At 39.7% G+C, this 72089-nt stretch overlaps 2 protein-coding genes across 2 annotated transcripts; one reads left to right on the plus strand and one right to left on the minus strand.

The window, feature by feature from the left end:
* Positions 1-28787: 28787 nt before the first annotated feature.
* On the minus strand, positions 28788-31631 carry BTG1 (BTG anti-proliferation factor 1). The gene is made up of 2 exons (XM_053943697.1): positions 31220-31631; positions 28788-30068 (listed from the first exon to the last, which is right to left on the minus strand). Exons 1-2 carry the CDS (start codon positions 31365-31367, stop codon positions 29704-29706), a joined length of 513 nt encoding a protein of 170 aa, XP_053799672.1. The 5' UTR covers positions 31368-31631; the 3' UTR covers positions 28788-29703.
* A 51-nt stretch (positions 31632-31682) lies between these two features.
* On the plus strand, positions 31683-38850 carry LOC128787895 (5E5 antigen-like). Its single transcript, XM_053942470.1, has 2 exons — positions 31683-32522; positions 38816-38850. Exons 1-2 carry the CDS (start codon positions 31683-31685, stop codon positions 38819-38821), a joined length of 846 nt encoding a protein of 281 aa, XP_053798445.1. The 3' UTR covers positions 38822-38850.
* The last annotated feature ends 33239 nt before the right edge of the window (positions 38851-72089 follow it).

Below are 72089 nucleotides of genomic sequence, written 5' to 3' on the forward strand. Positions count from 1 at the left end.
GTGGAGTCTGCAGCATCTTATGGATTAATTATCAACTACACACTACGTTTTTCATTCCTTTTCTCAGTTATTCCTTCTAGCTGACAGCTGGTAGTTTTACTTTGTTCATATTTTGAGAGTGCCTACATTCTATTGGTAATAAATCCTTTGAAAAAACTGTGCTTGGAGTTCCTTGCAAAACAGATTGTCTTCCAATCAATCCTATTTCATCTGTCAGAGAGTCCAGAGATTTTAAGCAACTCACTTTGAGTGAATTAGAGTAACAGAAATACCCTTGAAGACTTCTTTTGGAGAGGGCAGGTCTACTCTGGAGCACTTGTAGTTCAAAGGCAATTACCACATATTTCCAGAAGAAACTGACTTGGTGGCACAAAGGCATTCTGGATAATTTAAAAAGTAAAAAAAAAAAAACAAAAAAAAAAAAAAAAAAAAAAAAAAAACAAAAAAAAACCATTCTCTGTTGTTGGTGTGGGTTTAGATCGGATTTTTTTACCAAACACTAGAAGTTATGCTTTTCAGATTTTTCCCCTTTGGAAATGAGCCACCTAAATGTGTTGTTTGTGAAGACTATGAAATGCTTTGTGGACTCCAGCAGCTAAGGTACTGTAATATAGTGACTCATAGATCTCCTGGTGTAAGTAGGCTACATTTCCATAGAGGCTGCACTTTGAAGTCAGTCCTACAGTGGATGTTGAGTCTCACTCCTGAGAGAAAGAAAATGCATATCAAATGCCATGCACCTCTGACAGACTCAGGGTAGGAGACAAAACTCAAAATGCATGTAGAGAATAGGGCTTGATCCATTGAAGCAAGTCCCTGCACATCTTAGGAAATTAACTTTATTTAAGGGATTCACATTAAAACAACATAAAATCCTAAAGTAGAATTAGCATCAAAAGCACATGAAGGACCAACAACCAGCTATGCTTATAATCCAGTTATTAATATAACATCTTCAGTGGTTCAAAGAAACCCACAGCAGAATGAAATGGAGCTTGGAAAGAGCTCAGGCTGCAGTTCAGACCTCAAGAGACCATCACTACTTCACCCTAAAAAGAAAGTTGGACCCACCCTGTGCATCATTTCAGCAACCCCAAATGTCAAAAGAATCACTTAAAACATTATAAAAGGTAAAGGTGGTTGAGAAGACTAATAAAAGTACAAATGGAAATGGCAAAAAATTCACAAAACATGAGCAATGGAAATGAATCCAGAAAGTCATTCAGTCAGAAGAAGGTTAGAAAGCATGACTCAGGAGAATAATGAATGCTAACATGCCATTGAAAAATGTGAGGCAAACACTTTTATACATAACTGGACAGAAATGAAGCTAAAAGAGCCCATATAGAACTGGGGAAACAACCTAAGCTCTCACTGCAAGAAAAAAAAAGGATCAAGGTCCTGCTGGTAGCTGAAATGTCAAGAAGCAAGAGAAATTGTAACCTGGTTTAGTTTATCAGGGATCACTCAGGAGATGAACACAATCACCACACACATATACTGTCTGTTATGAAACATGTCATAATTAGAAAAAAAAAATTCAATAACCAGGGTCCCCCCAGGGGGCACTTAACCATTCAAGATGGTATACAAAGAAAGAGCAATGGTTAACAAGAAAACCAGTCTATTTGTCTTCTTTATCGGCCTCAGCAAACATATGGACACAGACTTGGGCAAATTTAGTGTTGGCTAGCATATTATACCGTTACCATTCTTTGCCAAGAAATACATTTTAAAATAACCCACTAACTATGCATCAGTTAATTTGGGATCTCATATTTTAGGCGCTTAAGCTTTTATGTCAGCAGTGTTCTGCACTTAAACCTTTCCCCACTGAAGCTTCTGTTTTGAACATCCTGTCCTATTCCCAAAAAACTAAAATGCTTGCAGAGACCATTGGCTTTAGCTGTCTCTATGGCCATTCAGTTTCTTGTGTGGCCAAGGTCTTGAAGCCTCAGGTATGAGAAATTGAAATGCAGTAACCTAAACTTCTAAATGAAATTTGCTATGAATAATTGGTCTTTGGGGAACCTAGCTTAATCTGTGGTATATTACACCCCTTCGACCTCCCTTCCCACTGACCCCTGAACCCTAAAGAGAAGCAAAACATATATTTGAAATGTATTAATAGGAAGAAAGGCCCACATCAGAGATTATTATATGTAAGTTGTAGGAAATCTAGCTCCCCATTAAGGCATTGACCGAGCTAGTAAATGTAAACAGGCAGAACATTCAATAACTGAGAAATAGTAAAACTATGTAAATCACCCAAATCAAGACAGAAACCACTTTATTTACAGATATAAATAGATTATTAACAGATACCACACATTTTGTGGTAGATAAAATGTAAAGAATCAGAGAGCTAAGAACCACAATACCTTGGAACACAGTATGCTCAGGAAGCACTGGATACATGTATTCATGCTACTGAGCTCCTGGCATTGCAGGGATGAGGCCTAAATAAGAACTTAAATTTTGCAAAAATAATATTAGACAAATTGTCAGAAAGGTCAAGCTAGTTTCATATATTCTGATACTTTAACTTATTTTGTCCTTATAGCAGGTATATCTACACACAGACACATACACACAAAAGGCCTGTGTGAGGTGAAAGTCAAAGAATAAAAATTTTTTTTTCTGAACTGTGGAGGCAAAAGTTCTATTGTAATTCACTTGAGGTTTTGGGAGAGCAGTTCATGGGTGGTTAATATTTTGCCTGACTCACTGAGAAGAACTAATAAAAGTGAAAGCTGTGCAGCTGCTCCTTCTAATCTGAAAATAAATCACAAAGTCAGGCACAAACAAAAGGCAGGTGAGTTCTCAACTGAATGATTAGAAGGAGGAAAAATGAGAGGGGAAAATAGGTAAAGAAATCCACTAACTTCTTCAACAAAATTTAATCAAAAAAGTGGTTTAGAAAGGGGCTGCAAATCTCCTGAAAACAAAGTTTCAAATAACAAACATCAATAAAAGTACAAAATAAATAATAGCCTCAAGGCCAAAGTCTAGAGATTAGCAGAGCAATCAAAATGAGCCAGAAACAAACAATCATAAGTCTGTGAAGCAGTCTGTCAAGGAAACAGCTCTCAAAACCAGATTTAGAAAACAAGCTCTGTGGAGGGAACGGTCGAAGGCTGACTGATAGAGCCAATATTTTCACCCCGGCTGGGATTTCTTGGTGAGTGACAACCTAATGAAACAAAAAGACTTTTCCTAAAAAACAAGTACACTTTGCGAGGATAAGGGATCATAAGGAACAGATCAAAAGTTTGCTGCCATAATCTTAGCTTTAAACAGAGTTATTCCCTCTTGGCACTGGAAAAATTTTGGTGACATTGACTTAGGTTTACTCGTAGGAAATCTATTGGGGCTGTACTGCGGGATACAATACACATTAGCCCAAGTGACAATAATTAATACACCTTTGATGTACAGTCAATCAAAATACACACTGAGCAGCCTTGCCCAGACTGTGGATCTGGGCACTTACCTGAGATAAAGTATGCAAAATATCCCCTTCTTAATCTTCTGCATCCTACTAAACCAATGAGATTTGGAGGCTACTACAGCTCTCAGACAATTGTGGACTTATATATGGAGGATTAAAGTGTCACAATGTAATAATTTAGTCGTACAAGACCCTTGCCTGCAAGATCATAACACCCACAATAGTAATATTTCAGAATATTTCCAGCCCTTGAATCTAGACTATTGGCAAGTTGAGTTTTATAATTGTGCATGAATGTTCCAAAATTTAAATATAAAAAAATAACAATTTTCTGCCAAATAATAAAAGAAAAAAATCTGATCGCTTTTTTGCCCAAATATTTATTCTGGTAAATTTGACTTTCACCACTGACTCTTTTTACAATAAGACCCTGCTGCAAATGTCCTGTTGCACCGCCCCTGCTGAGACAGGCTGCTGCCACATTTGGCAGGGGCAAGCCTCAAACTTGCGAAGTCTGTGCATATTCTGAACTTTCTGGTGACACACCTTGGCACTGAGGTTAGCAGAACTAATGACACGCATGAAGATGAGTGCACATCTAATTGCAGGGTCGGACCCCATTATAATATTATTAACACAGGATCATTTAATGGAGAGACCAGAAACTTTTCTTTGTGTTAAAGGAATAAATCCCCTACTGTTTTAAAGCTCCTGAACAAATAGGGTTTTCATATTTGTCTGTGTCTGCTGTCTATTTTGGATCTTTGTCATTTACTCTGGCCCACATTTTGGCATGGAGCAGCTGAGAGAAAAGTCTGGATGTGTTTATTTTTTTATTGCCCATGGAACCAAGCCACGAGATAGTCCTGCCTGAAAGGAAACTAACCCTGATTGCATGACTGATGGGATTGAAGTGTAAAAAAAAAGTCCATTTTAAAGTTTACATTTTAAAGAGCGGTGTCTCTTCAAGTAGTGTGACCCTGTGGCTTCATTTAACATTTCTAGGACAGAGTTTGCAAGGTTAATATGTTAAGACAGTAAAAACTTTCCCTTTGCCTTGGGCACATCACTTCTATTCAGCAAGGCAAATAACACCCCACCTACAGCAGCCTGCCCAGAAGCCCAAATGCTGCACAGCAACAAGCCTCTGTTTCTTCCCGTCTCCTTGTCTCCTTCAGACTGACATTGCCTGGGCGCTGAATAGCCTGGTGGGAAGAGTTCAATGCAGGGTTTGCACTTTCCCAGCCATTAGCCAGCTGCCACCGCATTTCATTATCTTAGGGGGTGCTTTTATACATCAAAGGCACTTCCAAACAGTGAGATGAAGTGGAAGTAACTGAGCTTGGTCCACGTTGTAAGTTGCAGTATTATTTATTGTCGTTATTTTTTGCGCCCGTCTCATGCCATCTGGCCCGCTAACTGTAAAGGCTGGTGATGCAAAATAGACTCAACACACCCCTCTCAATTTCTTGGAGTGAATCCTGCTGAACAACTAGGCCTTGGAGCAACTGCCTGTTGTTATCAGAACTCTTCATTGTTTTGCACAAGGAGCCCTCTAAAAAGCAGGGGGAAAATACAAAGGTAGCAGACAGGATCTCATGTGAAAACAAAGTAAGCAGAGCATGAAAAGTGTCACTGAGATGGCTTTTACTTTGCTTTCTTTCTGATGTAGCCAAGAAATAAAGAGTTGAAAAAGATTTTCTTTCAGTCTTCTAAAGAAGTTTCCTGTGAATAAACCGAGGTAGTGAGTTGTGCACAAGAGCGCCTAAAATCACTGTTCAGCTGTTTTAACATACTTCAGCTTTTGTCTTATTACGACTTTCTTTTAATGACAAAAGCCCATATGGCCGGTGATATATTGTATTTCTCCAGCATTTGAAACCTGCTTTCCATTATTGGAAATCTCTAATTGATATATTCACAAAATCTTTAGAATTACATTAAAAGGTGAGAAAAAGTGAAATCTCTCTATGTGTCACAGACTGCTTGTGAGGGACTTAAACAAGCATTGTCAGAGGATGTATGATTAAGTTGCACTCTTACATGGTGGCTTGGTTTTACAGACCATGGAATAAACTACAGCAGATTTCAACTTTGTGCTTGCCTGCCACCCAAATGTCCTCCTGCCAAAAAATAAGCTCTACAAGAAATGCTCAGATTTTCATACTAATGTTTTATGACATAGATATTTTGTCTAATGATTTCTTTTACTTTCCTTTAACCATTAACTTGAGACTTTAGAAATACAGTAGCTTGACTGTGAATGAGTAAGGACAATTGACTGTGCAATGCCAAGGTACTATGGCTTAAAAAATGTTCACTTGCAGAATATTAGTTCTCTTTTTTATAAAATCACAACATTGTTTTCCATTTTTATTTGCTTACCATGAAAATAAGTATTTGCTATAGTGAATTCTTGTGTGAAAGGCTCTGATTCTGTAAACCAAGTCACACAGATAAAGCTTTTGCTCACACAGTTTCCAAAGGTGAGTGTGCATGAAGAAGAGTTTGCAGCATCAGGGTCACAAATTTGTGTGTCCTTTAGTAGGCTTGATTAACTTAATTTGATATTGGCATGAAATAGGAGCTGAGTACAAGACATTTAATTTGGTCCTCAAATCTCTTTCTAGTTTGCACTCACTGCAGATGACCTGTAAATGTGAAATATCTCCCTGTAAGCTAGCAACTAGATTGCTGTCCAGACTGACTTGGAAAGAGTAGACAGAGAAAGCAAGCTACTGGCAGCCAACATCAAAAACAAAAATCCCTGACCTTGACTGTTCTTAACACAAAAGCCCTTTTCCTGCTGTTTTTCAATGAATGAACAAACGAGAGCCAGCAAATTATATAGCAGACACTTTCCTCTGAAAAGATAAAGTAAATCTGTTTTATTTCTATATACAATCTGCTTCACAAGCACAAAGACAGGAAGCAATATTGGGAAATCCTTAAAAATATGATTTGTGCTGGATAGAGTGTCTTCCTTCTCCTTTAGATCACTTAGAACAAATAGTGAGCCAAGAATTTCCTGAACTTTTGCAATTTGCTTGGAAAATGTATTCTCCCTTCCCTGCTTTATGAAGAAAGAGTTTATTCCTAGTGGTACGTTTTGAATTTCATGTAAAATAAAACTGCATTTTATATACTCTGCTCCAGCTCTACTCCTGCCATCCTGGCTTTTGTTGTAATGGGATAGAACAGGTGCTGTGACACAGCTTTATTTTCAAGCTGCACAGATAATCATCCCCGTTTTAGAGCATGGCAGGAATGCCTTCTTGAGTAACCAACCCTGGAGAGAACAGTCACAAATAAATAAGTCCTTTGCTCAGTTTTAGAAATATGAGCAAGCCAGATGTATCCAGTAAGTCTTCACCAGACAGATTTGTGTAGTACCCCAAATGAGCTGCCCACAGGAGGTCTAAGGCTCACGGCACAGACATTTTTATGCGGATGAACTAGGAACTGCTCAAAAGCAATATGGCCAATGCAAGTAGGTTTCCCATCTGTTTCAGGCAATAGGATGGCACTTCTTTTGTCATTTCAATGAACATTTATTCCCCATTCAGGACCAAATGGGTAAAACAGGGTCCCTTGATAGGCTGGATGGGCAGCATTTTACCCCAGTGGCCCCACAAGCTGTCGTTTGGGCTATGGCACCTGGACAAGACACCGCTCAGGGAGGCAGCATGCAGTGTCTTCTGCAGGGAGATGGGCAGCCAGCACAACCCCACTCTACAGGGGTCTGGGGGAGGGAAACAGTGGAGTAGCATAAAGCTGTAGGGCACAGGGCACTGAGCAGTTCAGGAGTAGAGGGAAAGGCTCCAGGAGGGGCTTGATCTCTGGAGAAGTGAGTACTTGGTCTTGGCATTATGTTCATCCGGGGGGAGAGGCTAATTTCACCCTCTGATAAACTGGATTAGGGACAAAAATCACTTAATTAGCCTTCAGGCTCAGTTCCTCACCTGATGAAAGCAGGACCATCTTTCAGTGTCCCACTGGAGCAGAGCAGCAGCTGAGGATGTGGTCCCCAGCGCTTTCCACCCTCGTGCAGGGAGGGTCTCCCCTGGCAGTGAAGCCTTCAGACCCTCACTGCGGGCAGGTGCACCCTGAGGGCAGACTGCAGCTTGCCCAAAAACAGCTCCCCTGCAGAGGGATCGTCTCCAGCCTCCACCTCCCCTTTGCCATTCTGCCCGGCAATCAAATGGATGCTTTTCTTTGCCAGCTGGTTTGGAGTAACCCAAACTGCCACTACAGCAATACTCTGGAGCAGCAGGAAGGAGAAAGGCAACTGGATCTGGTACTTCCTTGCTGCTATCGGGAAAATGGGAAAAATTAGAAAGAGAAAATGCAAATGGCAATGCATTCACATGTTACCTATAGACCTTCCCTTCCAAGAGAAAGGGGAATGTGCAAACATGCTGCAGCTCTTAGAATTCCCTGTAAAAGCATGCAGCAGCAATGGATGAGAACTCGTCCACCAGGTCCTAAATCTGATGGCTAGAGGAAAATGGGAGTTTAAATGAGGTATCCCATTCACCAAAACAATGATAGTAGTAGTGTCCCATGAGAAAATGTATTTCCTCTGCTTCAGAGTCTTTTTAAATAATATGACAGCAAAGTCTAAAGATAATAATAGTTCTCACTTTGTTTCAGATATGGTAAAGTAAAAGCAGCTTTCTTTAGATTTATATTTCATTAAAGGTCACCGTGAATTATGACTCTATTCTGAACTGCTCCGCTGTTACCATGCAGGGTCACTGTGTGCACAACCCTCCCAACACACCAACAGCTAATGAGCAATGACAATAAGTTAGGAGGCACAATTCAAGGAAACAAAAAACAAAAATGGAAGGATATGAATTCTACAGAGCACACAAAGAAAAAATGGGTGGGATGCTCATTTCCTCAAATTGTGTACCAACTTCATAAGTTAGCTACAAATTTTCCCCCATTAAAGGATGAGGGTATCATCTTACATCCCACCTTTGTCTTCTTTGTCCAGCACTCCACTGTGGATCCAGATCTCTGCTGCTTCTGTTTGAAGAACTGCAAAGTTTTTACATGTTTTTGAAACATGGAGTATAGGTCTTGCAGCACAGAAAATCAACAGATTATTTCAAAATATCTGAAAAAAGAAAAGAATCACAGTGCAGACGTATACTAACTTATTCTCAGATGATAGTGCTTGAACTATATTTAGCAAGACAACAAATAAAGGATGGATTACAACATCATGAAAACAAACCAGATTTTTCATACAAAATCTTGCAGCAGCTTTCAGACAGGATTAATCTGCATTTCTGAATGAGATATTTTTAACATATATTTTTAAAAGTTCTAGGTTTAGTTTCTTGTTTCCCCTCAAAAAGCAACACTTCTTTTTTCTTTCTATTTTTTTTTTTTTGTAACTTAATAAATACATTTTAATCCAGTTGTTTAGTTACTGTGTTATCAGTGCTGTCTTCTGCTTTCAATATGATACACACGGTAGCTAAAAATGCTGTTGTTCTGTTACAATGTATGCAGTACACAGTGTACCAAGTGCATGTTTTTTCTTAATCCTTAGCAGTTCTCAGTCATGAACTAACAAAGCAGAGCTCTTTTTTTTTTTTTTTTTTTTATTTTGAGGGTTGTTTGTTTGTTTGTTTTTAAGAGAAAATATGGAAAATCCTGTATCCATTTAAAGAAAGTATTTTCTCCTCTGGTATCTAGAGGTTGGAAATATTGGCAAGATGCAGGATTTCCATAAAACAATGAGAAGTGATTCCATATAAAAATACTGGTTTACAGATCCAATTTATATATCTTTTGCTTCACAAATATGGAATTGCAAGGCAAAATAAATGTGTTATATCTGTATGGTGGCTTTCTCTAAGGAAATGTTTATGTATTTAGGAGAAACTAAATTTATATTACTGTAAAACAGATTACTTAAATATCTCCTGACCATTACAGCAAAGAATATTTGTTTTTTGGGGTTTTATTTACATCAAATACACACCCTTTATATGAGGAAGAGTTGTACGGTATAAAACAAGCATGGGTTTATGTTAAAAATAAAATAGCAGAACATGTAGTTTAGTATTTTTCAAGACAAAGCAAAATAAATGAATATTTTCACCATTATGAGAACTGCACAGATTAGGTGCAAATCCAGAGTTAATCAAATCTAAAAAGAAATGAAACTGAAAGATGCTCTTTAGCAAAGAAAACTTAGTTTGACAGTGGTAAACAGATAGCTGGGATCTGCTGGGAATACACACCTTGGTTTCATCTGATTGACCTCATATCATTGCTATGGTGCATAACTACACCTGACAGGTCATTGATTGTCAGAATGTAAAGCAGATCCTTGGGGAAATAACTTGGCAGAGAGCAGCTTCCCGTGTTTTTCACATTCCCACAGCAAAAATTCAAGTCCCTTCTCCAGTATTCACCACATATAGAGAAGAAAGGAAAACAATGCCCTCACAAAAGGCTTTATAAATGACAAAGATGGTTAGCAACTGCCTCACATGTCAATTACCAGATTTCAAGCTCAGATCACAAATATGACAGAATAATGTTGATTTCAAATTTCAGGATGGAAAAAGCAATACATTCTTTCTCTCTTCAGCCCAGCTTTCACTCCACAATTCCAATAACTTTAACACTTCTCATGTTCAGTCCCGCTTGATAATTTTGCCAAAAGTATGCAGCGCACACACACGTGCACAATAAAAAACCCCCACAGATTAGAATGCTGTTTATTCTGCTGCCACAAAAGCAATTTTACTCTACTTTGTGTGACCAAATGTACCATAATGTTTTCATCACCAAGTTAAAGAGAGTATGCCTAATGGCTTATACAGTCCTACTACACAAGAACCCTATTCAAACATTTGCTTAAGTCATGCATGGCTTTAGTCACATGCATAATAGCCTACAGACAAAAGACACAAGAGACAAGGAGGGCTTTATGTATCAAACTGAAAGTAGTATTTCCCTGTGCTGATACTATGTAAACATCAGAGACCTGTAGGATGTCACATTAATATGATTTTTTATGAAAGAAAAAGAAAGATAAATCAATGGCTATAACTACAGCACCTGTGTCTGGAAATAATGGACACATAGTAAAAAATGATAATGAGAAATTTAGATAACAACAAAAAAAAAAAAAAAAACAAAAGAAGAAAGAAACCCCCCAAAAAACAACATCAAACCAAACCAGTGATTCTTACATGTATACATGTTTACAACAAACTAAATTATATTACTTAATATAGATTAATCAAAAAGCCTTTTTGTCAGGATATAAAAGAGCTGTTCTTTGGGGGTTTTATTAGCTAGATGGACATGCTCACAAATTCAGGAAGAGACATAAATAGGTAAAAAAACTTTACGTATTGAGAGTTTTCAGTAATAGCATACTTCAATACCCAGTGCCTGCATAAAGCCCTGAATATTAGCATGGGGCTACTGCTTTGCAGTCAACACCACTCATGGGGTGTCACCCCAAGAGACAAGGGTAGGCAGGGGGAAACTTGGGAAAAATCATCAATTAATGTAAACTGATGGGACAACCTCTCCTCCACCTCCCACCTTCACAGCAGCCACAGCTGCACTTCACAGCAGCAAACAAATACAACTACAAAGCTATGAGTGAAATCAGAGCAAGCAAATCACAGGTCAGACATACAGACATACAGACTTACAAACATACAACTCATCTATGAATCTGGTCAGTCAGCAGAGTTGTCTCATATCAGGTGCCTACTCTGTAACTTCAGGATGAACTATGCCACTGTCCAAGCAAAAACCAAAGGAACTGTAAGTGGCGCCGCACTATGGATCAAGATTTTGTTTCCAGCAAGACAGCTAAATGTACCTCTCCTACATGGTTCAATTATTTAAGGATGTAAATAAAATGAAATATTTAGAAATGTTCAATCTTTGAATCTCTTGATCTCAAGACAATCTTGCCTTGTAAGATGCATTTCATATAAATAGAATACATCTGCAGCATTTCATCTGTAAATTCTGAAGTATGTTATGAATGAGATCAGTATCAATATTCCCATTTTCAAATGGAAAAGAGAAGTTAACTAGCCCCAGTCAGTCACCTGAAAATGAACCAAATGCTTGCTAGATCAAAAATTTCTGACTCCACATATCAAATCGACAAGAATGTGCTGTCTTCCTTATAACCATACTGGGGCACCAGCTGACAAAGGCCTCACTATGGCTAAAAGGTGCATAATTCTATAAATAAGTGTGAAATGGAAGTTCATTCCACAATGGGAAAAAAAAAAAAAAAAAGCCAATTTATAGTAATGGAAACTTTTATGGGAATGATTTTACTTTTGTTAAAATATTGAGGAAAAAATAGGGTCAGAATAAAATTTTTAGTCAAAAGTAAATAAAAATAAAATTTATAGTCAAAAGGAATAAGAGAGCTGCCTGAAATAGTTTTGTAGTTCCAATCCCCAGGTGCAGTGTATTTCCCAATTAATATTTCTTACTCAGCCCAAAAAGACAGACTGGTTACATGAAGTTAATGGAAGAACTGTTTTGGCATATTTATATCTGGTGTGCTTGTGGTCCACAGTGTCAGGAGGATTGAATTTCTGAGGTGATGTTTGTCAAATATTCTTCCAAGTATTAATTCCAGGTGATCTTATTCACTGCATGGTAATAAGAGGTGAACAAAATCCTTCCTCCAAAAAGAAAAACTCAAATAAGCAACAAAAGAAGCCATAAGGCCTTATTGGTCAGACTGCAGGACGATGCACCGTCGGGAGGAAGCAGAGCTGCTGATCTGGCAGTCGCATACAGGCACTGCCCTGTGCAGAGTGTTTTGCAGGATAGCAATCTGGCTGCTGCACACAGACACAGATCCACCCACAGCTGTGGGAACATAGCTGTTCCTACACAATGCATATTTTGCTTCTCATATCTTGTACATATGGCTACAAAACCTGAGCCTTGTTAAGAGACTATCTCCATTTAGCGCTACATGTAGTGCGCTGTATAGTCAACATATTTTTCAGACTTTGTACACTAACATTTCTAAAATTAGAGAAAAAACACATGTGAAATGGCAGTACTGACAGATTAACTATACCCTCAGGAATGTAAAATATTAGAAAAGATTGAGCAATATTTGCCTGTGATTTCAAATAATTACTGCTCCCATCCTGAGACCTACCTTGTCAATATTATCTGCAAGACACTCCCAACAGCCTGCACTGGGTCACAGCTCAGGCAGTGTGGTTGGGTTGAGACAGGTTTAAGCTTACACCAGAGACACAAAGAAAACCTGGCACTCCCCAGTGCCTGTCCTGCCCATAGTCTTTTTTTTTTTCCCTTCCCCAATTTCTAAGTGGAAATAGTTGATCAGCGGTGCCCCGGCCAGGCATAAGGAATAGATACAAATCAAAGAGAAGAAACTTTGACAGAATTCCAGAATTCTGCTCTTTTGCCCTGAGTCAGTTTGAGGAAGGGTTATACCATGTGTAGACCTGAATCCTTACTAAACTCATCAGAACTGACCCTTGGACGAGCCTCACATCACCATCTGCAGGATATAAGCCTATATAAAGTGTTTGAACAAGGCAAATGGAAGTGTGTGAAGGCTCGAAATTAAGGTTTTGACCTTGGCTTAAGATTTGTGACAACATATGCAGATACAGCAGGCAGCTCCTTTATTTACCACATACAAACTGTGCAGGTATATTAATCTTAAGTTTGCTCTTTTAGTACTGACAGAAACAAATCACTTATGAATAAGTGAAATTTCCCATTAGTTTTTAACATTAAGCTCTATGGAGTGAAAATAAAATCTCTTAAAGACAGCAAATAAACTATTATAAGCTTTACTGAACTGATCTTCAGGTTATAAGAACTACGAAGCACTAGAAATAGCTTTTTATTTTCTTAAGGTACTTTGAAAAACTAATGAGAACACAGGTAAAATACAAGTGAGGTTTTGCTGTTGAGATTTCTTTTCCCTGTTTTGTTTGCCAAAGAAAATATAAACCACTTAGAAACATGTCCCAGAGATTAAAAAAAAAAAAAAAAAAAAAAAAAATTTTGCAAATTTGGATTAAATTGAGTGAATTAATTTGACAGGTGGAAATGAGGGGAAAAAATCAGAAACATTGAAAACTTTGCTTTCTATATTTGCTTATCAAACTATGTAGGTTTCTGATTATAGGATGTTTTCATTCAAAATGCTGCTGAAGCTTTGTACAAGCAGCGAGAATTTTAATGGATTTTGCTTTTGAGCAATTTGAATCATTTTCTTCCATTGTGTGGTTTGATCCCTAAATATGTAATTCCCATTACTTTGATTCTTTCAATTATTTATTAGGACATAACATGTATGTAACCCTGAGTAGCCAGCAAATTCATCTTTACTGTGAGCCCAATGCAGGAGCAGAATGTACAAGCTGGTTGCTCTTTCCGAGGTTCCTCACCACTGCCCAAAAGCTGTGCAAAACACTAAGCTGTGCATAGAAGGAGCATTCTAATGAGTTTGGGCTCTCTGGTGCAATACTCGTGCAGCTCCCCAGGGCTGCTCCCAAGGCACATTTCTGTGGAAAGAGCCAGAAAAGGGCACAGGATCATGGCTTCTAAGAGGACAAAGCTGCTTCTTTCACCACCAATATGACAGTGCACAGGGTTTCAGGTGTCCAAAGTCCCTTTAGTCAAGCATGTCAAATTCTTTCAGTATTACAGCTATAATGCAATTTTTATTTGTAAATGGCTACTTTCAGTGTTACAGCAGCAGGACAGACATAGGCAAAGATATTTTGTATCAAGGAGCACAGACAGGACAGGATGTCCAGGACCTTTAGCTTCAGCCCCTTTTCCCTCACTGTCTTGCAGTAACTATTTCATATAGTTTCTTTCACAAAAATTGATGGAAATCTTTATGGGTCTTTTATTTAAGAAAAATAATAAAAAGCAATATTCCTGACAAAGAAAAATAAGGTAATTCTGAGCCACCAGAAGGCTTAAACATAACGTCAATATTAAGCCAAAATGCAGCTCTAAGCTTCCAAAATTAACTGCTTCCCATCAAAACAATAAAATACAGGGGAAGCCATCCTATGTTTGTTAATGCAGTACCTGCATGTCTGACCACAGGGATCACTTCCATGGATCCTAACTCACAAAAATGCAGAGGTTACAAGAAATTAGGTTTGTTTCATAATGATTGACAGAGTATACAGCAAAAGACAAAAATTCTTTGTTTATTTAGGCGTCATGTCTGAACTTGTGTTTAAGCAAAAAGAAATTAAAGATGAGTTCTGTAACTGCTTAAATAAGCAACGCACCCCACAGTCAGACAGCTGGATAACCTGTGTTCTCTCGTCCCCTACAGCACATCATACTGCCTTACTCTGGTCAATGTACCCAGAATGCTGCTGCTTTTCAATCACATTTACTGAGCTTTTATGCCCCTTACTTGGGGAACTCTGTCCTCCTAGAAGACAGTGTACAATCTGTGTTTTAGTTTCTAGTCACTACTGTACTTATGAAAATAAAAGACAAGATCAATCAAACTTCTGTCTTTCAACTCTGTGGTCCATCCTGAAATATTGTACTTTATACATATAACATAAAGACAGCTCAAAGCCATGAGGAATCTGATGCAGGTAACTAATTTGCCATATGAAATGGCAGCTGATGCACAACACTTCTGAGATGTGTTTGGGACTCTAATATGTGTTTAAAGATGCATTGAAACATCTGTTTCTTTTAGTCATTCAGTAACTTTTCTGATAGAAACTCTGGGTGTGTTTTTGTTTCCCCTTTTCTATTTATCTTATCTTCTACCCACTAAACTGTGAGCTCAAAATGATAACATAACCTAAGCAAAAAACAGGCATCAAAACAATAAAAAAATTACTTTGGAAAGGTCACAATTTCAACAGCATAAAAAGAGCAGAAAAAACACCTTTGCCTTTCAAGATTCTTTGAGAACCTCTCCCCTTACTCCAGGCTTCTTATACCTGTTCAGGTGAGCTTACAAGGCTTCATTTTCAGGGCTTCTGCATACTCCTTTATGTCTCCCAGAGCAGGAGTTTTCTTACCTTTCTTCACTTTCATAGTGACAGAAGAGTTGAGTACACTCAGAAAAGGGAAGTAAAACCAAGTATTTGAAAAGGCACTGTTTATTGGTACATACAGAGTGTTTAATCATGCAAGTCTTTTAAAGAACCAGAGCTTAAACCAATTTAGTGAGCCTTTAAAACAAAATAAGTGTCTCTAAAATTGTATGTATAATTGATAGTACTGGAAGGAGGGTTCTTCCTCTCTAAGAAGAAGCTGATCCCTAAATACTCATATGAAATATTTATGAGGGGTTTCTCTTTTTTTGTTGTCAGGACAGCTGCATAAGGCAGAGCTTGGGAAGAAAGTACAAAAAAACCTGCATACCTTTAATGAACCTTATACCCACATGCAAAGAATGACTAACTACACAGCATGGTATGCCCACTTACTGTTCAAGGAATGCAGGGAAAATGAGAAAATGGACAAAATATAAAAGCTTAGATATTTGTAAACTCAGTCTAAGGACAAAAAAGAAAAGGATAATTTAATATGTTCTTAATTTTTCTATTGTTTCAACATCTCAGGATATCCAGGTCTCCACATTTCATACATTTTCAAATAACAAACTTACTAACCTATGTTTAACTTAGATATATTTTCCAGAAAGTCACATGGCCTTGATATGCAGCCATCAGGAAATGGGGGTCTTGATTCCTTTGCTGGGCTGCTCAAAGGATTAAACTCATTGTGAAAAATGTCTCTTCTACTTCCCAAAAATGCCTTGATTCAGGTATTTCCCAGAGTTTTCTTTATCTCCTTTCCATAAGGCTGTAGGATTCTTCCTCACCCAGTCATTGATGCCAGGAAGGTTCTTTCAGGTTGTTAAGTGGCTCTTCAGACCTGTCCTTTGATATGCTAACCAGAATAAAGAGCTTTTTCAACCCCATGTCACTCTGGTGGCACTGCTGAGCCCTCTCCCCAGTTCCTGAAGTCCTTACACCAACATTGACACCAACGTGAGAAGCAGTTTCCCAGCATCCGTCATGTCCCATTTCACAGTAAAATCACACCTTTTCTTTGCCCAATTGTTATACACCCAGGGGTCTCTCACTTTCACAGCCCTAACACTGTGTTGTTAGCTGCTACTCTTGCTCATCTGCCAAGCTGCAAATTCATCCCAGCCACTGCACAACGTTTCCCATCCTTGCATAGACAGAGGACCTGTATTTCGTACACCTAAGTGACTTTGAGTAAGTTTCAATAAAGTCAAATATAACATAAACAGACTGCTTATAAGCAATACAGACCACACAGTATCAGCACTTTATTGCCCTCATTTGTGTTCCTCCAAATGGTGGCACACAGGCATTTTAAGAGCAGAGATATTATATGAGCTTTCAAAACACTATTGAAAATCCTTAACAGCACTTTTACAGTGCTGGTCCCTGTAGAACCTGACTGGAAGCATTTCCATTCAGTGATGAGTCTCCATTGACAGTCTTCCTGAGAACAGCCAGTTCTGCTCCATTTATTGTGTCCTATGATACATTACACAGTTCTTAACAAAGCTATTAAGACTGGAAAAAATATCCAAAGAAATGAGAACTCTGCGTGTTAGAGCATCAAGGGACAAATCCTCTTCTCTCGGAAATCAAGTAGAGCCTGGGAATGTTTTTTGCTGAGAGTAAGAGCAGTCACAATCTAAAAAAATTAAACCACAATGCACTCCTATATTGCCACATTCACAGAGGAAATTAATTCGCAGCAATCAACATCTTTCCCTCTAATCCAAGGTAACAATAATCTCTTACCTTGTAATCTATGTAAAATATTTGCAATCTGAATAGTTATCAAATATATAAACATATATCAAAATATTGGCTGAATCGATCTAATTTGAACAAAAATCTACATAATATGAATGATGTTAGTCAGCTGAGAAAGTTTTTAGTGGATTTAATTAAAACAACCATTAGTATTCACAAGTATAGACAAAAAGACAAGACTGAATAGCAATTTACTTTGAAAAATCAAACTAAGCAAGCGAAAGTGAGCTGCAATTATTTATTTTGAAGCCTATTGCTTTACAGGTGAGATAAATTCATTCTATGACCATATCAACACATCATCATGCAAAACCTGTGATATTCAGCTGACAGGGTATGTATAAAAACCACTGTGCAATAAAACATACAGCACAAGATAAAAACAAAGAGACTGCCTCATACCTTTTACAGGAAACACAAGTGAAAATCTAATGAGAAACAATGGAAGTGAAAGGGCTCATGTGCTCCTGTGAGGATGAGCCCACTGCCTGGCCCTTGTCACCATCACTCAGCTTGGAAGCTTTAGCTGAACAGGCAAACAGGAGCAGGGAGCAGCTTTATTTACAGCACATTCAATGAAAGATAAGGTGGAGCTCAGTGTACCACCTAAAACAAGGAATGTCTAAGAGGCTATGTACTGCTCTCTGCTCCTCTAGTGACCCTGGCTACTCTTCTCTGTGATGTCCAAGCATCCTCCAAGCCATGAGAAAGCCCTATTTTACATGCCAATTCAACATGAACCTCACCCTAGTTTCATGGAGAAAAAAAAAACAAACACTTTGGAGTGCACTAACAGTCTCTTAAAGTAGGAGAAGAGGGCAGCCACTGTTGTTTACAAAATTTATTTCACATTTCATAATGATGATATGAAGTTAAAGTTGTCCTGGCTCCCTAACTGCCCTTCTGGATTTTAGAGCCTCAAAGCTTGGCAGCAGCACACTCCTCTTGTGCAAAATGGGTGCGTGAGAAGACAAAGATAGCAATAATCTGGCCCTATGTAAGAAAAATCAGTTTTAATCTTGTTCTGACTCTTTATGGTTAACTGCTGATGCCTCCATCAGTGGGTTAGAACAAAAAAGGTGAACCAGTATGTGATCTCTAGCAATTACACAAAAGAAGTACTATTTAAGTCCCTTAAGATCCCCCAAGAAACCAGCAGTAGTACTGGGAAGGGCAGACACACTTTTTGTGAGACTGCAGAGTACTACAGGCAGCATCCATCACCCAGTGGGGTTTGACTCAAGAAAACAATCATGTTAAACTGTCAAGAGAGTCCCTTCACCAGGCACTTTCCAGGATGTGGGCATACATCCCATGCACTTTGGTAGCCACTATCACACACTGCTTTTCTATTCCTCTGGGCTTGCAATGCCCATGTCCTGTCCTGTCAGTCTTCAAACTGTTTATATACAGGAGACTGCTACTCCTGTCACAACCCCACACAACTGAACTGAGGGTTCAATTCACCTGACAGGGCTATAGCTCCAACAGCCACCACCCATGAGCAGGAGACCAGCTAAATTCCCTGCACACAACACAGGACTGCTGCCTGGCAGCTGGAATAAAAACAAGCCAGTCCAGTGTATTTTACATGTAAAGTCAGTGTATCTTATATATTAAAAAAAAAAAAAAAAAAAAAAAAAAACCCAAAAAAAAAAAAACAACCAGGAGTGTGTTGAAGTCCTATTAGAATTCTCTATTCTCAAGGAAGCTGTACATAAAATGTTCAGTGAGCCTGACTTGATTAGCAATTAACTTTAACATTAATCCAAAGTGCATCAAATAATTTCCAGTTTACTTTGAAACAAAACAGCAGAATTTGGCCTCTTGTGTTTGGTAACTGACTTTTTAAAACCAAAAGAAGCATGAGATGAGGACTAAAATAAATACTTATTTCTTCCTTACATCAAGAAAATAATGTTAGAGCTAGTACACTATTTAGAGGTAGCACTGTTAGAGCTAGTACACTATTCTCTGGCAAAAAGTGTGCATGCCCACAGTCACGGAGCACAGGAAAATGCCATGGGGTGAGCCAAACCCTGCAATTTCTCAGAAATAAATTTCTACTGTTCCAACTACTCAGGAACGTGTTCCCAAAATTCAGGAAACACGCTGCTAATTATTAATTTCCTCTAAGGTACTGCAGTTCCAGTGCACTTCAAAACGAACACGTGAGCAGAGTTAGCTGTTCTTCACTTGGGGCACTAGGAGTTAGTAAAATAGGTCCAGGTACCTTAATCAATATACTGCAAGTTAAGGTACACTACAAGTGGGACCATTCAGAAGGAGAGGGTGAGACTTACCTAATGAGATAGAGTCAGTAACATCTGAGCAAGCTCTCACTCACTTCATATGAACAGAACCCTGTGCACACTCTAGAGTGCATCCCTTCTAGCTTGGGACACCGAAATCCATTTGAGGATTTTCTTATGAAGGGTCTGTTTCTTCTCTCCATTGACCATCAGGAGAGTCTAGGGAACAGGTCTCAGACTCAGGCATGGAAATTACCAGAGAGATTAATATTGTGAGAATGGAGACAACAGGTCTGGGAAAGGCATTCTCAGCTGGATGCTGAGCACTAATAAGAGAGGTGAAAAGCTCACTGAAACTATTTTCTTCCCCTGTGTATCACTCTCTCCAACTCCTGATAAAAACCAAGCAAATTACGCCAATTCAAATGACACCTATGTCACAGATAGTTCATAAGGGGGCATTGGTTCATGGCTCAAGCATTTTGCAATGACATTTAACATGACCTAACTTTAGACTTTCATTTGACTTTCCACCCTGCAGTTTCTCGCATTCCCTCCTCTCACTGCCATTTCTCCAAAAGGAAGAACATCTGATAAAAAAATCTATGTACAAGAATTCTCACCACATTTCCAGGGAGAAAGACACAGGAGGCTTTCTTGCCCTTGGCTGTGCCCACCACTTTTTTCATAAATATTTTACAACAATAATTGTTTAACCATATCATAGTATTTACAGAAAATTCTCACACATTTTATGCCAATCCAGTATCTTCTCTCATAGTAATAATTTAGGTTCTTGTATACTTGTATGTGTGTACCTCTACACACATGCAGCTTGTAAGTGACTGAACTGTTAAATATTTTAAGTAATGTGACCATTCTTGAAAACAGAAGGTGTTGTGCAGACCCACCACAGGAACAGCCACTCAACCACAATTACCTCCCTCCGAGTAAGTTCCACTTTAAAGGGTTCTTTCTCTAGGAATCATTAGCCAAAAAGATCTTTTTGTAGTTTATATTATAGCCCACCACCATCAGAATAACTGCCTTGCACACCACTGCAGCTGCCCCAGCTGCTGACTGTATCTGCAACACGGGCAGGATCCACTCTGCCCACAGCTATGTCCCGACAGCAGCCTGCAGAGAAAACAATCACTTGAGAACCTAATTCCAGCAAGTCAGCACTGCCATTTACCTTGGACTATAGCAACAGTGGAGGCAGTCAAACACATACCAAACTCAAGGACCATGAGCAGGAAGGATAAGTTTATCCACTGAGTAGTGAATGTGCAAAGCCAGCCCCCCAGAGCAGGGCTGCTGTGCTACCCAGCGAGCAAGTAACACAAACGCTGCCGAGCGGCACCCCACCTTCCCGTAGGTGTCCTAAAATCTGCTCTACAGTGCTTGTAAGGTTTCTAGCAAGCACACTTAATAGTTCACAGGCAAAATTTGCCAGGCTTATTAGCACAAGAGCCTGGGGCAATGAGAGTTAGAAAAAAATGGAAACTTTCAAATGCACACAAGAAAGAGGTAAGCTAAAACTGAAAGCTTGTTGGGTTTTTCTTCCTTGTTAATTCCCTCATTTGTCCTCAAGGACAGCATATAAACATGTACATTGCAGCCCATGTGATCAGACACTCTCTCAAGAACTATAAACAGTGGAGCTATGAATCATTACTAGGCTGGAATTGCATTCAATTCTTTCCCACTGACTCACCATATGGATCATTTGTCTGGTCTTTCACCTTCCCCACTTCTCTCCCTCCCCCACAGATCACACATGACCCCTTCCCGAAATTCCAGCACGGGAGCGTTTGCTCAGCACATGCCAGCTCTGGCAGGAAGGTGACAAGAGTGGCTCTCACGTACAGGTGTTGAGCTCATGGCACTTCCAACCCCCCCAGCTGTCTGCCGGAGGCTGTCAGCTCCCCGGCACTGCGCTCCCGCCGCGGCTCAGGCATTCCAGTCTGACGTGACACAGGTCTAGCGACCCTCACAACTTCAGCTAATTTTGAGCAAGAGTCAGAAAAGTCATTTCTGCCACCCCACCTACCAGAATGGTAATTTCTCACAAAGTGGAGGAAGAAATGGGTTTGGATAGTTACGCATCTTAACCCACTGCAGCTAGGTCACACTGAGCAATACATCAATCCAAGCTTTAATCTTTCATTTAAAAGAGAAAGGTAAAGCCAGTTCCTAGCCTTCATGGTTATAGAAAAAAAAATGTGTTGAAGTTATGACTTCCAAATCTTCAAAGGCAGATTGTAAATAAAAGTGCTGACATTTATTGCTTTTAAGCAAATCACATACTGGTGGGTGACTCATGAACGTTGGAACTGGCAAGCACCAAGGCAATCATGTTGAGAATGAGATCATGATGCAGTAGGTGTGCAGCATTCTCTTTTCAGCCTATTCACTATCTCTATTCTACCGTAATAAAGAAGAAAGTTTCTTTTCAGTCAATAATAAAGACCTTAATGTGCCTTCCAGGGCCCATGGAAATAATAAAAAGTACATTTCTGCTTTACTAAGAAAGCTTTTGATAAATACTTGATCTCATAAAATACTGAAGGGCATATGACGTATTCACATGAATAAGTCAAAAGGCTTCATGGTACTCATACCAGTAAAATTAGGAATGTGCAGAGGCTGAAGTCTTATATTTTAAAACACTGGAACACCAATCTTCATTTTATTGTTTGTAAACTGCTTGCAAAGGGATGTTCCTGTAGAGAGGAGGGTGTAACAAAAGGGGCAAGAAAAAGAAATTACATATCTGTACTGCAGAATTACTCATGGGGTTACATCAGTTTAATAATTCAGGAGACATTTTGTACACATATCAGGTTGGCTTGGAATTAACTTCAACTTCAGTAAACTCTATGAATAGTGATTTCAAATTTGAATGACATGCACGTATTTTTCTACTGAATAATTGCAGAAACTATTGCTTTCAGTATTCAGAGCCAGGGTTCTGCTGCTCACGATGCAGGGCTTGTCAATTCTGCAAGCAACAAGCTTTGAAGATAGTCACAGGAACATTTGGATAAACAATCAAGCAGATATATTTGTTCAGCTGTCCCTTCTAAAAAGTACTTACATACCTGCAACATGTTTTTCCTCAATTGTATTACAAAAGCCTCACCTATGTTAAATGTATCCAGACAACAAAGAAAGTATGATAAATACCATCAAAATTTACTCTCTGGTACTTTCATCACACAGATACAGGTCCTTTACAAACATTGAACTAAATGTATCATTTTCCTTAATGTCATCACGATTCAGGCTGATACTGCCATTTCCACTGCCTTCTTTTTTTCCCTACTGATCCACAAACAGAATGACCTCATGCTGCCTGCAAGCAAGGGAGTTAGATAATAGGCTGCAAATGACAAAGGATGCGGGAAGATAGCAGTTAAAAACTAAATTATTATAACAAAGGCTACATCTAGAGGTGGAACTGCAAAGTTGGTTAATATCACTAGTATAACTTTACAGCATTAGATGTACCTCAAGAACACCTTGATTTTATTTTGTAGTGAAGATGTAGAGTTTTTCACACCTGTAAACAAACACCTAACTTACACACTATAGAATGCGAATGTTACCACACAGAAGCAACTGCTCTGTTGCACCCATCTAGGGAAGCGTGCTAGGCTCAACCAAAATGGACCTTTGGTTGATTGTTCAGCCACCTGCTTACCAGAAACCAGGGAAATCTCTCCTGTGTTACTATTGGTGTGAATATACACAGTAAAAAATATCTTTCCTTTATTTCCTGTCAGCCCAGTATCACATTGATTAAAATGTTGCAAGCATTCCTCTAGACAACTACAATTTGCTCTAGAACACAAAAAATCCTGAAAATCTACTCAACGGAATAGCAAATTGAGCCTAGCTGCAAATTCACATAATGAAAAATTAAAGAGAAAAATAAGAATACATGTTCCTGTTAATACCAGCATCTTAAGGCATAAAAAGTGAATAAGGAGGATAATTACCCCCCACCTATGCAAAATTACAATCTTCAGAACACCTGCAGTGACTTGAATTAAATCACAGCCAGCAGGGACTTCAGGATGACCCACTGAAAAATAGTCTAATAATGAAATGTGTGCGTATATATACATTTATGCAAGAAATTTATATATGTACCATTTATACATACAAATAAAACTTTGTTTAAACTTCAGTGCAGAGAAGAAATATTGTCTTTCAATAACCTTTTTAACATACAAGAAACTCATTAACTTGTGCCCAGCAAAACTCCAAACCCAGCAATTATTACATGTTTTTACATTACAAAAAGCAAAAAATTGAACTTTATAGAACATAGGAAAGCATGGGCACACTGTTGGAAACTCTTAATTGCAGTCAATGCTATCAGATGATATCACTGGTACTCAAAATCTGTCTTTAAGCTGACCTGTGAGTTAGAAGATGTACCCAAGCCTTAGCTGCTCCATGTTAGAGCTCCTTAGGTAAGTGTTGCTGCCTGGAATCCAATTGTGCATGCTGGGCAGCATCCCCAGCCCTGACACTGTCATTGGGCATTCCAGACACTGCGGCTCTTTGCATACATTCAAGGCTGCTCCAAGAAGACTGACGTTCTCCTCCCTTGTATCCTTACCATGCTAACAGGTTCATGTTTATCATTTTATTCAGTTATATAACCAGCACATAGAACAATCACAATGGATTTTACAGTGGCTCAGAGAATCTGAAAGCTAGAGGTTTCCTAATATCTAAAAGACAAAAGCTACACCTCTCAAGAAAACATTAGAAGACTGTTGCAAGCCATGATAAGACACTGAGCAGCTGATCACAGGAATCACTTCACTCTGCAAAAACATAATCGACATTCCCTCGGTCTGGGATTTTTCTCATCCTGTATGATCCTATTTCCCTTCCTCATATGTTTTCACTGGTCACTTTCAGTAAAGAAAACCTGGAAACCTGAAGATCCAGCATTTTACTTGTTTTCCTCAGTTGCAAGTAAATTCTCCTTGCCAGCTTTGCAGTCACAGAATTGCAATACTACAAGGGCAAACATCTGCTGTCAGGCATGCAGAGCTACTGCTTGTGTGGATTTCTTCCCAGCAGCTGGGAGGAAATGCTCCTTCTTGTTTAGACAAAAATACCAAATGGTTAGGAAATAAGGAGTTAGGAAAAGATGTATACAAGGTTCACGCTTGAGAAACACAAGAGCAAAGCCTTAGCCACTAAGAAAATTCCAGTAGACATGAAGTTAACAAAATTTAGATCTGTTCATTTATGGTAAGTCAGCCATTTTACTGTTGACCTACTTTGTATCAGCAATAATTTGTCACAGTGCATTCTCCAACTGCTACTGAAAGAAAGGTTGAAACCATACATTAAGAGCAGAGTGTCAAAGCAACTGATGTTAATTATACCCCGCAATTCCTATGTTGATGAAATTGTCACTGCTAACTATTAATACAGCATTTATTGTCTAAGCCCGGCTTGCTCTACCAACCCCTGAAAGCCACTGAATTAACATCCTGCTTCTCAGTGTTCACATTGGAATGTAAATCTGAAACGTGTAAAAATAACCTCTGCTTTACACCAAGAATGTGCAAATACACGTTCCTTTTTTGGGAGAACTATTTATCTCGAGTCTATACATGTTTCATTCTTTAAACTAAAAACAGCATTAATGTTCTTCAGTCAAGCAGCAGCTGTTGCCAATATAAACTATTTTCTCTTAAAATTATGGCAGTAAGTAGAGGAAACTTTGTAAAATGTAGAGTACTACTTGATTTATGAAAATTCAGAAATAAGCTTTACATAGACACACAAAAAAGAAAAGCAGCAATGTTCTTTGTTGTATTCATTGCTAGCCTGCACAATAACAAGAGATCATATTCTCCCAGCATAAACAAGGTTAATTAGAAGGACACCTTATGCGTATTGAGTGTTCATGTTCCATGACATCTGCTTAATTTGGTGACAGAAATGTTTACAAGCATCAGCACAAACCAACCACTCCAGAAGCACTAACTGGATTCTTTATGGTTTGCACATCAGTAAACTTTTGTAAGGTTCTACTGCTGCAGTACAGTTCCCTCTCCTTCTAAATAATCTCTCAAGCTTTTCCTTTACCCATTTAAAATGATGGCAGTCAAAAACATACAGGCTTAACAATATTTAGCCTTCAAAATTGTTATCTCTAAGCTATGGCATGAGACATACAACTTGGTATGATCCAAGGCTCATCTTGTGATAAATACGGAAGACTTTCTTATCCTGTGAACTGATCCAATATGAGCTACAACGAAAGTATAAGTCAGTGATGGTATTTTCACATCACAAAAGTGCCTCATGTTACTACCAAATTCTTGTGTATATTGACAGAACAAATCAATAATAAGAAAATCCTGTGGCACAGAGGCCTGTCATATGCAGATCTACTTGAAAATCTTTGCAGAGTCAGCAGAAAAGTGGAAAACTAAAATCAGCATTATTAGCAATCAGATGAGAATCCTCACATCTCTATTCAAACCAAAAAATGACACTAAGATCTACAAGAAGAAAAAAAAATATGGTCCAAATGGTTTCTTAAGCCAGATGTACATCTCCAAAATAAGCAGGAGAAAACACAACTGCAAAGAGACCAAAACAACAGAGCTTCTTACAGGATACATGTAATACAACTCTCTAGAGGAGGAGCATCATTATCAAATATAAAATACAAAAGTAGCATTGAGTGGTAGGATCTGATACAGTAGCACAGTGGGTGAACACACTGTCAGAAAAAAAAAAATTGCTCACCTGGCATAAAATAGAAAGCAACTGTACACTTTATAAAAAGACATTCACTGAATGGTCAGCAAGTGTAAGCAGACTGATCCTCACTCTGAGAAGAGCTGTAACATCAGAGCCTTGTACAGCCGAGACTGCCCTCAGAACAACTACAGGACTATTCAGGGCTCCTCAAGGAAAGTCAGCTAATTTAACTAACGTGCACTGATCAAGCAGGTCTTGAATGTGTTCTCATCGCTAACATTTGCATTAAAATAACAGCCTTGCCTGTTTCATAATGGCACCTTAAATGAAATTCAAAAGTGACAAGCATTTAGCTTAGTGTGCTGTTTGTTCTACCTGCAACAAAACACAGGATTGGCAACAGCCTACTCTTATAGACTTACTCCACTTCTCTCAGGAGTCCTTATGCCCTGCTGCCACAGTATGCTAAGTACTTTCAAAATCAGACAAGGGCACATTGTGTGCACATTGGGGTATATTTAAATTCCAGCTGGAATAAATCCCAGCAACTCTGAGGACATGGGTTGTACCAATTACTAGTTACAGCTGCAGTTAAAAATTATGCCATGAATGAAAGCACCTTACCGTAAAAGGACTAAAATGTTAACGATATAAAGGAGCAGGCTCACTCTTGGTTCAGTGTCACATGCCAGTCTCACAGATGGAACACTTGCTGCCTCACAAAGCTATGCTTAATTTACCAAAAAGAAAGTACTGACAGCTGATGCTTTCATAATGTGCACAGCTCACGTCAAAGACCAACTATACAGCTACCCTTTCTGATGCTGTTCTTGCTGTGCAACAGAAAAGACTGCAGGCAGCACCACAATATACCAAGCATAGCTCAGTCAGCAGTGAGCTTCATGAAAGTTTAATACAGCTTTAAAGCCAAGTTCAATGTTTTCTTTCTACTCAGATACACTTCTGCTGTCTGTGGACTTACAACAAAACAGAAATTGTGGTTTGAGTACTCCTACCACTAGAATAAATTTCTTGCTTACAGATTTAACAATTTAAAGTGTCAACCTAACAGAATTTTTAAGGTATCAAAACATGAGCCTAAACCTTGACCCATGCATGAGTTACACCTGTACTTTACTATAACACAGGCTCACTCTGAAGCTTTGGTAATACATCTTTTTTCAGATGCCTACAGAGCAAGGTCTTTAAAATTCACTGCTTCAGGAGCACTTATGCTTCCACCAGTCCATGCCAGAAAGCTACAGTGCCAGAGAAGCCCTAGCAATACTTTGAAGTGCAAAATATTGCCATACATACGCAGATTGTGACAATCCTATTTGTAAAGTTGAACTTTCAAAAAACAAAGGGAAAGAAATTGCTAAAAAAAAAAAAAAAACGGACAGTTCAGTCTTATGTTTTGCACTTATATAACCAGCTATATTACAGATCAGCTATATTACAAAGACATGGACTGGAGATACAACACAGTACTACTATCTAATTGTAAAGGCTCACTCATAGTTGAGCAGGAGCTGCAACAGCTCCTGGCAAGTCTGATGCTCAGTTCTCCCATAGCTTGCAAGCTTGGCTGGAAATTAACGATGGCTTTTTCATTCAGAGCATCAACAGCAGCTCTTGTGACTAAAATGACCAAGGTGGGTAGGCCTTTTATTAAGCACTCACAGAACAAAGTACACCGGAGATAGGAACAGAAAAGTCTTTGACTTTTACTCCAGCACTCTGACAAGTGGAAATAGAGTGGTAAGGAATTTCTCAAGTGTATCTGCTGTACTGTATACAAATGACATTAGTGTGGTGCTCAAGTGAATCACATCTCTACATCATACATTAACTATGAATGAATACACATATAAGTATGGGCTTCTCACTTCGCCTCAGCCAACCTTTTAAGTTTGGGAAAAAAGATCAACATACCTTTTGTTGAATCCAATCTTAATGATTTCTAAAGTGAAAGTCTTGCATCTGAAGAAAGCAAAAGGCAGCAAGCTGCTCTTAAGGCTAAGGGACACTTGTCCCAACTCTTATTGTGCAGGGAATCCATCAGGTAAGAACTGTGAACTCGTGAGCAAGTAGGTCACAATGGACATTTAAGTTTGCTATATCCTTCATCAGGAAGCCAAGTAAACTTTAATCCTCTGGATTTATTCAAGTCATCTTTGGTGGATGTTATTTCTGTACCTTTTCCTCATATCCTGGAATTACTGGCCCTGGAGTTATTTCCACATTGACTGATTTTACAAGGTTTAAAGCGACACATACATCGTGTTCCCCTAAACTTCCCAAGCATTTATATGTGAGGTCTTCATTAATCCAGGTCTGTACCAAGTGTTCCCTAGCACCAGGGTGTCACGGATGTTCTTAAGCCTTTATAGTACCTATTTTGTTTCTACTGTGAGACAAAAATAATTTAACTGATCCTATGTAATCACGACAAGAGATTAATTAAAATGCCAAGATAGGAAACAATTTATTATAGAGAGAAGAAAAATTTCTCATCCAAAATATAGAAATCTGTACAACTTTGCCACAATCAATATACATGAACTGTACAAATTTACACCAGTTCATAATTTACCAAATAAAAGATGACTAACAAAGTTCACAAAATAGATGGTGGTTTGTGGAAAAGACTTTTACCCAATTAAGAACAAGGAAATTACAAACCAGACCTCCACTTTCTAAAAATAAGAAGTTTACTCAGTCTTAGAAAACTACAAGCTAGCAAATGTACAGATAGCTGGCTGGTGCTAACACCACAGTTCAGACAGTGTCTTTATATGGTCTTTTTAAAGCCTGTTGCCATGGCAGATTCTGATCACTTGCTACTTTTGAGGCCAATGTAAAGATCTGACCATTTCCCCAGGTTATTCTTACTATTTTATCTTATGTACATTTATACATATTTGTAAGTGCTAGGTAAAAGTCTGAAAATTAAAATTTCCAGTATTATGGTGTTCATAAGTCTTGTTACTGAGCTGCCAAAAATGCTAACAATTAATAAATGTAATAGTGCAAATTTACTCTGCACGACCTACTGCAGAGAATCACTTTATCAATACAGATCAGGGTTGAAAATTGGTGTAGAAATTAAGTCAGGTGTCTTGGAGAAACTGACACTTCCTAGATCTTCTTACTCCCTAGCAAGCTGCAATCAATTTTGACTCACAGGCTATTAAATCACTGAAAGGTACTGTCCAAACTATGGCACTGTCACTTTAAGTATACCACTCTAACGTGTGCCAGATCTTCACAGCTGTGACATGGTTTAAATTCCATAATCCATCCCCAGAGGTGCCCACCCAAAGTAAAAACCAAATTTATCCATCCATTTTAAGGTGATCCATCCACAGACTATATCTTAACCTGATACAGTCATCATATTGTAGCTTTTGGAAGGGCTAGTTCTGCCCAAGAGAAGTTCCTCCTTACAGCTTATTCTGCTGTCTACCATTTGCATGTTGGTGTTACTTTGGCTACCTCCTGCTGGTGCAGCTTCATACAGCACACAGATGGAGCCATCCTCTCCAATGCGGTAGGACACTTCGTACGGGTCAACCCAGAGAGTGAGTTCGCTCGGAAGAAGCTGAAACAGTTCCTGACTGCTCAATCCAATCCGCTGTGCTGCCTGTCCAATGAGAGGATCCATTTTGTGGTTGATCCGGATACATCGGTAACCTGATCCCTTGCATGGCTTTTCTGGGAACCAGTGGTGTTTATAATGTTCTATAAAATAAAAAACAAACATTATCCTCCTTAATTCCATGTTGAAAGATACATGCAGCGATTATTGGTCTCTTGCAAATTTCATACCTCAATATCTTAATAAGCTTATTATTTTAGCAAAAAATGACTTGAAAAATCATTATAGGTTTTTTTTCTGCTGGCGATTTAGGGAAGTGCAATATCCCTTGGGAAGCACTCCTACAAAGTTATTGTTTTGTGCTACTATATAGAGAATATCCACCACCAGAAAGGAGTGAAAAGCAACTTCCTGGCATTCATAAAAACAAATACAAAAATAAAGAAATTATTACATACGTAACAGAAAAACTCAAGAGCTTCAAATCATCATAAACCAGATAAGAAAAAAAGACCCTTTCCAGCATCCTTTCGAGATCACCACCCATGCTTAGCTTCTCACATTCTAAGAACACCCAAAAATAACTAGGGAGGAAGCTGGGCAGCATTTACCGACTGACTCAAGCTGTATTTCGCCACTGCTCTTCCCAGCCTATTTTCCATGGCGAGAAACCAAGGACTCCGCTTACCTCAGGAGTTTTATCCCACCCAAAACCCTATCGATCTGAGGGTACTCGTAGTCACTACTGAGCCCACTGGGACGCAAGCTTGGGATTACAAAACCCACAGGGCAGCGAAACCAGGGCTGTGGGGCGGCTAAGAGACGCTTCTAGAAGAAAGGGGAACCGAGACCCATCTTCCACTGACTAATTTTACTTGGCAAAAAAACCCAGCTTCCGAGCATTTTTCTTTCTGGAAACCGAGCAGTTTGAGCCCTCGGCACGGAGCTCAAGTCCGGGCTGCTCGAAAGCTTTGTCTACGGAGGCAAAGACGGGAGGGGGGAGCTGCCTGCGCGACGCCCGAGCCCCTTTTGTTTATACCCCGCTCCTGCCTCCCACACCCGCCGGGGCCGCCTCGGCACGGAGGGTCCCCGTAAGGGGCGAGCCACGGCCGCGGAGCCCCAGTCGCCCTCCGCGGAGGGGCTCCAGCCCCTCGCAGGAGCCGATCTCTCCCCTTCCCCCTCTCCGGGCGCCGGCGGACCGCGGTGCCGCCCGCACCGCCGGCAGCCCTGCCCGGGCAGGCGGCCCGCGGCGGACGGGGGGGAGCGGCTCCCGCCGCGCCCACGCCGCCCTCACCTGCCAGCAGCTCCTGCAGGCACTGGCTGAAGGTCTGCAGCTGCCGCTCGTTCATCAGCCCCTTGGTCCGCAGGAACTTGGAGATGAAGCCCACGGCCGCGGCGATCTCACGTATCATGCTGGCCCGGGTGTACAGGGCGGGATGCATGGAGGCGGCGGCGGGCGGCAGCCAGGTCTCCGGGGCGGCCGGCGCTGGGACGGGTCGGGTCGGGACGGGGCGCGGAGCGAGCGGCGCGGGACGGGACGGGGGGCGGCGCGGCTCTAACTGGGCGCGGAGCAGGCGGCAGAGCCCAGATCACATCCCGGGGGCGGCAGCCTCCGCCTCCTCTTCCTACGGCAGGGGGGCGGCGGCGGCAGCAGCGGCGGCCGCGGCAGCGCTCCCCGCATTTCCTGCGGCGAGGGGCGAAGGGAGCGACCCGTCCTCCGCCGCCTCTTATAGCCACTACCGACCGGAAGTGGCGTCATGGCGCCGGGGGCGCGCCGCCGCCAATCCGGCGATCGCACCATCGTGACGGCAGGTGGCGGGGCGGGGCCGGCCGGGGCGGGTGACGTAATCGGCTGTAAACAAATAGAGCCGGGGGCGCGCGCGGGGGGGTGGGTCAGCGCAAGAGGCCGCGTGCCCGCGCGAGGGCCTCCGCGCGCCGGGGCGCGCGCCCGCACTGCGGGCAGCCGCGTGCGCCAGGGCCGGGGCGCGCGCGCCAGTGCGCGGCGTCCCCGCGCGGATTTCCGCGCGCGGCGGCGCGGGCAGGGCGCGGCGCGCGGCGCCGGCCGGCGGCGGGGCCGCGCGGGGAGCCGCGCGAGCGCGGCCGCGCGCTGTCTCCGGGGAGCGCGGAGCCACGTCAGCGGCGGGGGCGGCGGCCGCGTCAGCGCGCCGGGACCGCCCCACGCAAGGGCGGCCGCAGCAGCGCGGCGGCGTGGGCGCTCCCGGAGCCGTGAGCCGGTGATCGGTTGTGCCCGCGGGCGGCGGAGGCGGCGCGTCTGCGCGTCCTTGCCTTTTCCCGGAGCGCAGGGGTGCGCCGCTGGCACCACGCAGTGCCCGGCGGTCCGGGAGCCGAGCGCGGCGCTCCCTCACGCTTGTGAGCCGTGGCCTTCAGACCGCGGCCACGCCGGGGTCTCCGGCCGGGGACCTCAGCGCAGAGCGAAGCCTTTCCCGGGCATTCGGCGGCCCCGGGCCCTTGTGCCCGAGCACGGCGAAGTCTTCTCACAGGCCGCGAGCCGGGCCTCGGCTCGGGCTCTCCGCGGACATCCCAAAACACCGCGTCTGGCCCTGCGCGCCCCCCATCGCACTGAGCTGTTGTCCCAGGTATCGTGTCACGGAGCCCTCGGGGGGAGTGATGTATCAGCGAGTGAATGCCAAGAAGAGCGTCTATCTCAGGCCTTCCAGTGCTCTGTCTCCCTTTTTGCTAAAAAAAGGGGAGAGGAAAAAAACCGACAGAAGATTTCTGCTTGGTTAGTTTGTTTTGGTTTTGTTAAAAAACACAAAAGTCTAGCTTCTTTGATAGAAACCTTATTCTTTCCCAAGGGTTTGTCCCCTGCCGCCTTGCAAAGCCTCAAGTGAAATACAGCCTGATGCCTGATATTTGCATGCACAATTCTTACAGTCACTGATCAGAAGTTAGCCCAACAAAGGCACACACAACATACAAATTCTTTTTCAGTGAAAATAATTCACTAATGGAATCTATAAAAAATATGTGTGTGAAATATATTGATTAAAAGATGAAAGTAAACGGGGTTTTTTGCTTATCTGGTGTGAGAAATGTAACTGTCTAGTGCTTTTTGGACTTTTCTCTGCACAGGGTCTCTGCACAGCCCCAGGGGACTCTCTTTGACTCTATACACAAAGGAGATCTGCAAAACGCCTTCAAAAGATAATCGGGAGAGCTCAAACTCACAGCTTTAGTGCATACTAAAAATGTTGGTGTGGGTTTTAAAGCACAGTCCCATCCATTTTCCCCCTCCTAACTATAGAGTATTTACATTAATAATCCTGAGCTGACCCTCCATTCTACGAGAAGAGCTGCCAACCTGGCCTGTGCTCTTGCTGCTCCTCAGGCGCCAGCCATCCTTTCTTAGTGTTTCTGTGGCATATGTGAGATCTATCCAGAGCTGCCATTTCCGCTCTGTTCATAGATTGGAAAGTGCTGTGCTCTTTCAAACCTTGAACAGCAGATGCTTCTCTCCCCCTTCACAAGCCTTCAAGGCCCACCATCCTGCTGGAAACCGTCACTTACCTTGTGCAAAAGCGATGTCTGAGCATCACAATTACGCTAAAATAATTACTGGAAATACTTCAAAAAACAACAAAAAATAATGTAATGTTTGCCACCTTTGCCTGAACCTGAGCTTTTTTATCTGGGCCACTTTCTCATCTCTTCTACTTAATTCCACCCAGAATCAAATGCTCAGAAGGAGTTTTAGGAACTCTCAAGTAGATAAGTGATTATATTTAGTAGCACCATGAGGTTTAAAAAGATGTCCCCACCATAACTTCCATGAACAGCAAGGCTGTTCTGATTTGAATCATCCCCCTTGAGTTGTGCTTTTAAGAACATAATGTGGCAACATGTACTTCATTGCACGCTCAGTGAGAGGGGGAGAAATTTAAAATATAATTTTTAAAATTTTTTCTATCTTAAAAGAAAAAAAAGTTTTCTGGACCATCAAGGAGTTCCTCTTAAATCTCTTGCAAAGTTACTAAATTCAGGACTCTTTAGCAATCGAGTTTTCATAGTTCCTATTGATTCCAAATAGTTACAGCATGTATAAAACAGTCTTCTCTGTGGAAAGAGTAAAATGCAGTGCATACAGATCCAGTCCACTGGTAAGGAATGAACTACCTTGGTGTTTGTCGCTCGCAGCCACCAAGCTGCTCAAGTGTAACTTCAAGGCCAAGGCTTGAGATGCCTGCCAGGAGGACCTCATCCCTATCCGTGGGTGTGAACAAGGTAACTGGAGCTGCTCATGCTGTTTTCCCAGTCCAGGCAAGTCCATTTCCATCTCAGTGCTAGGCAGGACAGCAAAGGAGCTGCTGCCATTTCTGGCCTGTGAAATTCTCCCAAAGATCCTCATCTTTACAGTCTGGAGGTTCTTAATTGATGAGGAAGACTTTGGCATGCAGCTCGTGGCATCAAGCAAAGTCATCTTTTCTTGATTGGACTGTAATGGAGAGCATCAAGCAAACTAGCCACACCATAGCCTGTTTCTGGTTTGTAGCTTAGCTTCCTGCCAGCTGCCAGCACGTTTCACTGATCTACCACGCCACTCTGAACTTCTTAGATGCTTCCACATTTTGGGATGTACAAAGTGGTTCTTTTTTCTCTGGCCAGTTCCCAGCTGTCTACTCCTGTCTCTGCAGCTCCACACACAGAGAAGGCAGTTTGCCAGCTTAATAGTGCAAGATGCTCACTGATACATTAGTGGCAGGGTGCTGAAGAAGATAAATGTAAATATTTAAGAACTGCTTTTTTCAGCCCGTTTGATACTTTAAATGAAGCAGAGGCCCTAGGGAGAAAAAATAAAGAAAAAGGGTATGTGATCATGAAATTAAAGACTGGATCATAATGGATATGCACAGAAGGGTTGAATTAAGGTTCTATCCCAGCTTCTGATATTTCCTAACATTTAAGGAATACAATGCAACCTTTACAAAATTTCTATCATGTTTTGGCAGAATCTGTTTCTTGACATTGGTTTGGAGAGTGCTTAGCACTTTGTGAGTTCTGTCATAATGGAAATAAGCAATAGAAATACACTTTCATCTATACCACATACACACATACACACCCTGCAACTATTGCAACATGCTCTTTTCACAGCTTTTCTGAAGCTACTGAGTGTTCTTTATGGTAACTGGAAAGATTCAAGAGTTCAAAGGAGAAAAATTAGAGTTACTTGATTTTAAAAAAATTTGCTCTAGTCTTGGGGTCTGAATTACTATATATTTGCTTATGAAAATAAATACACTACATATTCAGCATGGATTTTTTTTTCCTGTTAGAGAGAGTTATAGGATTTTTATGTGGTATCTTATTAAAGTCTTTCAGTGTAGAAAAGTGTTAGGTCTCTCCTCTTCCTGTTTCAGTGTCAAGTCTAGATAATTTTTTGCATTGTTTGTCATTGACCTAATCAAGAAATAACAGCTGGGAAGTAATTGGTATTTGTTTCCAAAAAGTATTATATATGCCTTAGATTGGCATAACCTGTAAGCTGAAGAGTACTTGTTGCAATACATAAAATACAACAACAATCCATTCTATGTAGAGTTTAGTTTTAGTATAGGTTGATGTTATTAAAATGACACAGTATTTTCATCATTTACCAAGTATTTGAAAATGTATAGGAAGAGGTTTCCTCTTTTATTTTTACTTTATGCAGAAGAAAGCTTTCCATGGGATGCTTAAAACATTTTTCAATGTTTTAGCCCGTTTCATTTTTTGAATATGCAGTGGCAACTGTAGTGACATTAAGTTGCTGCTCCAGGAGGCAAACATAATCCAGAGTCCATAGCCAGCCCTGCATGCCGTGCTGCTCCTCAGGGACCCCATGGCCTGGTTGTGAGTCCCCACCTTGTTTTGTAAAGTTTTCAAGCAGACACTCCTCAAGTTACAGTGGTGATATGGGAGTCCTTCCTCCCTGGAAAAACTTTAGCTCCATGGCTTGGTTGTAGACAGAGACAGCAGTAGCCAGCCTCTCTCACTGCAGGTGAGTGCCCTTACCTGCCTTCCAAGGGGAATGTTGGCCCTAAGGCTTTTTTTCCTGGAACCTTGAGAGCAGGCTGCCATTCCTATTGTGTTGCCACTAGAAATGTTTGGACTTGAGCTCAGGCACAGACCTGGGCTCAGAAACGTGGTGTGGATCCAGCCCACTGCCAAAGCAGCACTCTGCAATGAAGAGGGGGTAAGGGCTTTTCAGCTCCAAATGCAAGCCTGTCTCTCAATCCAGCATTGCAACACTGCACCTAACCTCAGCGTTGGAGCAGTGAGTGTTTCATCCTGAAAGTGTGGGGGTGAAGAAGTCAGTCAGTCACATATTCTTCCAAAGTGGAGAAGTCTCGCATCTGAAAAGATAGACTGGTAGGAGTCAGAGAAAGGGCAAAAGTCTGATTTGTGACCCCACTGGGAACTTCCCTTTCTCTTCAACATGCTCATGCTTACACGCAAACCCACATGTCTGCAGTCTGCATTTCTAAATTAGCCTATCAGGTAATGAATTCCTCAAACCACTTCTCACATAAGCAGAGTCCTGTTTAAGTGAGACTAGTCCCATAAGCCAGAGTCCCAGTCTACAGTCTGGCAGTTGTTTAACAAGCTTTTCTGCCACTGCAGGAAGGTCAAGAAGGGATTGAAAGACTCAGAGGGGCAAGGACAGGCTGTCAGCATTGGTCATAACTATGGCATGTTCATTTCAGGAAGTCCATCTCATGACATCCTTAAATGACCAAATTTTGCTGCGCTTACTCCATACAGAAAAAGGTTTGCTCTATAGGGCAAGATTTCAAAGGAGCAACTTTGCTTCATTTAAGCTTGATTTCAAAGGAGCCACTCACTGAGAAGATATTCCTTGTGACATGAGCCTCAGGTCTGGCCAGGACAGAAACCAGAATCTCGCCAGGACAGATGCAACAGAAGGCTTTTCTGATGCTATTCCTTTGACTTCAGCAAACAACATGCACATGTGGCAAATAAAAAGCAAATCCATAACATAGTATTCTGTTTTGTTTATAAAGATGATTTTTTTTCCTAAATGGGATAGTAGCAGTATAGCAGCACATGCAACACTTGTTTTTAATAAAGCAATCATGGTTTGGATCCAGTAAAAACAAAAATTTAAGAAAACAATAGAAACAGATAATTTGAAAGCTTGTCAATCAAGAGAGCCATACATAACCATTATTACACAGTCAGGTTTTAATTTTCATGAATTTAGGAATTCAATAGGATAGAAGAATCTAGATGAGATAAACAGTCATTCGTTGCAATCCTGAATGGAAGTTGTTAACAATAATATTAAAGTGAAAGTAGCTTGTAAGTGAGAAGAATGATTCAACTGTTTGTTGTGCTCTGCAATCCGATTATGTCATCTCAAATTCCAAATTTTTACCTTTCCTGTAGTTTTTCATAGTAAAGCTGGGATGGAAGGGATCATAAAGAGGTTTATAGTTCTATGCTTCTCAGGGTTTTATTTTTTCTGGCCTGCCGTATAATTTTAGGAAGACCTGAAATAATTTCAAACACCCTTGTCTGTAGTGGTTGCATTATGGCCTCTTGCACTGCCTGGTGACTGCCAGAGCAGCCTGTGTTGGTCAGCATGGGGCTCTCAGTCACCCTGTGGTCAGGCAAAGGAAAAACCAGGAATTTTTATGATACTTTTATAGCAGTATTCCCTGACTTTTAGAATTAAAACTGTGGCTGTCTGCAGATTTTAAGTGCAAATTCCATTAAAATACTGAAAGATTTTAAGAAACCAATATGCTTGCAAGTATTTTTTTCTTCATATTTGCACCTTACATACTTCAATTTATGATGTAGTTAAAATCAAGACATATTGTTAAAATCTTTTAATAAACATCTGAGAAAAAGACCTTTCACTTATTTTCCAATGATGTCATAAAAAGTCCTTAACCAGCTTTATTAAGATTTGTGATTTGGAAATCAAATACACTTTTAAATAGATGGCTCCTTTGGAGCTGTTTATTAAGTAGTGGCAACCAAACCTTCCAAATCTGCCTGTCTCAAAAATGCATCAAAATAGCAAAACATGGAGACATTGTAATGGTAACACTGGATATTTTAGGCCAGGTCTGCACAGACTACAAAGATATTACCTACTATGCACTTACTAAAACAGAAAAAAAGTTAAACACTGATTGCACTATTTAGGTAGACATAAGCAGCTGCCTCACTATACTCCCAACATCTCTCCACCAAAGCTGGACATGTGGGTTTTTTGGCTTGTAAATCAGGTGCCTGCATGTATTTCATTTTGTGCGGGGTCTGGCTTTGGAGGTCAAATGATTTCATTTTAGCCATTTTTTGTCCTTTGATTGTGGTCTGTCTATCTAAATCCTGCATATCAATGCAGTGAATACTTTGCTGCAAGAACAGCATCTTTTTCCCCTCATTTTTTTCTAGCCAACACTTGCCAGAACTTATTCTCTTTATCACTGTCATTTGTAGTCATGGCACTGCTCCTGTTACAGGTTTTTTTCTCCTTGCAATGGTATTAACTCAGGCATTTTAATCAGTCTCAGACAGAATTCTCAAGACAAAATTAATATAATTAGTTCTCTAGGACAGATTTGGCAGGGTGAAGGAACATCACAGAGACAGTCTGTGTTATTACCTTCCTTTGAGTACTGAGAGATTTTCTGGATATTATCAGGTGGGAAAAAAATTAAAATCACAGCTACGCCATTCTTACTTGATTGTGTAGCTTTATGTACAGTGCTGCTCAACTGCATTTAGGTGTGAACAGTTCAGTCATGCTGGTGTGAAAGTGTAGTCACTCATCCCTTTAACAGGATTGTAGTGCGTGTCGCGTGCCCAAAATTAAGCTTTTCCACCACTCCTCATGTGACTTGAATTCTTTCCCCAGATGTGATGAAGAAACCTCAATAACTTACTTTCCTGAATTCAGTCATGTGAGTAATGTCCCTGACAACGATAAAATTGTCATTATAATTGCAAATGACCAGGGTTATGATTTTAGGGCCCACAGTGCAAGACTCTGAATATCAGAGCTCCCACTGGTTTTTTTGCTTCTTTCTTAGACATGGGCCATAAAAGCAAATAGAACCCCCCCTAAAGAAAACCCAACCAACCAAAACCAAAAAAAAAAAAAAAAAAAAGGAAAAAAGGTTCTTGTTTTTAATGGTACTATTTTACAGGAAACAAGAGCTATCTGATCATTTATATAAGTATCTTTTAAAAGCATGCTTGATAACACTAGGAAAGCAGGGAGAGGGGCCTGAATACAAGCAGAGGCAGTCATCTCCAATTATCTCACAAAAAAAAGAAAAGGTTTTTTTTTTTTCCTCCATTTATTAAAGGAAATCAGAAAATACTAACTAAAATAGAAACAAAAATCTTGACAGCAGAAACATACACTTCTATAAAATTAGGCCATCAGTTCTGACTTAGATTAACCAGATGTCTTAAACAGGCATGTGATGAAAAACAAGAAAATCACAGATTTTTAATTAAAAAAAAAGGAAAAAATAGAGATCCATAGCATCTGTGAATCAAAAAAAATCCCAGCCTTTTGATCAATGTCTTTTCATTTTCTGCTTTCTACAGCACCTTCAGTGACCATTTTCCCCCCATGTTTGTCTCTGATGCATTTTCAGAGACAGAGGAACAAAAGCTGCTTGATACCCCTCTTACAATAGCAAGGAGATGTGCCTGGCTGTGTGGGAGGAGCTGCTCAATTCTTCTGTGTAGTGCTGGGTACACGTGCTTCGAGCAGCATTAAGTGTTTCTGGGAGCACAGAACAGAGTGTTCCAGCAGGATCTAACATACAGGCAAAGATAGAAAGCCATTTTCTTCACAACTATGTGGTGTATTATACATGATCCCAAGTTTGCAAAGGATGAGCCTACTGCTTCAGAACTTTTTCTTTTCTTTTTCACATCTTAATTCACTTCTAAATTATTTAAGATGACTCTCTGGGTTGTTTTGGGTTTTTTTTTTTTTTTTTTTGAAACATTTTTAAAGAATTCACTGCTTTATGAAAGCTTGCTAATAAAAAAATATGTAAGAGGCATAGCAATTGCATAACACATCCCTTGAGGAACTTCATAAAATGTCTTTGCAGCCACATTTTTTTCCCTTTGGGTTTTTGTGCCCCACAACTCAGCTAGCAGTCAGTGGAGAGGGAACAAGTAGAAATTCATTTGTGATAACAGGGGAGAAGGGAGACCTAGAGCATCTACACTATGGAACAAGAACACAGGGCTGAGCTCCACCAGAAGCAGGTGGAGTCCCACCAGCTGTCTCAGTCCTATCTGGTGCCACGTCACTGCAGCCAGCTCAGGCCCCAAAACGGTGCTACTTCATACCAAGAAACCAACATATGCAAAGCCAAGGCAGAGAATGTCACACATTCCTTTCCTCCGTGTAAACGTGTCTTTATTGTTTCCACTCAGTTTTGTTTCCCTGGAGCTGTAGGATATTTCCTGCAGAGTCATCTCCTCCCACCAACTCAGAGCTTCAGTCTCATCTACCAGGCAGCATGGTTTCAGTAGAGCTGTGCCAGAGCTGGTGATGCCACCACCCAAACACTTCAGTTTCACATAAGATTAAAAAAAACAAACCAAACCAACAAAATTTCCCAATTGTCCCACTTGTGCTGAAATTTTCAGATCTACCTCCAAATGTAGGTGCATACTCCTGGATTTCTTATTACAGTATAAAGAGAATTATTAGGGATGTCCTGGAGTGATCGTAAGAAAACTCCTTCAGTTGCTACAGTCTTGGAGAAAATTGCCTGTCCATTAGTTATGCAATTTCCTACTTTGCATCAAAAGTATATTCAATAGTTTCTATCAAGAAGGCTTAGTAATAGCTGACATTTCCTGAAGACTGGTCATATTTTTTGTTCTTAAGGTAGTGGAATGTACAGTAAGAAATAGTGATTGAAACCTGAATTTTTCATGTACATGTTTTAAATTGCTAGACTAATGCAGTGATTTCAACACGAAACAGCCGTAGAAGGATGAACTGAGCCATACTTCACTGCTTTGTTGATTTAAACTCAATATTTCACCTAATGGGCAAAAGTACAACAAGGATGAATTTCAGTTGCTCAAAATTTGAAGGGAACAGTAATTACAACCCTCAGCCTAACACAACACCAATGGGGGTTCAATATGTTGAGAAGTTTTGATGATATGAAGAATAGCACATTCTTTGGGTACAAGTGGAAATTTCACCTTTTGCCAAGTTGGGGTGCATTAGATACTTGTGGATCTCATTTCATTATTGATTTAATAATATCAAGTATTTTTGTCTGTGTGTTTGTAAATACCTGAAACTTGCTTAAGATTCCCCACTCCAGCCATAAAGCAGTTACAATGACCACAGAAATGCCAATTTCATCAGTGGAGGAACAAAGGCAACCGCAGTTTTACTACTCCTGATGAAAGTTAACACCCTTCTTTGTGAAGACAGATAAATAAAAGATTACCTGTAGTAAATAAAATTATGGATGGTCAGATAAAAATGCAGTAATGTTGCTCATTAACTCCAAAGATTGGAGACCAAACAGTTGGTTAATGGAGGGTGGAGGAGAATTTTATGTGCACTCATTTCTGAAGGAAATGAAACAAAAGTAATGGCATATTTTTGTTTTATAAGTGCCGTGAGTTCTCTCCAAGTATTTTTACAGTTATGGTTACTAGCTTCATTGATTATGTATCAGTCACACTAAGTCCTTGAAAAAAAGCTGACCAGCCTATTTATCCATACTTTCCTCTTCTGGAAGTATAAGGTCAACATATTGGTGTGCACAAATATCAGCTGTTCACTGGTGGATACACATCCCAAATCCAACATGTGTTCTTCTGGTGTCAGAGGAGCTTTGCTATGAAATTCTGTAGAAAGATTTTTCACTGTGTTCAATGATGTAAGAACCTTGCCTTTAAAATTCACTAAGACTATTTTCCTTTCTTTCACTTAGTTGCTTTTAACCTATTGACTGACTTTCATGCTTGTTTTTGTTTGGTTTGGTTTGTTTTGTTTTTTTTTTCCCTCAGTTTTAACTGACAAAACATTAAAATTCTGGGAGATATACAAGTTCCTTCTTGCCAATAGCAGAGTATGAGATCAGGAGTTCTGGAGATACAGAGTCCAGAGGATGCTTGGAACTGTATCTTCCCAGTGTTCCTTTAACTGGAAGCTCTAAGGCCTGTGAATTGAGACCACTTTCTACCCTTTGCACATGACAAATGGGTTTAAAGGCTATCAGATTTATTGGAATACTGAAGGGTCACTTCAAAGGTACTTAGACACATACATTATTGAAAATGAAATTATTTTTATTTCTAGGATGGCTGAATGACCTGTTTTTACCTTGGAGATCAAGCAACACAAACATCAACGAATATCATCCCTATGCTGATTGGAATTATTTGAACCTCTCTACTAATGCTAAAGGAACTAAGATCAACTTTTAAAAATTGGTCCCAGAATAGTTAAAGTTTTTAATGTTCTATTTTGTTACAAAATCCAATAAATTTTAGTTTTTAAAAACCTGCAGAATACCATATGAATTACAGCACTCATAAAACACACTTCAACAAACACTTTCTTCAACAGTTCATTTGCAATTTAGATGCAAATAGAGTATTATGTCCTAAAGAAGTTTGAAAATGTTTTCAGTTATCAGAATGTGAAGTTTTTCTTTTAAATTGGGATGATTCCCTTAACACAAATATTCTCACTCCTTAAGAGGACTAAATACATTCCTACTTTTCATTTCATACACACAGGTATACTTTCAAGAGGATCAAGTGTGTTCCCTGATATGAAAAAATTATTAACCTGCCAGGACAGAAGGCAAGGACGATGTATAACTGCAGATAGTGAACCATTTCAAATTTATTTAGGGATGTCATTTGTACATCCCAGAGCTCATAAAAGATGGGTAATTGTTTTCACGTTCACTAAGCAAAGCCTTTTCCAAAACGAAAAGGAAATAGAAGTCAGCCTCCTTTCAGATTCAAGAATGCTCTCCCATGCACCTTCTGCTTGGTCCCACTTCTGTCTCCCCTTCAGAGATGAGGGGACATTGGGCTGATAACCAAAGCCCCTGACCCCCTGTGGGAGAGCTGCAGAGGGTTTAGATAATGCAAGCACCATCCAAGATGTGTACAGAGAACGAAATAGGCCAGGAGAGTGGTTTTGTTCCTGTATGATGCCTTTTTAACTGCTGGGTAACTCTTTTAGCCTGTTGTGCATCTCCTCACCCTGAATGACAATCCATGGCTCGGTCCACAGGGTTACTGGGCCTGTGTGCTGTGACCCCAGAGAATAAAATCTGCAGAGCAAAATTTCTGCTGCTGAGGGCCCAAAACCCACAGAATATGGTTTCTGGTGGGTGGTGCTGTGGGCTGTATGTGACCCCTCTATTCTGGCCCCCTGGGCTGCACGTGCAGTGGATGGAGCACACTGTGTGTGCGCTGCTTCCCTTGGATGGCTGCATGGGGCTGCCCTGTGGCTGTGTGACCCCAGACAAGGGCATCACTGCAGTGCTCCAGTGAGGCCAAGTGTGGGGAGCTCTCCAGACAGCCCCATGGCTGACAGGACACAGGGAACTCGGCCACCTCAGAATGTTTTTGCTGCTTCTTCTGGCATCTGCACCTGCCAGGGCACTAGTGCTACAGATGATCTGGGCCCTCAGCAGCAATCAGGTCCCCCTTGCAGCTGATAATGTGGTTGTCTAAATATATCCATGATTAGGGCTACCCTGCACAGATTAAAGTCACAGCTCTGTATCTCCCAGCTGAGGCACAACAGTTGGCCTGATGACAGCACAAACATGAACTTTATGACCTGTTTTTTCAAACTGTTTTTTAGAGCATGCTTTAAATATACTGGGTCACTGTCTGTAAGAGTGGATTGTAACAAATGTAATCCCTTCTCCAATGATGGCTTCCTTTAATTCTGTAAATTGAATTGGAGTGGAGCAGGCAACATGATTAGGAGGTCATCTCTTTTAGGTTTCAGATGCCTTTGTGTGCCACCTTTATTTTTAACAGAAGAAACCAAACCAAAACAAAAACACAATAAAACCCACAAAAAGCACACACACAAAAAAAAAAAGCCCAAAACCAAAAAAACTCTACATTTTTGTATAAAGTATCATCAAAAGCTTTATGCATAAGCTCACATTCAAGCATTTCATTTTATCACCACTACAGTAATGATGCTTAAGATACCCCATTTTTAATCCCACCTCCTCTTATACAAGGCCCTCTTTTATGTGTCTTACACATTTCAGGGGACAGAAATTGATCTGTGATCCTGAACAAGCCATTCTAATTGCTTGTTTGTCCAGAGCTGAATTTAAGGCATTGCTGCCTTAATAAACAGGAATCCCTTTGCTCTCCCTAAGAAATCCCCAATATAATTATGGAAGATTCAATTCCTCATGCATTTTTCCCTAGGCAATGACCTGCTTTGCTAGTATGTCAAAATCAACTGCATTTTTTTCATCAAGAGGATAACAAAGTTGCCTTATCTTTTCCAAATAAATGCAACTGGGAATTGGGAAACAAGAAAAAAAAAGGCATTATTCCTTTAATTGTTCACTATTTCAGCATGAAGTTACACACAGGGGAGCCTTGAAACTTCTTCCATGTTCATACCCTTTAATTCAATTAAGGCCCTAAGCTAAAGCAAAGAGCTAGCAAGAATCAGATACTATTGCTACTGATAATGTAACTGCCAAAAATTAATGGCATATAAACAATTCAAGTAGCCTTTTTGTTATGAGATTCCCCTTCTGAAGCAGGTTAGTTTGCCTAGGAGATGACAAAATTATTTATGAATTCCTGACTGATTTTCTTCAGTCCTTGATTTAAAATAGGCCACTGGATTTTGGCACTTGAGGTGCAGAGGAGTACTTATATTTTCTAAATGGCCTTCTGTAGTCTGAAGAGATCAATGGCATACATTTTACTTGCATTGCCTGCATTTGGAGCCTAGGGGGAAAACAAAATCACAAATAATGGATTGATTTAGATGGAATTTGGGATTATAGTCTGAAGATTTCAGACATGTTTAGAGGATGTGTGAGAGGTCATGTAAAGATCCAGCAATATGCAGGGTTTCTTGTATGGTAAAAGTATTGGCTGCCAAATGTGGATCTTCAGATAAAATGGAATTTTGAATTAAAATCATTAGTGTGTTCAAAAGGAAGACTCATCATCCTGATCCCAAGACTTAAGGAGTAAATAAAAAATCAACAATTGGAAACTAGAACAATCTTTTATTGACAAATAAAACACATGCATGTTACTTTTATACTGATACACATTCATGTACTCCTGAATAAAGAACTCTGCAATACCTGTTCTGACCCAGAAGAGGAAAAAACCCACATAAGATGAAAAAAACACTCAGAAAAATGTCTAACAAATCCTATCCCCCGAAACCCATGAAAATACCTAATCTGCTGAAAATATGTGAAGAAATATGATCAAGAAAGATATTGAAATAATTGACACAGTGTATTTAAAGACCTCTATTCTTCTCAGGCGTGTTGTTTAATTAAATAATAACCATTAAAAAAAAAAGAAAGAAACATTGATAATATTGGCTGTACACATTTTGGATAATTGGACTAAAAAAGGTGTCAAATTCTCACCTTCTATCAGGGGAAGTCAGGTAGCAGCTGTCACTCATGTATCTACATACAGATCCTCCTCTCAACAGGGATTTTAAAAAGCAGATAGCTTTATCTTCTCTCACTTTTCACTCTCCATCATTGATTAGGATCAAACACAGAACATTCCCAGGGAAGAACTCTGAATGGACTTGAAAGCAATGATACATTGGCAAGCTGGTTTGTTCATCATCTTCTCCCAGAAACCACTGAGTCACAGAATGGGGGAGTGGGAAGTGGGAGGAAGCTTCTCCTTATGCAAATGTCCAACCTCCTTCTTAGGACAGCAGTGAGGGTCCTATAGCTCATAGAAGTTTCTTCTGCAGGAGCATTGTATAAAAAGTAATTAACTTCTAGTGAAAAAGCTGACTCCTGGATTTTACTGCACCTCCTTAGTATGTCTATGCTGCCTGACCTCATTAATCTTGTTTTTCATGGTCACTGTACTGTGCAGTTATTCCATTAACATATTGTAGTGCTGCCTGAGGCTTCTTTAATGTATGTTCTATTTTATATTTGCCTAATTTATTTAGGCATTTGTAGTGCATTGACCACTGTAGGGTTTTCCTTTCTATGGGCAAATGAGGAAAGCATATGGCATGGAACAGCGATCTATTGACTGTGTTCGTGGGAAGCCTGGTAAAAGGGCATGGATATTTCAGCACAGAAATTCAACACACAGCTCAATAAAAAAAAAAAGGATCAACTGTTTTCCACATGGGGAACTCTTTATATACATTTAGGCCTATGTATATCCTGTGCTGAAGGAAGGGAAGAGAGAAGGTGCCTACAACCTATAATAGGTATTTAAACTCCCAACAAATTTGGGATCCAACTCAAGGAGTAGATGTTGCAGAGCTCAGAAGCAGATCATGTTATGTGGTAATGCATGGAGCAACAATCAATTCAATCACTGTACATTCTGGTTTCTGTTATTTTTAGGGGGAACAATAGAACTGGCCAGATTCAGCGGACAAGATAAAAAGCTATGACAAGGTGCTAACAGAAATAGGACTTTTTCCATGAGATCATCTCTTCTGTATTCTTCTGTATTTTACATAGATACATTTCCTTGCTTGGAAGTAAAGGTCCTAATTTTTTATCCTTTTTTGCTTACTAAATGTCTCTTTCTTTAGGAACACAAAAAAGCTCAATATGTCAACTGACAGAACTTAAAAAGCATAGGACAGCTCTTTCTAAACTGCACTTAGGTATAATACATGTTGGTGAAAGTTGAGAATCATATGTAAATTATTTTGATTTGCAAGAGTATATCATCATAATCTAATATTAAAAATATTTTTAATATTGAATTGTTTCATATCCAGTCCTTAACAGCATCTTAGTTTTATTATTAACTGTACTTAGTTGAACAAAAGGGGAGAGAAAACCTGATATGTTACAGTTTCATTCTTTCATCATCAGTGTTTAAATTATATTCCATACTTAATTGATAATCATCAAATGGAACTTGTAGTACATTCTGAGTTGTTTTCCTTGTTTGAAGAAAAATATTATGGACTTTTGATGACAATTTTCAGGAAAGGCTGGTGTCTCTGGGTGCCAAATTTGAGAACCTTTTTTTAACAGCTGTTCCCATTCTTACTGTGAATAGAGTTCATGCACTTTAGAATCAGCAGGACAGTAATAGTAAGATTACTTACTCTGAGTCTAGGAGAAGTAAAGATCAGGCAGCGCCTTTTGCTTAAGCCTTAAAACATCCCCTCATCTCCAAAGTAAGCCAGGACAGCACTGCTCAAAACAATGAAAATCCAGCCCAAGCTTGCTCTAAGAACCTGTCACCCCTTTGTCGCTGTCATTACATGTTCAGTTGCTGCAGGCACAGAGAAGACACGCTTTCAAGCACGGGAGCAGCTACCCTCTCACAGTCCTGCCTTGACCATTTGTCCCTCATTAATGGCATAAGACAAGGCAATTGTTAAAACAGAGCTGCATTCTGCTAGAAGGGTAAGAATACCCTGAAAGGCTCAAAAGCTTGCTCAAATTGTTTTATGGCAACAAAGTAGCCTTTGGAACCATTTGCATTACAAAGAGTGAACGCTTATTGTTAAACCAGTTATTATTTCTGAGCCATGGGGGATATCTGAACAGGGAGAGAAGAGCTGGAGCCAGATGGAGGAGGGAGTTGCTTACTAGCATGTTCATGGCCTCTTAGGCAACCCAAAGATCAGATATTTGCTGGGGAGAGGAGAGCCCTAGCCCTGAAATCTTCAAGATTTATTTAGTTACAAGTGCTGCTCAGCCTGGTTCTGAGCACAGGCTGCAAGGGAAAGGGGACACTATGGAAATATGAGAGGGGGGATGTAAAAGTATTTACTTTCCTCCCAAGATGCATTTTCTTCTACAGTATCCCACATAACTTCATCCTCCCACATGATTGTGACTTCAGTTCTAGGTGGAACTTCTGGAGGTGAGGAAATACTGAGAAAGTGTTGAAAGACAGAAAGTTGTGTTTACACCACTCCTGAGGGAACTGAGTTCATCTTCTCATGGCTGTAAAACCTGGGTGCACATCACTGTGCTGTGAGGCACCTACACCATAGGATCATAGGGACAGAGTTTTGCTGGAGAACTCATCCTTTCTACTGATTCAAGTCAGGAGAGAGAGCACATCTTCTTGAGAAGAAGCTCCAGAAAGAATGTAAAAATGAATCTTGTGTAATGCTCAGAGAAAGGACATTTAAAAACTGCTGTACATGTAGTTCCCCTAACATGAATGACCAGATCTCCAGAGCAAATCAGCCAGTCCATCATGCCTTCTGTACTTCCAGTCTGAGACAGATTCTGGATCATCAGAGAACCCAAATATAGCCACTTGTCCCACTGATAGGAACAGATCAGCCTTAAGTCCCTGACTGTAGGTGTAGAAGTGCATTCTTGTAACAGGAGAATGTTATTTATTCAGAAACTGCTGTCCAGAAATTACATGAGCGCTGGTTGATCAAGTACAAAACTGCTATTTGCAAGTTTGAATAATTGCCATATACTTCTGCTGAGAGGACACATCATGAATAAAATTACTTCTTATTCCAGCAAAATTACGTCTTATTCCAAACAAGCTGAAAGCACCTTATTAGGGCAACAAGTAACAACTTCAGCTCCAGATAGGATATAGAGAAACTAAGTCTGTGATGAAACACAGGAAAACCTGTATAACTGCATACACTGCACAAAGTAAATTAAGAATTTGTCCCTCATTCACATAATGCAGTTGCTCATAGTAGGAAGCAGACAACAATACTGTATTCACTGAAGCTTTAGGAAGACATTATTTTCACTCTGCTTACAACAGACAGTTGCTATCAATGACCTAAAGGAAATTGTAGGTGTTAGCAAGCCTCACCATTGTGGATTGAACTGCCAGTTTTGTGTCATAGTTAGTTTGTACATGCTTGCCTGCACATCTAAATGTCAAACTCCTTACATGCATTGCAACTTAACTGGGTCATGTTAATGAGATGTGTCTTTAGGTATTTTCCCAGCCAAACCAGCTTTAGTCTATGTCTTTCCTCAGCTGCGTTCTCAGTAACAATACATCTGTACTTTCCTCTAACCCTCAGTGTTGTCAGAGCTCTGGCTTGATGGTCTGAGATAAAATGTGTACACATACATTCACATGCAAAACAATACCAGCTCTTACTTCATGGATGTCAGAGCATTTATTTGGAAATTTGAGTTCCTTATTTCCTGACTGAGCTTTGTGGAGGTGTCTCACAGTGTGACTTGGGGTGAGTGAGTGATACTGCATGCAACAAATATATGCCCAGGTCATTGGTATATTTGCAGACACCAACATGCCTGTGCCCAAAATGAAAGAACTTAGAACAAGTTCTAGCTCTATTTACATGGACTTTTTTTTAAATTCTCTTTCAGCTGAAGTTAAGCAGTACCAAAGTAAAAGCTGTATCCAAGGTGGAACTTAATTCAGAAATAAAGCATGACGTTTATGACATGTTATTATTTTGTATGATCTTTAAGTTACTGAATGATTATGCAAGAATTTAGATATTTATACAGTATTTGCCAAAATTATTTTCATATTGTTTTCTCTCTCTTACATAATTTCTAACCTATATAAATGGCATACAAAAATATTTTTCCTGCCTTTTCCAAAATTTAATCCCACAATCAAAGATGACAACAGCATAGATAAGCACAAATGTCAGCCAGGTGCATACTAGCACAGACATGTCTCATGGAGAAGGTGTAACACTTTTTTTTGGGGAAGCAAAGCTGATATAGACTAATGTTTGCTTTCAAGCATATGTGTTCTTAAGAGTTTTGTATTGTTCAGTTTAAAACAAAATAAAACAACTGCTGCTAACATGAAGACAAGCTTCAAGTGACCCTTTGTTTTTCTAGGTCACAGTTTGCTATCTTGACATAACCCATGCATACATATCTGGTCTCACACGCAGAGGTAAATTTTCTAAATACTAGCAGATTTACTAAGTGCTCAAATGCTGTTGTTACAAAGACTATTTTCTAAGACAGAAGGAATATTTCAAGACAAATATAATTATTTTTCTTAAACTACACTGAATTTTTTCCCTCAGAGGTCAAGCACAGGGAAAGCATGGAAAGAGAAAAAATAAGGGCTGCTCTTTGGGAAAGGGTGGCTGGCTTCCAAGGGCATAAAGGAATACATGTCAGAGCAGCTGCAAATGCTTGAACTGGGATTCAAACACATCAACCACAACCCTCATGGTGATTAAGGAATAAGTTAACTCTCTGTAGAAAGATCTATTATTTATAATGTGCAGTGCTCAGCACTGTACAACCAAGGAGAGAAGCACCAACTCAGCTCCTTTTCTCCACTCTGACATTTATCAGTAGCTCTTGGATCATTCCAAGCTCACACTGCACTTGAGGCTTAGACACCTGGTTATACCAGCTTTCTTAATCATGCATTTTAAATGTATTCCTCCTCTGAATTTATACTTTCAAACCAGTTCAGCTATCACCTGATTGCAGTTTACACACAACCCTAATCAACATATTACAGCTTGGGAACTGCTGTGCCATGTTATTTCATTCAAAGGAAATGAGCTGTTCTTGTAATGCATCCAATTGCCTGATCAGACAAAAAAGTTAAACTCTTAAAAAAAAAAAAAGCAAAAAAATGAAACGAAAAAAAGAGCAAATATTAAACACACTTTGAACCATGCAGCCATATGAGGTTAAGCCTTTCCCATCCCCTGCATAATGCTGCTCACGTTGTGCCACCCACTACCTGGAATCCTTGAGTTGGTGAGACAGGATCTTGAAGCCACTGACATTGGCTTTCAGTGTGCTCCTTATTTCCAAGTAAATATTCTGCAAGCGAGTGATTTTTTGGCACTGCCTTAACTATTGTGGCATTACCCTGAAGGACAAACTAACCCAGTTTATAATAAGTGTATTTAATAGTACAGAGCTCTATAGCTTGTCTAGTAGGACTTTAACCATGGCTTTGTAAATGATTTCAAAATCAAATTGCAAACCAAAGGGAATTTATTTGTTGGCTATTTTCTTAATAATAATTTGCATGTTGCTTTACAGGTTGTTTTTTTCTTTTTGTGAAGTGTACACGTTTATTTAAAGGTAAGCATATTTGTGAAGGCATCAGATTTAATTTTTTGTTTTGAATCAGAACATAAGTTCCTGTTTAAATAAACATTTTTATATTGATCTTGCTCAAAATATGTATAGCCACACAGAGACCCCATATACTATGGCAAGATCATAAAAGCTGTTTCAGAGGGAAGTAATTTCAACTTCTGTAGTCTATGTCCAGTGCATTTGTTGTATTTTATGTCAATGGCAATATACAACAGAAGGGAGATTCAAATGTTTATTGTCAAATACTTAGTTGTGTAGAATTTCAGTTTCAGTTTGTGTACTAATAATGGAGCATGCTTTTAATACATCTCGTACTGTGTCAGTGTTTTAACACAGTAAGAAAAATTACTGTCTTCAGGAAGAAACTAGCCCTGAAATTATTCAGCATAGACAAAAATTACCCAAACAGTTCAGAGAGTTTCATAACAAAACCAAAACCATGCCCATTTTTCTTCTATAACAGTTTTTTGGACTGGGCATGCTGTAAGGCTACATGCTTCTTTCAAATATTCCACACTGGATTTTTGCTGTGTTTCTTGTCAGCCATTGCATAACCAAATGATGGGAAAACTGTGGTTTGCAGTTTACACAAAATCTAATGACTTTGAAAAAATAATGAGACCAAGACTTCAAAAACTGGCCCAGAGTCAGTCTCCAAGTACAGAGTATTAAAGACCAGCATACTGCTTCCTCCTGAATACAAATTTCCCTCCCTTCCTATTCCTGGTGAATGACAGATAATGATTTTGGAATCTAAGTTAAAGCCATTAAAATATCATGTTTGTCACAGAAATCTTTTTTCCAACCATTTTGTTCTGGTGGTAATACTGTTCCAATTCCCACAATAATCCTGTATTTTTGCGTCACTTCTGGAGCATGGACAATGAGCTAACCCCAAAGAACATGAAAGTACAAGTTTGTATATGCACATCACTCTCTATTTTTGGTTATTGATATTCTTTAAAACAGTAAAAAATAAATTTTTAGCATATTCATCTACAAAAACAAAAGAATGAAACTGTTATTTAAATTACATAAAGTCAAAAGCATATATTAAATTGTCCCAATGTATGCAATTCTGTGTTGTGTATGCAAGACTTTGAATGGGATTTCTAAGGACTATTGGAAAACTCCTGAATGACACTACAAATCCAGAATGGATGAGGCCAGTAAATCAAGGGAAAATAGATGTTTTCCTTGCAGACTCATCTTTGATGAACTAACATATAACTTTGATGTAATTATATTGGCCTAAGTATGGCCCTGAAAATTGAAAGTCTTCCTCTTGCTAAGTGAACATGGAGACTGCCTCTTTCTGCAAACACAACCACTTGGCAATTGCAGTATCGGAGCTCTGAGGCTCAAAAACCTGGCAATGGTTATGGAGACAGTAAATAAAATAAGAATTTGTTTACCCAGTATAATTGGATTTTTAAGGAAGAACTGGTGCTCAAGAGACAGGTGTCTGGACCAGGGCAACAGTGCTAAGTGGCCAACCATCTGACAAAGCTGATAACGCCAGCATAGCCCCACTGAGGTCAGCCAGACAAAGCTTCACAAAATCCTTATTTTGCCTCATCAACAAGATGTTATTTATGTCAGGACACAGACAGCAGAGAGATGGTAGACAGGTGGAAAGTGGGTGAATCAAAGTTGAGGACATATGAGAGGAAGTGTTTAGTCACTCCTACTTCTTCAGGTTAAGATTACCTGGAGTCATGAATTTTCAGTTGTTTATAGATGCATATTACTATTTGGTTCAAATATTTACTAGACCCCATCAAATAATCAAGCAAGTGAAAATTGTTGCTGTTGTTTTCAAAGCTGATTACAGAGGACAGATATTGCTTGTTAATCTTTCCCATTCCTTGATTATACATTTAGAATATATACTCCTGTATCTCTTTTCAGAGCAGATGCTGAAACCACAGGATGTCATTTTAATCCTCATTTACTGTCACAGCGATGGATCCAACTGGTTTTATTCCAGGCAAAGCACAGCCAACTGCAGTATGTCTGCTTGGGGTAGCTGTCATCTAAGCAAATAATGTTTTACCTGATCCATGCACAAAATAAATCTCTCTCCTGTAGATATTAAGCTGATAGTCTCTTATCACCTTACATGGTGGGAAAGGTAAGGGGCAGATTAGGAAAAAAGTGTTTTAGTCAAGTTTTGTGGTAGCAGACCACAAAATATGAAGCTTTTGTGACTTGGATGGAGCCAGATTTGACCCTGGCCAGCAGGGAAACACAGCTATTGCCAGAGTTGCAGATGACTCTAGCACTTTAACTGTGAACTCAGTATGGAAAAAAGAAAAAAAAAAAATGAAGAAAGCTCCTGAATTTGACAGAAAGTTTCAGCCCCCAAACTGCAGTAAGATTCAAGTGTGTTGAAACAGCGTCTTTATGTAGTTGATAGAGTGCAGCTTGTACAATGGCAAGTAAGAATGCAAGCGCATTTAAAGCATTTAAAGCATTTGCTTCAGTTTGTAAAGGAAACCTAAAGAACGTACTTCTTGGGTTCAAGCCTTTAAAGAAAATATTTATGGCATATGGCTACAAATGGGTAGCATATTTTAAAGTATTTCTTAAAATAACAAGGGGGAAGCAGCAGTTTAATTTATTGTTCATTAATTAACAGGGACCCTGGAAATAAAAGTGTTTGCCAACAAGTAATTAAAAACATATAAGCTAAACTCTTTTTTGAGCTTCAAGTATTTCTTCAGTTTAAGATTATATGGTTAAAGAGATGACAAGCTGCATCCCAGCTAAAACTGCAAGATTCACAGAAAGAAGAAATCTTTACACTGTTGAGCACTGAAGGATGTCTGTCAGCCAGCAGCTTATGTGAGATCTTTCTGCTCCTACAGGTGTTCAGAGAGTATGTTTCCCACAACAGCTGGCTGAGAGGGCTGAAAGCACCCCAAACCTCCTGTGAGCCCATATTTCTGCATAAACACAAGCTGCACACACGTGCATACCAGGCAGGTGCACACACCGCAGTGTTCGGCACTTGTTTGGTTTATCATCACAAACCAGCTCAGGATGGTGTGGTGTGGGGAGGGATCTGTGGAAGCACTAACTGAGGTCCCCAAACATGGGGCTCCTTTCTGTGTAGTCTACCAGGCAACAGAGCTGGCAGCTGCCACTTCAAGGGCAGTAGCCCTGTGCAAACAGCCGCTTACGAACATCACATACCCTGGGCATTAGTCACAGTGTGCTGTGGGCTAGCATGTGTTCACACAAGCTGCATAAAAGTCAACAAATGCATAAAAACCCTGCCCCTTGGTCTCGAGTGAATGTATCCCAACAGGAAGATCCATTTACCATGAGAGAGGAGGGACTGCAGGACAGCTGCCAAGCTCCCTTTGACTTTCCGGGGTGGCACTAGCTGCCATTGCCAAGCCCTCCCTGCTGAGCAGACCTGCGGAAGGGCTGGTCTTGAAGCCACCCATGCCCTCCAGCTCCAACTCCCCGAGTCCATTGAGGTAGAGTTGTGGGCCAAACACAGAGCATTGCCTCAAGAAATTCCCAAGGGTCAAATCAAAGAAGAAAGGGATATTTCTGCTCAAATTTCCCCATACTGTTCATTGTTCAGAGGCAGCACAGTACACTTGCTCCATGAAATCGTCATGTACACCCTGAGCCTTTTTCCTTGTTTCGTCTCAGTCCCATCAGCATTGCTTTTTATCCTTTCCATTGTGGACCACTTAACATTTGATGGACCAGTTTGCAGCAAAAAAAGAAACCTGAATTTCTTATAAGATCAATGCAGTCCCCCAGATTTATTTCTTCTATTGTAAATCAATGATCACTGAAGACCCTGGAGCAAAACATGTCCAAGAGATACTTTGCAATCTTATATTGGTGCAGGGTATTTCCTAGATAAGATTTCTCCTGAGAAAAAAAGATGCAAACCAGGAACATAAATTAATTTACAACAGACAATTTATTAAAGCAACAACAGGCCATTGAAACCCTTTCATGAGCTTCCATGACTCGTATCTAAACAGGCTGATAAAGTGATTCATCCTACGTGAGAGTTGTGTTTAAATATGCTGCTGTTATCACACTTCCAGCCCCAGAACAGCCACTCCAATGGCTTTTCTCATCCTAAGAGATGCCAGTCATCCAGACAAGGGGCAATACAAGTTCCCTTACACTTGCAAGCCTGACAGTAAGCAGACTGACACTACAAGGCTGATGGATAAAACCAAATCAAAAGGATGCCCTTTACAACTGTTCTAGGTGATGGCAGCAGGGGGGGGGAGGATGAGGGCAGAGGTAACTGGGCTCACTCCTGTGCTTGAATTTGGATGAGCCTTTTGTCTTTACACTTCATGGATCTCTGTGAAATCATTCCACATAAACTTAGAAGGACGTCATCCAACAGATTTTATTTAGTCATGGAGACATTTAATAATTAGTAACAATACCACAGCCGGAAAATCTATAGCCAAAACATGAATTTTTTAGACCTATGAATCATTTTCAAAAGCTATCTTTTTTATCTCTTTTGAAAAGAAAAAAAGAAAAAGAAAAAGAAAAAGAAAAAGAAAAAGGGAGAAAAAGAAAAAGAAAGCTAAAAATACTTACAGTAGTACCAGCACTGATTTCATATAGTTTTAAAATATTTCTATGTTTTATTCAGAATCAGTAGAGAGACATATTTCCTGTAACTTTTCTGAGTATATTACTTCAGAGCAGGAGCAGGGAAGAATGACTGCATGCTCAACAGTACCAAAACTATGTTGTTTCAGCATAACATTAATTTTTTGACCCTTCAGTCTCTCTGACCCAGTTCTGAGAAGCTTGTATTGCTATTGTCAGGTCAGAACTTGCTTCAAAAAGCCAAGTGTTAACTTCCCATTTATAGATTATGCTGGCAGGAATCTGTCTGCTTACATAGCATATGTCTTTGCCCTTGGTCTGCATTGTTTCTATAGTTCTCTAGTGCAGAAACAAGATATTACCTTACAACACAATTTATAGATGACAGGATCAGTGGAATAAAAATTCATAGCTGATTAGTTTCACCTTCTTTAGGAGTTAAGGAGAAAACAAACTTTCCCTTCAATGGACAGATAACAGAAAAAAATGTTTTCTGAGAAAGAGATAAAGTGATCTGTTCCAATAACAATATACAAAAGTGAAGTTCCTGAAAACCCATAGAAATTATAAGGTTCGGTAAGTAGGATGGATAATCAGAGGCCCCTGGAATTGTAATTCCAACTGGGTAACCTTGACCTGCACACAGGTTTATTTGTTAAAGAAACTAAAACAGCACTGAAGATGGTAAAGGAACCCTGTTCAGTCTTGTGTTGTGCTGTGGAAATTGAACCTTTAGCCTGTATGCAATATTATGAAGGAAAAACACGTTTGTAGTTTGCCTTATAAATGGCAGCATCAACTGTAAATACTTGAAGCTTATCTCAAAAGGCGAGAGACTGAGTGATGCAGGCACAGGTAAAGGCATATGCCAAGTCGCTGTATTTTATAGATAACAAATACAGTTTTATGTTATATAGAGCAGCAACACCCATACCACCACCCCCAAAAACCCCACATCTAAGAAGCTTGGTGCCAGTTAAGCCATTGCTTTCCAGAGGGAAATCTCTGCATTCTCAGATACACCAAGTTCTCTTTAGAAGTGCCTCAATTTGGATCCCAGAAACTGAGGCACTAGTCAAGTTACAAATGTTATTGAAACACATATGCTTTTTTTCCTCTTGCAGGCCAAAGAGATTTCTGTAGATGCGTTGTCATTAAAATAGTTACAGTGTGATTTGGAAAAATAGATTTTTTCATGCAAAACAATTCCCTATTAGAGATGTATCTATCAAAGTCATGAATGCTACTGATAAGTAAAATACAGCACTGGTCAGTTGCTGCCGTGTCTGCCTGAAGCTCCCTGGCTTCGCCTGTGTCGTGGTTGGACACTGGCGCAATGCCAGCGTCCCCATGAAATGCACTTTTTTTAAATAAATGTTGTGAAATGTTATCAGGAACAGAGCAGAGCAGGCCTAAAGCTTAATAACAAAGGAAAAAAACTCTATTAAACTACTACTAATATAGAAAACACATAAACTAAATCTAGGATGAAGACCTTTTAAACTACTCTTCTTCTTCTCAATTCTAAAAACACTTAGCTATGAAACATCACCCGGGATTCTTGATCAAATTACTACTTTTCAGGTAATCTATGCTTAAACTATCAAGGGAGAGAGAAGTCTCTCTTGCACCACAGACCCCCCAGGAAATACAGCTGCCCCCCTGTGTTTCTCTGTCACACATGGCAACCGCCCGGAGAAAAAAAAAATCTGCTAGTGTGACACTCTCCTTTCCATGGCATAGTGCTCTCACCACCGTGCATGGACAGACTGCTCATAGGGCTCCTTTAAGGATGCTTTGCCACAGACCCAAAGATACAACAGTTCCGTTTCTTATCCTGGGACTACAGTCTCCCCCATTTTCCCCTGGGGCTGAGGGGTCCAAACAGGACTCATCTTCTTCTCGAAGACAGAGAGTATCACCATTCTCTCTTCAGCTTTCTTCGTTTCTTGCCATTCTTGTGCTGTTCAAAGCTGAAACAGGTCTCCCTGGGTCACCACTGCATCCTCCTAAAATGCAGTCTCCATTGCAGGAGATTTTGGTTCAGTCCATGGCTAACAAGAAAAGTCCAGCCAAAAGCTACTTCATCATCTCTTTCCACCTAAATATTTCTTCTTCTAACATCTCAGGTCCCGGACTATCTCTCTTCCACTACAAATCAAGGAGGAGTAATACTTTTAAAAAGCTCTCATTTCCTGGAAAGGGTTAAACGTTCAGACTCCTTGGACGGCTGATATCTTGGTCCGGTGTTCTGCCGCCTCCCATGCTGGGCATCTCCCCCCCCTTCTCCTTCTCCTCTGCTGGCAAATTTCCAGGTGCTGCCAGGCTCTCTGTCTCTTTCCCTCTTGGGGGGGGGGGGTGGAACAAAGACATCTCCGCTCCTCTCCACCCTTCCATCCAGGAGCTGGCTCGGTTCCAGTCCCTCAGCCCCTCGGCCTACCTGGACAAGGCCGTGTGGCTTCCCCTCCCCCACCCAGCCTAAGGCTGGGCAGGGGGGGAGTCTGCACTCTCTGATGACCAGAACCAAAAGAGACAGTTCTCCTGGGAGTTCTTGCTTTTAACCCCCTGTGTTCTCAGAGGCGTGTCCATACTTTCAGTGGTCACTCCAGGTGCCAATATCCAAACCAGACCACTGATTAGTTTGACCCGACTTCCTAGAAAAAATTCACTTCCATGTCAAACCACAACAGCCTGCCTGGCCGAGGCACGGTCAGCGGCAGGGGACACTCCCCTGTTTCTCGAGGAGATTTGGGGAGCGGCTAAGACAGAGCGCTGCGCTGTCTGCCTTGTATGGAGGAGAGGCGGCGTCCGAGCAGGTAATGAGGGAGTCGACTCAAGGCCAGGGAAAAAGTCTCAGGTTTAATGCAAGCTCCAGGGAGCTCTGAATGCCATTGTATCTGACAGCCGAAAGCACCCCCAAGGCTTTTGCAACAGCCTAAATACCGGGGCGGTAACAAGGGGGAAGGGACGCCCACCACCCAATGCGGGAATTTGGGGGAGTGGAAGGCAAAAGGACAGACAGACACACAAATCAATGGGGAAAGTTCAAGGGAGGGACCCCTGGCCCTCGTCCACTCACTCGATGCCCAAGGTGAAAGATTCTGGGAGAGTGGGATGGGGAGCTGAGTGATGGACAGGGTGCAGGGAGGGGACAGGGGAATGACTGAGCATTTTCAGGGAGATTGGCATTGAGGGAAAGGTGAGGGAGATTGGCATTGAGGGAAAGGTGGGAAAGCTCGAGGTGGAACCATTGGGAGAAAATGGGGGTGAAGGGGCAAACCATTACAGAACTGTTACAGAGATATGAAAACACAATACAACAGTCAGTTTAGCTTGTGATTCTATATTCAGCTTTACTTGTATCTGTTTTCTGCATCGATTCAAGTAAAACAGTGTTGCCTTTAGGAATTTGTACTTTCTTCAAGCCTGAAAGTGAAGGAACTGTTTTTTTGCAATTACTTCTGAGTGAAATCTAAAAATTAAGCTGATGTACAGGGAGTTGCATAGGAAAATAGAATTTCAGGGAGCACAGGCCAGAAGAAATAAAGGCCAATGAATTTACCTGAGATTCAACAGTACATCACTCTGTACCGTAGTAGTCTTACTAAAGGATTTAATGAGCTGCTTGGACCCAGGAGTGAGATCATGCCAGATACAAAGTAAAAGCTGTTATTCTCATCCAGAATTGCAATCTGTTCTGTCACTACTTTACTTTCAGCTCCCCTGTGTCCCTTCTTCCTTCTATGTACAGTTTTTCATTGTTAGGCTAAAGTGCAGGTTTTCTTAACCTGATCTCATTGAGAAAGTTGTGCCAAATCAGCCCTTTCAGCTTTCATGTCTTTGGCCAAGTTCATGAGCAGATTGGTTTGCTTGTATTTCCCCCCCCAGGGATTTTGCTTACAATGGAGACCTAAAGATCTCATTTCTGAGGGGCATCCTTGCAAAGACAGTTTCTGCCTGACACAGCTGTTACAGGACACCAAGGAAATCACACCATGAAAATAATACTGCCACCTCTGAGTATGTAACATATATATCATTCACGCAGGGTTACAGGCATGATGCACATAGGGGTAATTTTAAAGTCCACCTGGACTGTAAAAACATGCCCTCTCCAGAAAGCAGGGCAGATCTGCATCTTTGTGCCTTATGGCAAGATAGGATGGGAAAGGCAGAAAACAATAAAATGGAAAAATAATAGCCCTCTTAAAAAAAAATTAACTGTATACCCCATATGGAAGTGGATCATTGCACTGCCCTCACTGGGCCTCTCTCTGCTCTGTTTATGCTGAAGTCATCTACAGAGAGCAGGGAAAGGACTGGGTTAGCTAAGTGTGGCATGCTCCACGCTGTCTTGGGAGCATTACTAATTCATAATAATACCAACTGCAAGGCATCCCTCAGTGTAAGAGGGCAGGAAGCTAAACAGACAAAGGGAAGAAGGATTACTAGTGCAAGATTGACAACAAAACAAGAAATGAAAGAGGATCAAGAGGCAGAAAAACCACAAAAAGAGAGAAATAGTAGAAGAGGAGAAAGGGTGCAAAGATAAGCATGAGAAAACAAACACAATTTTGCACGAGATTAAAAAGCTCATGATATGCCAAAGGGCCCTCCGATCTTTTGGCACCTTTTTGATGACAGTAGGACTAACTCCTGTGTCACATCAGTGCTGAGCTGCAGTCATCTCACACCAACTTTTAATCACTGACACCTCAGATTCAGAATGGCACAGCAAGAGAGCACCAAGAGGTCTGCATATCATACAGTGGCCATACAAGGACTTAATCACCTTCCTCTGTTGAATTTACAGAGCAGCTGCTCTATAGAAATAAATACAGTGCTTAAGTAGAAATAATACAGTTTTAGCAATACTGCTCAGTGTTGAGGAAGATTGCCATGCATGTCCTTAGCCATGAACATGAGAAGATGAAAGAGCTGTTCTGCTTGACCTTTAATGCAGAAAAGAGAGAATTTTGGAAAGTAAAGTGTGATTATTTGTTCATCCCATTTTATAGCCTACACAATGCTTTTCCATCTCATGCAGCTGTTTGACTGTCAGCGAGAGAAGCTCTCAGACTTTAGCGCTTTTTATACCTAAGGGAATACAATGTTAGCCTCCATGTTGCAAATAAGTGTCTGAAAAAGAAATTACCAAAGATTGCTTCCTCTTCCTTTGTTTCCTCTTAAACGACACATTTTTAAAAAAATATTACGCAGTATACAAACTTTCTCCCTGTTCTGGTTATCATCGCTTAGGATCCTGCAGAAGTTTTGGCAATTTAGGAAAGAAGGAAAAGTCTTACATGTAAAAACCAACCTGTACAGAAATAAACTTTTTCCCACATATGTGCTGGGTTTTACACTTACCCAGAAAGATATTGGCACCTCCTTTGGGCTGAAAGAAGTGCGTTTCTGGTCTTAGAGATCATTCCTTTAGGTGGCAAGAAATAAGCTTTATTTAAATGTTTATAAGCATTGAATTTTGTTGGAAAAACAGCAGTAAAGAAACACACAGAGAATTCTTCTCTTAGTTTGTTTCACTGAGCTTCATAGCATGAGTTTCATAAATACCATGTAGGAAAACAAACCAGCAACTTTTTAATTTTGTGCATAGTGAAAATTCTGCTATAGCCTGCAGAAAACCAGAGATACAGATTAATGGAAGTCTAAAACATAGCATATCCTTTCATGATTTGAGATTTAGAATGCTCAGTACCACCTAAACTCAAACCCCAGAGTTTGGGTTCCCAAAATGTTCTAGAAGCTTTAGTAGCAGTGTTACTAATTGATAAAGCAGGGCACTGAGAAACAAGGTCAATTTACAATTTAGAACAGCAGACTAGAAAGAGGGTAAACCATTGGTAACACCATATCTTGAATTTCTGTAAACCAAGGATTTTGAAACTCATTTCTGTGACAAATTTTAGAAAAAGTTTGTCAATGCTTTTTAGAAAAAGTCTGTCAATGAAAATAAGTCCTTTTGAATGATTTGTAATGGAACACTAATTTTAAGAGTTAAAGCTGTCCTTTCTGTGTCTAAACTCTGTAATGTTATAAAGACCTTCATAATTTAGTTTCCAAATAAGCACTGAATCAAGCCTTGCAGTCTCTCAGTCACAAGTTGTCTCCAATTTCCAAAAGAAATTAAGGTAATGAAACTATTTGCAGGGGGATGAGTACCAGGAGAAGGCTTTGAATTAGAAGAGTCAGAAACATCTTAACAATTTTTATGCTACATTAAACTGGAAAATTATTTCTATGCCTGTCATACTTAACTTATAGGGAAAGCTTCAATGCATATCTAACATAACCATAGTTTTGAAAACAGCTTTAAAAACAGAAGTAAAATGAAAGAGCTCATGAACAGTCATTACTAATCATTTTACTAAATAATAAATACATAATTTCGTTTCAAGGCTGGTATTTTCCATACTGATCCCAGTACAAATGGGAAATATGACATATAATATTTTGAAATTGCAAAAAAAGATTTATCTATATCTAGATTTTTTACCTATGGGTATTGCTCTGGAGAGCCAAGATTTGATCTTCATTTGCGTGTGAAGAAAATGAGGAATTATATCTGCAAACAGGCATGCCTCTATATTATGAATAAATATTGTCTGTTGAATAGATTCATTCTCATGACTAAGAATTTCTGGTTTAAGCATTGTGAGATTTACCTACCATAAACAGCTTATAACAAGAACTGTTTGACCTAGATAGGAGAGAAAAAGAAGATGAGATGCCAGACACTGATAATGTGTTTTAAACTTCAAGAGATCTTAGCATGCTAGACATGACTTTAGCCAGAATGCCACAACTAACAGCCCTGCTCTAAATGAAGATGCCCTGGTCTTTCTAATATCTCCCCTTTTGGGTCATTCAAATAACTTTGTCTATAGTACCACATTGCAGTATGAAAAGGAAGAGTACTATTTTATTAGCTTAGTCATCTACATGACGCGTCAGTTCTGTGTAGAAACTTCCCTGCAAAATTTCCCTGACCAATTATTAGTCAGAGCTGAATAAAACATCTTGTAAACAGCTGTGGTTCAAGTGAAAACTTGCTTCTGTTGTCAGCTCTCTGGATGAAGTGAAGGTCATAACATTTGTTGTCCTTGCTTGCTTGCTTGCAGAAAAAAAGAGGACAGCACTACATGTGAGCTGGCTTATGTAAGTGCAGCTGTGTGCAAGAGGGTCATGGCAAAAATCACCTCCAGCCTGTTGAAAACACTGTAGGTCTGTATTATGGATTAAATATATGACTGGGGCTATCTTGCCATAATTTCACTGATTTCAACAGAGCTATGATGATTTATGCCATGAAAAGTCAAACTTTTTGGACTGTCATAGCCAAAATGATGTGCATGTACACAAAGGAAATTAAAAAAAAAAAAATTAAAAAAATTAGAAGAAAGAAACACATGAAACTTCACATGATCTAATTTGGATTAAATTCAGAAATACTTTTCTCCACTTCAAGGCGCATATGGAGGATATTTTCCTGGTCTCCACGTGTTTTTTGGTGAGAAGCTGCCTCATCTCGTATTTAACCTTGCATGGCTGACAGTCTTGCCGTGATTGATTACCCTGGGATGGGGTCAACTTGAAACACAAGATATAGAGGCATTTGTTCATGCAATGACACAGATACACTTTTTTTTGTTATTATTTTGCAGCCCAAGTGTTCTCAGTTCCTTCATTAGGAACCTTTATCTTTCACTTATTTCATAGTGACATTTTCCCCTCTGTTATATTAGTTGTCCTTTGTCGTCTACTATTACTCAGAAAGTATAAAAATAAAAATCACAGTTCACAAATAATACACAACAAAGAAAAATAACAGACTTCTCACTTAATCATTGAATTATTTGCCTTCCTCAAACTGTCAACAACTTCTTGATGGAAATATTTTGTGATTCATTTCTTCCTTGATGTCATCTTAGGGAATAATTTATCTGCTCTCACCTTAGGATACAAAGCTCTCTCATTTGATAAGGGGCTGGTTGGCTGGTTTGGTATTGGACACCATGCCAGTGAAATATATTTATAAGCAGATGATGTGATCAGTTCTGTAAGAGAAGAAGCATCAAGTTCAAGGATTTAAAATATTCCACTTGGGGTGAACCAGGGCTTGCAGAGTCTCACAGTTGATTTCAGCATGCACCCCAACTTGGACCTTGGTACAAATGCATCCCTGAAGTTTCGGTAGTTATGCCAAGCATTCAAGCTCAAAAATCCCTCTTTTTGCATATATGTGTGATTAGCTCCAGCCATTTCAGTGGAGTTTTATTCACCTTTAATAATGTTTCAAAGATATGAATTTTAAAATACTTTATATGTCTCATTTCAGGAACCATCCACTTGAATTACCTAATTGGCACTGAGCTCTTTGGTGATGACTGGATCATCACATATTTTTACATACTGCCATTTGTCTGTGGTTGGTTAATGTCAATAACATTCAGGATTAATTATTTATCTGTAAATATTCTTATGTCTACTTATATGTAACTCCTGTAGATTGGTTATTATGAAAACATTGCAAATCTTTGCTTTGGAATGGAGAAGTCTATGTCTGCCCGTAACAATTCTTATGAACAGCAATCCCCAAATTTCCCTTAGATATAACCAGGCAACTATTTCTCCATGAAAAACACTCATTGGAGATTTTTTTTTTTTGATGAAAGAAGATGTACACAAACCCCCTTAATAACAAATAGATTTTTCTGTTATTTTCTACTGAACAAAAAGCCCATTTCCTATTATCAGGTGAAAATGCAATCTAATTTTCCTAAGCACAACTTAGTCTCTCGTTGATTTTTTCAATAGAAATGAGGAGAACCACAGCGTACAGCAGCACCACACCCAACAAAGACTGCTGAAGTGCCATGATGCCTCTCCAGCTGCTGCTTTATTGAATCCTCTCTTTACAAGCCCTATTATCCATGCATCATACTACTCGTTTCCTCTTCTTCACCAGCATCTTTCTTACCGCAGGTGGCCACTGCTGGCCCTGAATTGAAATTTTCTTGTGCAATAGACCCTGTAACCTCTCCTTTAAACTGCACAACCTCCATTCAGTTTGCAATATACTAAGAAAAACTGTTCTTCCTTTCAATTATTGTGCCTTCAGCATTATATCTGGTCATTATTTCTCTCCTCCTTTCTCTTTGTTACCTCTTTCAAATCAGAAAATAGAGTCTCTGATCATTGTGGACATGTAATCAGGACACTGAAAGGCAGTTCCTATAGTCTGCAAAGATAAATTTTAGAAAATCAGACCATCTAAATATAAAAGTCTAAAATAGTCTGATATAAATTAGATCATTTTAAACATGCTAAGATAGATGGTTCAAAGCATGTATCCTTAAATGGTATAAATACAGATTTCAATAGAGCCTTCAGACCACGTGTTTTTAATACAAATTCTAAACCTGGTGAGACCAAAAACATAATATATGCTTATAATATTAAGCATGGCAGCAGTCAAACCCTTTGGGTTGAAAACCAGAAAATGTAATACACATTCAAGAACAGCTTTTGCTACATTTTTCACAAGAACTTATTGTGTTACAAAACTACAACTATCCTACAGCTAGAGAAAGAATGTGATCTGGCAGTTGAACAATATTGGGATTTGGATAAAAATTATGTTTCTTTACAGAGTTTTCTGGACCAGACCCCATTGCCTAAATAATCAGTATTAATAAATAAGAACATTTTTAGCTTTTGCAGTTTGCTTCATTTAAATATCAGTTGCATTTTGAAAGGATATAGGTTACAGTCACTAATGTTCTTAAGGAAGAACATGCAGAACATATGTAACAACACATGTTGAATTTTTAGTTTAGTTTGAGATATATTGAACCTGATTTATGAACTATCCATTCTAGGGATGGCTTCTCAACTATTTTTCATATGGGCCCTATGAAATTAAGGCCAGAATTAAAAGATTTTGATTAATACAGACACAAATGAGACAAAACCCATAAATTTAGGACTTCCCTTTGCAAAGTTTAGAACACAACCCTTGAGTGATTTTTCCAGCTATGGTCCAACGGTATGATGCTAAACTTGCAGCTTTGCAGGAATCAGACTTAAGCCTTGCAGTACACTCCTCCACTTGTGTTGACCTGCCACAGTTATTTGGATAACTGCACATCTCTCTGGCAGCCTTTTTTTCCACCTTAACCATCAAAAAAAAAAAAAAAGAAAATGTTATGATGGAGTTGCCATTTTGCCCCAGCAGACTCTCATGGTTAGCAAACATCTTTGGCTCAGCACTCTGCCTATTTAGCTCTGGTTTTGAGAGAAGCAGAATGACTGTGTATTCTACTTCAGCAATTGTCCTCATAAGACCCACAGTATCTCTGAGATTGAGTGGACATGTGAATAGGCACAAACTTGTCCCACCTGGCTGGAGACAGCAGTTCACAAATCACTTTTTACCGTACTATGCATAAATTCCATGCTGCAAGTCAGAGCCAACTCAGCCATATTTCTCTATCCTTGTTCTTGCCCATCATCCTCCAGTTCAAGATTAGTTAATGCATTTTCCTCAGAAATGTAAAATAAAATAGCATCTAAACTAAAACAAATAATTTCTGATCAGAAAGGAGCAGCATGAATAGTCCAAGTGCATACCCAAGAATATATTCACACATTTCCTCAGTATCATGTCTGTTATGTCAACAACACTGTTTATTTAATAAGGATATTTTGACAGAATCTAGAATTCCCAGTCATGGCTCAGATCTCATTTTGCTGTGTTTTGGGTGCAGAAAAGATAATTATTGTATTAAGATGTTGCAAATCCCATACTTACACATGTATGAAATATAGTACAAGTGCTATATATGAAGACAGTTTTTGCCAAACTACTGTTTTCCAAGGTATATGTGAGATTAATGTGTTAGACTGACACTTGAGCATGCTGAAGATCATAAGACATGTTTTATGGTGCATTAAAATCTCATAATAACGATTTCAGAGAGTTAGCATGATGTATTATTCAGAGTTAAGTACTTTCTTGAATGATAAGGGCTAACATGCCATCAGGCTATAATAAACTACAGCTTTGAAATATCAATTTTAATTTATCAGTAAGGTCATTTACATAGCTAAACCGAGAACATAATGATGTATTTTTTCACTATCTAGGAGCAAAAAAATTGGACTTTTTTTCCAACATCCACAAAATGAAAAAACATTTTGAGAAAGTCATTGTTAAGTCATTTAACCTTTCATACAAAATAAATTGTTGTGGATTTGCTTATAAAACTACAAGTACATGTATTCTGGTTTCTGATATTGAATGTAAGTAAACTAATTTAAACTCATGGGGAAATACTGTATTCAGGCATAAATGTATTACTCTGACTGGGGCTTTGACAAATTGCATCTATTTATCTGTTATTTTTGTAAGCAACACAGAAAAGCCATGCAACCTTGCAGCATTCCTCCACAACTTGACCCCAAAGAGGAATTCATCGGCATGGGTTACTTAATGCTGCATATTGTCCTTAATCCACATACGAAATACTGTATTTTAAGGCCTTTAAGCTGATAAAAGGGTACTCTCATACAGTTAATGGGGTGGAAAAGAGGGCAGCTGATATAAGAGATGGTGAAAGGGGCGCCAGATTAAAAAGCACAATTATCCTCAATCTCATTCTAACTTCCCCCTTCCTCATGTGCTTGAAGAGACTCAGGAAGCACTGCTGTTCTGCCCACCACTCTGGAGAGATTCAGGCTACCTTCAGCTGCTCTAATGGCCAAAATTTCCATGTTCGATAGCCATTCCTTCAAAAAACTCATGTCCAGGCAAGGCCACAGATCACCAGGAATGTGTCCAGACTGCCACAAGCACGTGTGCCTTGGATAAACCACAGCTTTCTGTACCCCATTTCCCATGCTGCCAGTGCATTTTTATTTGGCAATTAACTTTTGGCATGTAGCAGCTTATGTACATGCAATTCCTCCTCTGCCTTCAGCACAGAATCATAGCGAGGACACAGAAACCTCTGGACATGAGCCACAGCTCAGAAATGGCACATGGACTTGCACACAGGTGCTAAAGCCATTGCTACAGGAATGCAGTAGGACAAAGATATGTCTGGTACAAGGTGTGCCAGACCTTCACCTCCCACACCATGCTGAGAGGGACACGGACCACTAGTCCAGGAACATTATTATATCGCCCAGAAAAGATCAGAAATCCCTCTCCACCTGGCTTATGTGGTCATAGGGGACAGTCAGCACAGAGCTGCTCCTGACAATTCTGCTACAGAAGCTATGAAGAAACAAACACCTCCTGGGCACAACAGGTCTGCACCCTTAGAGAGCAAGAATGATGAGGCTTTCTGTCCACAGCAGCACTTGACCCACACCAAACCAATCATCCTGAGTCACTTGTGCTGGGATGTGAACTAGTGCAAATGCTCCTTTATCCACTGTCTGCAGTGACATCTTTTGTAGTAGGAATAAACTGTTATTTACACAATAAACTTTAATCATAACAGCAGGCAGACCAGATCTAAAGCAGACACTTGGCACCAAGCTATCAGAGTTCAAGGAATGCCTGGATGGCACTCATACCTATATGATTTAGTTTTACATAGTCCTGCAAGGAATAAAGAGTTGGACTCAGTGATCCTTATGGGTTTCTTCCAGCTCAAGATTTCTGTGATTCTATGATTTAACTTGCTTCCAGGATTTGCTGCTTTTGACTTAAATGTAGGTGTTCACCCACTTAGTCAATCTCTGAAGTGTGCACCTGTGCAATATTGTGCTATTCTGTTTGTTCCACCATACGAGAAATTCAAGGTCCGTCACAGTCATTGTTGATTTTGTAATGTAATTTTACAAAGCTCTCAACTCCCAGGAAGCAGTCTATTGTACATGCACAAAGTCCAGTCATTTAAATAAGCAGGCCACTCCAGAAGCAGTGGGAGCCCAGAATGCAGCAGCGCCTGTATCCTGATTTTTGATAGGATATTAGCTTTAAGTTCAATGACAAAGATTGGCATATTTTGCACCAAGGAGAATTCAATTCTAAAGCCAGGATAATTTTTTGCCAGCTACTGTCCTTTATCCATGACATCCATTGTTACCACCAAAGTTTCTTCTCTACTGTGGTTTCCTTGGAATGCCTCCTCTTTCATTCATGAATAAGACCCGTTCTCTGCTCTTTTCTCTTCCTTTCTTTTCTTTTCCTTTGTTTTCCTTTCTTTTCTTTTCAGCAACTGTGATATAAAAGACAGAGGAAGGGTAGATTTAATATTTCAGATAAAAGATATTGCTAGGCTTTCTTAATGTATTTTATCTCAAAATGAAATTGCATGTGCCAGTCACTTTTTACATGCTTCTGTGGAGGTGACAAACAGGCCTTCAATAATAGAGCAAGTTTAAATTAGTATTTGAAAGATACTTTCTTTCTGTATCTGTAAACGTTTAACCTCTTCTATTTTCCCCTTCCTTCATTCCCATTATATACATTGACATTGCTGGGGAGGGGGGGGTTGAATTTTTATTTTTTGTTACTGACCCTATTAACAATGAGACAGCAGAATGAGACAGTGATGCACCTGTATAGAATAAAAGGATGTTGTTAGGCTGGTGTCAGGTCAGATTGGACTTTGAAGAAAGAATCAAATAGTATACTTTCGAAATGATTGATGCCTTCTTCAGCTTTAGCTTAATAACTTTGTGTATTCTTATCAACAGCTTTGGGTCTGCTGCAGAGAAATTTCCAGCACTGCTCCTGTAATCCCTGCTGAAGTGGATTGTCAAGATTTTCGTTTGGTGTAGGCTATTGCAGGGCACAGAGATTAAAACTCCTGTCAGCTCCTGCAAATTCCCTTCAGTGTTTCCAACCTACAAGTGGCATATGCTGCAATATGATGTTACTACCTGGTAGTAACATCACTACTCTGAATTTAGTTCTGGGTAAAAATAAATACCCCTGTTTTTAAAATACAAAGGTATTACTCAAATCTACATTTAGTTAAGTGAATGCCCCAATTTTCAATAGTGCTTATAATTAGTAGGTAGGAAGTACACTGATGTAGAAAAGGAAGGAAAAAAACCCCAGATATTGATATGCAGAATTAGGAGTCAAATTCTTGCCAGCACCGTCAGGTGAGAACTCCACCCCAGGTCTGGGACAACCCTTGATATGGGTACCAGAAAAGTGACATCGTACTGTAGGATTTGATTTCACCTTATTTGCTTTCAGACTCATTTGTCAACAACAAAAGACCAAAGTTCAAGCAAAATGCTAGGGTGTCATTTCTTTGGTAAGACTGGTGAGCAAGACTAAAGACACTGCCTGCAGATTAATGACTGGCTGGAACCAGCTAATCACCTCAAACCATTAACCCTAACTGTTATCAAGCTCTAGGAGCTAAACCAAGTCCTTAATCACTGTGACCACTATTCACCCCTCCTACTTACAGACCCATCCCCCAAATTCTTCCCTGAATCCCACTCTAAAAAATCAGCTCAAAATTTCATGTGGGAATTTATGTTACATATGTTCAGAGAGATAAAATCCAGCTACACGCTTAACAAAGTGGCCCATTTTTCACCTATTCCAAAGTAATTTTGATTTCACATCACATACATTTCAGCACAAGATACTTGTGGGCATTTAAAACCTGACACATTAGTTAATCAGGGCCCACTGCTCTTTCCACAGGTAATTTAGTTTATAACATAGCAGGAAATGAGGAAAAGGACTGAGAGGAAGGAGCTGAGGGGAAGGGAAGCAGAATATTGGGGGGAAAAAACCTGCCGGATATAAATCTGACCATTCAGCATTCTGAAGAGGAACCTATTAATAAAGTTCATTCTTGATGTATTCTGATAGACTTTTCTTTTGGTTTATTTTATAAACCTGTTATACAGTAGGCAGCCTGTTGTTTGCTCTAATAATCTGTTTCCATGACCTTCACCTTTATTGATTTAGTTTCCTTCTAAGTTTAATGCAGTCTCTGAGATTAAAGCCATTTTTCTCCAGGATGAGTTAGTTAATAGTAGATTTGTTTGAGCTGCAGAAGTCATTCAGATTAGCAAATAATTTTTTTTTTTTGCACAGAAGTTATGTTTCAAGTAAATAAAACCTCTTTACAAAGATAAGCAATAGAAGGGGGATTCTAACACATAAACATAGTGCTAGATATTAGGATAAAAATCCTAATAGATTTTGAAGTTTGAAAAAGTGAGTGAAATAAATAGAAGCAGCATTCTTTATAGTATATTTATTAGTGCTATCAAATACTGCAGGTTTAAAGAATAAGGTACATGGGATTTTATTCTCCATGCTCAGATGTTATTTTAATCAGATTTATAGTTACTATAGGTAAAGAATTTTACAAGGTGAAGTAATTTTGCCCAGCAGATATAGAAATATAACTCATATTTTGCAAGTATAGCTGTAGAAATTATAAATCAAAACCAGAATTTATTGCAAGACTATAATAAACCCACAATTAATAATAAACAAATCCTTTACAATTTATGCTTTTGATTTGATTATAGAGCATATTTTCTTGTCTTTATTACTGAACTAAACTCCCTCCTCCTTGGTGATACTTCATTCCCTAATGTCCACCCTCAACCTTCCATCACACATTTTGATAAGAAAGCACCCAGCTGCCTCTTGCGCACAGTATATTAAACACTGCAAGCTGCCATTCCATAGTCACATATACAGGAATCTGGTTCTGCAGCTCCTATACTTCACTTGAAATCATAATGAATTATCATCAGAGGAAAACAGAACGAACCAAACCCACTGCAGTAAATGGGAAATCATCTGTTGACCTCGTAGGGCTTTGAACCATTCCCCCCTGACAGCAGACATTCATTTCCTGCTCTCAGCCTATGCCAGGGCAATACTAAATGTATTATCCAACTCAGGTCTAGCACTTGGTAGCAGAAAAAAAAAGAGAGCACATGCAATACAAATTAATATACCTATATTCATTGTACCATACATTAAATATAGAAGGGGAAAAAATGATTTAGAGTTATCCTAATTGAAAAAGAAACTTCAGATAAATCTTCACTAACAATTTTTCTCAAATACTTTTTTGCCATTATTTTTCCATTACCATAGTAAAATTTCTGTTCAAAAAAGGAAAGACTCTCATGAATTAATTATCTTATTAATCTTATAAATTTATCTTATAAATATTTGAGCTACATATTGCTTTCTGTTAAAATGGTACAGATTTACTG

Source organism: Vidua chalybeata, chromosome 5 (assembly GCF_026979565.1).
Source record: "Vidua chalybeata isolate OUT-0048 chromosome 5, bVidCha1 merged haplotype, whole genome shotgun sequence".
NCBI classification, from domain to species: Eukaryota; Metazoa; Chordata; class Aves; order Passeriformes; family Viduidae; genus Vidua; species Vidua chalybeata.

Bases quoted from the DNA above. Each gene is read 5' to 3' on its own strand.
- BTG1 (XM_053943697.1), bottom strand. From the start codon at position 31,367: ATGCATCCCGCCCTGTACACCCGGGCCAGCATGATACGTGAGATCGCC. The intron at 30,069-31,219 runs GTGAGGGCGGCG...TTTATTTTATAG, and splicing joins CCTGCAGGAGCTGCTGGCAG to AACATTATAAACACCACTGG.
- LOC128787895 (XM_053942470.1), top strand. From the start codon at position 31,683: ATGGCGCCGGGGGCGCGCCGCCGCCAATCCGGCGATCGCACCATCGTG.